Source organism: Hippoglossus stenolepis, chromosome 6, assembly GCF_022539355.2.
Source record: "Hippoglossus stenolepis isolate QCI-W04-F060 chromosome 6, HSTE1.2, whole genome shotgun sequence".
Classification (NCBI taxonomy): Eukaryota; Metazoa; Chordata; class Actinopteri; order Pleuronectiformes; family Pleuronectidae; genus Hippoglossus; species Hippoglossus stenolepis.
Window position 1 is genome coordinate 10,236,183 of NC_061488.1, and position 72,089 is coordinate 10,308,271.

At 43.2% G+C, this 72,089-nt stretch overlaps 3 protein-coding genes across 3 annotated transcripts in view; 2 read left to right on the forward strand and 1 right to left on the reverse strand.

Annotated features, from left to right (window-relative positions):
- Positions 1 to 11,032: 11,032 nt before the first annotated feature.
- spata2 (spermatogenesis associated 2) lies at positions 11,033 to 22,821 on the reverse strand. The gene is made up of 3 exons (XM_035159088.2): positions 22,686 to 22,821; positions 20,904 to 21,690; positions 11,033 to 20,239 (listed from the first exon to the last, which is right to left on the reverse strand). The coding sequence occupies exons 2-3, from the start codon at positions 21,252 to 21,254 to the stop codon at positions 18,884 to 18,886; spliced, it is 1,707 nt and encodes a 568-aa protein (XP_035014979.1). The 5' UTR covers positions 21,255 to 21,690; positions 22,686 to 22,821; the 3' UTR covers positions 11,033 to 18,883.
- Positions 22,822 to 25,117: 2,296 nt separating this feature from the next.
- Positions 25,118 to 31,807, forward strand: rnf114 (ring finger protein 114). Its single transcript, XM_035159089.2, has 6 exons — positions 25,118 to 25,319; positions 26,177 to 26,327; positions 27,100 to 27,206; positions 29,506 to 29,620; positions 29,718 to 29,825; positions 29,916 to 31,807. Exons 1-6 carry the CDS (start codon positions 25,180 to 25,182, stop codon positions 29,979 to 29,981), a joined length of 687 nt encoding a protein of 228 aa, XP_035014980.1. The 5' UTR covers positions 25,118 to 25,179; the 3' UTR covers positions 29,982 to 31,807.
- A 39,446-nt stretch (positions 31,808 to 71,253) lies between these two features.
- The window catches only part of mafba (v-maf avian musculoaponeurotic fibrosarcoma oncogene homolog Ba), a 1,999-nt gene continuing 1,163 nt past the window's right edge, over positions 71,254 to 72,089 (forward strand). The window contains exon 1 of the mRNA XM_035159716.2: positions 71,254 to 72,089. This exon is cut by the window's right edge and continues 1,163 nt beyond it. Coding sequence (XP_035015607.1) covers positions 71,896 to 72,089 — 194 coding nt within the window. The 5' untranslated portion in view covers positions 71,254 to 71,895.

The following is a 72,089-nucleotide window of genomic DNA, read 5'->3' on the forward strand; positions in this document are numbered from 1 at the left end:
CTTGGCAGCGGCAACAGGGCTCCGAGAGAAATGTTCCTTCTCAAGGAGATTTCATCTTCTTAGCTCTCAGCTCACTCACCATCAAATGTGTTTGCAAAACAGTTTCTGTTAGAATGCAGTGTTGTGAGAGCTGGCCTTTTCCCATCACTGCAACCATGTCCCTGCAAACTAGGCATACTGGCTTGGCGGCACAAACGATAATCAATTGTAGATCTCTCTTGGAAAGCATGACATTCCATATCGAGAGGCTTGTCAGTGATGACACGTAACAGATACTTGTGTTTCATTCACCCAGGCCGTGACCCAGAGAGGCTTATTATTTGCTGTCATAGGAGGTTTTTATTATTTATGAATCGTCTCGCAGGCAAGATCAAAGGTTCTCTATGGCCTGGAAGCTGGGAGATCCCCACTCTTGATGTTGTCTGCACTGAATAACACTACATAGCACCTACTGTTCATCATACAGTTAAAGTTAAATTCAGGAGATTACCCGAAGTTCAGTGCATGTCTGAAAACAGCTTTGGTTTATGAGCATAAGAGGAAAATTCAGACTTGTGGTTACAGCGAAGAATTTCTCCACTTACTGTATGTTTCAAGGTTTTCAGATAGCCATCAGCTGTCAGTCACTGCTTTTGTTGTGTAAGTGTTGTTGGAATTTAGCTCCGATTTTGTACGTAGGATACAGCACAAGATACAGCTTTGTGATGGTTTGTCCAAGAGGCTCAAACTCTTTTTTTTCCTTCAGAAAATCAATTTGCAATATCCCAGCCACCAGGGACATCATCTTCACATTAAACAGATTGCTACAGAAGATGTCTTCCAGGTACTCATGGCAGCTTCTTAAAAGAGGATATTTGATTTCCAGCAGCTCGTGCTCAGAACTTCACCTGGGCTTGCAGCCAGTTAGGACTCCCCCCCCCCAAAAAAAAAAATCTTGTTAGTCACAGGAAGGAAATTGACTCAGACTCTTTTCTGTCGTGTGCACCGCAGCATGCAGATCCCCATTGCATCTGGGAAAGAGGTGCTCAGATTGGAATATTTCAGGCGAAGGTTTGACAGTGTTTCAGATCTCTATGGGAAGGATTTCATAGGTAAAATGTATCCTGTCTCCAGAGTGTGCAATCTTGTGCAACAGTTGTATTATAAAATGAAAGAGGTGCCTGGAAACTGTCGGACATGTCATGCCTGAAGCGAAAGGGCTGGTTGTGATGCCTCCTGCTGTTTTGTGACACTCTTGCACATTAGGCTTCTCACGAGCAGTGTCAGCTGATCCAACAACTCACTTACTTCTTCCTGGCTGACCTGACCTTATGCCTGGTTGTTGATCTTCAAGCTTGTCATTAGTGAGGGGACTTCTTTGTTTGTCTTTGTCAACCAAACTGTTTGGACAAAGATTTCTCTGTGTACACGTTCCAGATCATGCTACTGCTTTTTTGAGAAAAGGGCAAACTCATGATGTACCTGTAGCGTGAGTGTATTAGAAATCCCCTAAATTTAAAGGGACAGCTCGTCTTTTTGACATAATTTGGCATGACTTACTACCCGGTAGAGACATTAGTGCACAGACATTAGCTGAGGCTACATATCCAGTGCAGATGCTCCAGCATCTCTGCAGCTTGTCAAAATGAAATAAGACTGCGTTAACATTGAAGTGGAGATTTTGACATCCTTGGGGTACTTCTGACACACAGTTGAAAAAAATACAAAGACACCTTGAGACAATAAAATCAAATCTCTCTTCTGTGCATCTTCAACCTGTTTTCATCCTCATTTTTTGCAAGAACAGCACTTGAATGTTATCCGGTGTGACAGGTCATGAGGCTTCTCTTGGGTCAGTTTGGGTCAAATGTGCTCCAGAAAGTCGAAACAACAACAACCTCCTTCGGCTCCATTTGGAAAAAGGACGATGACATTTCTAAACGGGAAGTGTAATGTTAATAATGCTATGGGGATAGTGAGTTAAATGTGGGCCCCAATTTTATTATCATTATGTTTTAGCCTAAATTTGTTACATTTCAGTAAAAGGTCACATTATAAGACAGATGGATTAGGTATTAATATTTTCTTTTTGCATTGTACCAATGGATGTAAAGACAACAATGACAAATATTTCTTTGATTCAACTGAAAAATAGTCTAGTATTCTCTCCATCCCTCGACTATTTTTTTCAAGTAACAGTGATTTAATTATGCGTATGATTACACATAGTAAATGGCAGGTAATTATAATAATGTACTTGGAGTTTTTAATGGAGGGGTGGGGGTATGAATGTATGATGATGTAATTTGCTATGATTGAACCATTTAGAGGGGGGCTGTTGCTCAAAAGGGAAGGAGGGTCGTTCACTAACCAGAAGGTCAATCCCCTAATGGCATGTTGTGTGAATGAGTGACTGTGATTTGCACTTTAATAAAGAACTTGAGTGGTCGATAAGTTCTTTATAAATACACTCCAATTAGTCCATTTACAGGGGCCACATCTAACTCTACGGAATACTTCAACAACTTACTGAGATTATTGATGTTATACTTTGAGTTTGTTGTTTTATATCCCTGTTGGATCCTCATCCCGCACAAAATATGCCTCAATCTGCTCAAACTTTTGTTTATTCCGTCTGTCATTTTCAGCGTATATTATACTGGCCTCTCTTCCCCTCTTATCTCACTGTACTTTGCAAAGCACAGCCCCGCATTCTCAACTCTGACAGGGTTAAAGAGTCCAAAGAAAACAAAAAGGCCTCAAGTAGAAGTTCCTAAGTAGACCAGGGCTTTTTTAAACTAAATAATTAAACCATCAAGTTCAAACTAAAAGTGTCCACTCAGACATGCACATATTGCTGCGTCTTTCTATTTTCTTGGTGTTTTTTGTAACTTTCTAAAGGCTGCTGCACACTAGAGGATAATTGGGCCGATTTTAGACCAGATTTGAATTGTGAGGGGTTAACAAAATAATCTTAATGCTACTGATTAATTTGGAGCCCCCTGATCTCGAATATCAAACATGGCTCAGACAGAAACCCGCAATAGCGAGAGAGAGCAAGAGATCGAGCTGACCTGGAATCTTAAAGACTAAAAACAACAATAACTTTCCCACCCACCTCCAGCTCGCGTTGCAAAATGTATGCGCCTTCTCAGCAATGATTTGATCCATAGTTATTTTTCTTCTTTTTTTCCGCTGCAAATCAGAACACATGACGTTGGTCTTCCCCCTTTTTGTTTTCCAACTGAAGTCACGTCCAATCGCACTCCAAAGTCTGGAAGGTGGCAGTAATGTGCCTAAACGTTTTTTGCCAACTGCCATATAAAAACTGAAGAAGAAGACGAATCTCGTAAATTTCGGTGAGATTTTAAGTCGCTGGCCACTGTCAAATCGTTCCTTACAGATGGTAAAGATTAAAAACTGGTTAAATATGTCATTATGTCTGTGGTCTCACACGTTTTTTAAATCGGTCAAGAGTTGAAAACCCTCTAGTGTGCAGCAGCCCTAATGATTAGATGAGCTCAACATATGCTCATGAATATTGGTATAAAATCTTTGTTGCATGTAATTAATTTAATCTCCCTGTCGACATTTATCATCGCCACATGTACATCATCTATAAGAAGCTTTGACATTAATGCAGCACGTCGTCTAAATGCTTGAATGGGCATTACATCCAACAAGACAACAAGCATCCTGCCTATAAGTGAGATAATCCCAGTCAGGGGGAGCATATTTTATACTCTGTAAATGTATCAACTTTACATAATTGTGTGTGTGTGTGTGTGTGTGTGTGTGTGTGTGTGTGTGTGTGTGTGTGTTTGTGTGTGTGTGTGTGTGTGTGTGTGTGTGTGTTTGTGTGTGCTGACCACGCATCTTCCCTTGATTCCCCATGTTACAGCACTTCCACATCCCGTCTGTTACCGTGACAGCACCATATGTCTCTTCCTCTCTCCCTCTCTTTTACTCCCCATTTGATTCCACCCCACATTAACTTCGTCCATAATGACTCCTAATCCTTTGTACAACTGAGTTTCTAAATAACCTGCTTTCACTGCGGATGTTCGCATGCATCCCTCTTCTTATTCACATCCTGTTTGTGATCATATCTGGGATATGATGTCTACACCTTAATGGAACATAACTGGTTATTTGTGTAAATTATTTCAACATGATCGATGGATGAACACTGCACATTTTATCCTTCACTGAAGCCTGGTTGCTCCTGACGGTTAGACCAACACCTTGCCTGGTGGCTGGCTGCCATCACTGCCGTGTGTGAACGTGTGAAACAGGAAAGAGGCAATCTGTAAAGTAGCATTACATCAATGCAGGCTAGGTTTCACCAGTAGCTGAAGCCAGGAAGAACAAACAGTTTTCAAATGTTGTGACAAACTCTCAGTGTGATGGTTTTGCACCAGTGGCAGGTGTCACCGCAGCAAAAAACAAACCTGAATCCCCAAGAGCATCATGGGCTTAGTTGAGCATTCCAAGCAACACACCTTTTGCGCTTTGAATGTTTTTGAAAAATAATGTCTGCTTTTGCTCTAAAAGTTATGCGGTTAGCATATATGGGTTTTTCATTAGAGGCGTGCACTAAAGCATTGAGTTTTCATTGTGGATATTCTATTTTCGTTGAAAAAGAAGTTAATGAAAAAAGCAACTGAGTTTTCAAGCTGACAAGATATACACGCCACCAGCTTCAATTTTATGGGGTTCTTCATTTGGGATTAAAAGATAAACAAATAAAAGATTCGAAATTTGAATTAGACGTTTATATGTCCAAACACACATGTTCCAAAAATCTCATCATAACAAGATGCTTTCCTCGGGGAAATCTCATCGCATACATTCACTGAAAGCAGGAGCCTTATATTTTTTTGAATGCTATTCACTAAGGTGACACAAAGAGAGAAATATTCTATGGACATTTTGCAAAACGTTGATGACATTGTGCTATTCAGTGAAATTGCACCAATGAGCACTATATGTTAGTCTTTATGTACCAACACCTTGTCTATTCAGCATATATAAATGAGAACTCAAATGAAGCAGCAAAGTAATCTGGAAGAACGCGCATATCTACCTATACATATCTATCTCTATAATAGCTATTCAAGTCTTTATGTTTTGTGATATCCTGATCTCCATTCACCACCACTTCCTTTTTTTATCCTCATCCCGATGTGCCGAGGGACTGTACATCAAACAGTCCATTGCCAAATCAGGTAAATTGGTGTGAAGAAAAAACACTGGTCTTCAAGATAAGACAGAAAGACAGATGTGTCTCCAAAACACAAAGCTCACCATCTGCCTTGCTTTTCACAGTCCTGAAGGAACTATCCCCTCATTATAATGCAAGAGCGAACTGATAAGGCTTCCAGCTGTTTTACAGACTACAGCTTATCTCCCCTTTAGGGATTTCTACCCCAGATTGCCAAATAGTCAGCCTCATGGGGGGGCAATTGCTGGTCCTAATCTCTCGTTTCTCTCATCCACCCAAGGTTTATTTTGACATTTCCTTATTTTTCACGGGACGCCTCCCTCCGAAGCTCCTCGCGTTCATCTGAGCTCCTCCGCCACACGGGGAATGGAAAAGAAAGGGCATGGTGAAGAGAAACTTCAGGAGCAAGGGTTATAATGGAATAATTAACATTAACAATTAACATTCAATAGCTAATAATCTTTTCATCTTTGTGACTAGAAAATGTGCACGTTGATTACATTATGCATCTGACAGCTGTATGTTGTTTCTCAAGCTGTGTTCTTGTCCTCCAACCTCAAGGTCGTCCCTTGAGGTTGGAGGACCTTGATCATTATGCTTACAATAAAAGAACACTTGGTTAAAGTAATACAATGATCGTCATCGGTTGAAAGAAATAACCTTGACCATTGGTTTGAAAGGTTAAACAAACAGCTGCCTCCCATGTCAAAGTCAACAATGTTTTGTTGAACCTTTCATCCATCCCAACCTCGTCACTGAGTGGACTTTGTTGCAATATAACGTCTGCAGACTTCCTGCTTTGCTATCAACGCAATCACAAGAAAGGCTGTGCCACTTAAATGTCATTGTGGAGCATTTGCTGACTGCATTTATGTCGCGCTTTTCTATTCTTAACGACTTCTTAACGATTTTCTGTCCAAGCCCGTCCAAGCCTGAGAGAAAACTAACTGAGCCCAATGACGGCACAGGTTCGATTCCCAAGTTCTCTGAAGACAGCCCCAGTGTCTGGCCCACTTCAAAAGGACCCAGGCATCAAACCACCAATCTTCCGCTTACTAGACCTTCCCTAAGCCACAGCCTCAGCATCCTGACTGATGATGTCTCACATGACTGCCCAATGTAGCTTAACAAAGAAACAAGTGTATGGGTCATATTAAGCAGCTTACACAAAATCAATCATGGCCAAAGTGGTGTTTGACCATTTGTGGTGCCATGGAGCAAGAGGTGGGAATACGCAAAGAGGAGTGGCAACGTGCCAACAAAAACATAGTACTGCAACCAAACAAACATTACATCATTTTAGATATGTATACTGTACAATGCCTTTGGGTGAGTAACATCGAATGTAAACGTAACCTTTAACATAAGAACAGTCTTATTTCAGCACTTTGGTATTTGAAAAGACAGTTTATTAAATGAGACTGTATCATGTTATTGTACTGTTTATACAGTACATGACATGATGACAGGTAAAGACATTCATGTTGTATTGAGACCTGTAATAGACTTTATCCATGGAAGACATTTTGACATGTCAAGGTGGGAAAATCAGAGGTGTATATTTAAAACAAAATTATGTTTAAGGTGTAATCTTTAAGTGGAATTATATGAGTCAGTAATTATTTTTTGAGATCAGAAAAATACTGTATAAATACAGTAATAAAAAAATCACAGATCTTATCATGAACAGAAGTTGTGCTGCTTCTATATCGAAGGACCAGTAATGATGCTGAGGTGAGTCTCTCTAACTTTCCACTGAACCACGGCTGCTCACTCACAGCCACAAGGCATCAAGCCACTGAAATCAATGAGAGCAGCTCCACTGGGACTGTTTCACTTAACTCTATCCCTTTACTCCACTAAATCCTGTGCACAGAAATCAGGGCTGATTAAAAGATTAAAATAATCTTTTATTAAATGAAATCTAAATTTGAAGATGTACAAGAGTAGATGTTGTTTACCCTGTCTGTTCCTAGGAAGGACAGTTGTTTGGCAGTTTTTGCAGAGGACCTGAAACACCTGGAATAAATGTGACTGGAACCAAAGCTGCATACTTTTAACAGACCTTTTCATATAGAGTAGTAAAACTGTAATAATAATAAATGACTTGAAAACACATTTCACTGTGTCCCTGTGGCTTTAGACCTGTCAGAGCCAGAGTCCATGGCTGTAGTGCTACTCTTGACTGAAGTTGTGTCCAGACTGTATTATAGTTTTTATTTCCTGGACAAAAACCAGAACCGCCAGGGCTGATTTATTAATTATGATCTGCTTCTGCACGCATTTTGAATAGCAATGAAACACTATGTTTCTGGATGTACGCTTAAGTTTCAGTTTCAGAAAGGTCTGTAGACGGGTGAGCTAACATACAGGGGTCATCACAGTCGTTTGTCCCCGTCCTCGGATGCGAACAACACTGCTGCGTTCAAATGGTGTCGCGTTGACCATGTTCACAAGAAGAGTCAACTTGAATGGCGCCCTCTTGTGGTGTTCACAGCTACGAACTTCGGAATTTTCTGAAAGATCAAAGAAGTGTGATATGTATGCTGACGTTTTCAGAAGTGGCAGAGGCCAGTAGAGTACATTTTTGTTGGGTCATGAGTTAATATATAATAGTTTTGTCATTGTTACTTCATTTAAAAAATGTTGACATTCCCAACTGCCTCTTCGTTTCTCTCCGCCTTTATACAATATGTTGCTGAGCAGCGGTGTTGTCACTTTACCACTTGAATGCCAAGGACACCGTACTTTAACTGCATTTAACACAGCACATGAGAATACCGGCTGTAGCTACAACGACCCTAACAACAAATATTATGGTTTGCCTTTAAAAAAAAGAAATGTCCTCCTTTCACCGTAAACACAAACTAAGTTTCTCTATATTCAATGACACCTAACATCCTGCTCTGCTCCTGTTATTACTGTGACCTAACAATGTTAAGCTCCATCCACTGACAACCTATGAGGACAATCCCTCCCAGTGTCATGGGGTGAAATTAATTGGAGTGTGGAAAGATCCAAACCACAGCTTATCTGTTTTCACGCTCCAGGACTTGGCTGCAAACCTGAGCGGAGTCTCTGCCAGCAGGTCGGCCTCTCGTCCACCCTCCCTCACTTCTTGCTTTCCTTCTTGCTCTCACTCAGTCCCCAATCTGCTCCTCTCACTGTCTCGGCCTCCTCTGCTGTCAGTCCTCATGTCGCTCTCTCCGTCGACACATCTGTCCCGGGCTCACTCCATTTCTGTGGATCGCTCAGCAGCTCTCCTGCTGACTGCTCCCATTGATCTTCATCTCGTCCCTGTTCCCCCGTCCCTCAGTTCCTTTTCATTTTCCAGCATATTCCTCGAATTCCTTTTCCACTCGGTTGCATCACCGCACTTTAGCCGTCACATAATTTCTCATCACTTCATTTTTATCAGCATGTGTCTCCCACTGGCTCGTCACCCGTCAACCAAACAGAAACACAACACACAACACACAACACACTCTCACTCTCGTGCTCACGCACAGTGATCCTTAAACTCTTTGAGGCTTTCCATTCTGGCGTGTCCTCTGAGGGGAGGACTACCATATAGCCTGCATGCTCCGTCCCAGCACTTACATAATGCACATCTTATACAACCAATTGCAAAACACTTTTTTTTTTTTTTTTACTTTTTGTATCCATCATTATAATTGCCATATGCTAATGAGCAAAATTAAGAGGAAGCGCAGTTGAATGGTATATGTGTGTTTGTGCCCAGTTATAACTAAACGAAAGCCCACATGGCTCAGCCTGCTATGTATTCTCCTCGACTTCTTCACCATGTATGACACATAAATGCAAATTCTCTTAACTAGGTAAAGGACAAGGTTGAAAGGACAATGATTTGTAGAGATATAAAAATACTGACTCTCTCACACGAGGGGACACTTTGCCAAAGAAAAAGGTTTAATCATAGCAACACCATCTAAAAATCAGCGGCTGTACTTTAATGCAGGACTTGTTGTTGTCTCTCTTTCTGCAGTTCAGTGCTTTGGTTCAGGTTTGTACCGCAACAGTACAACAAGCAGTTCTGAGCGGGAGCAAAGCAAATCTGCACTGCAAGAAAAGACTCAAAACCCATATACGGGAAATAAAGAAACACAATTACACATCACGCTCTTGTGTGTGTGTGTGTACTAGTTTTTTGTTGCTCTTTTCCAACATAAACATAAACACAGTAGACCCCATGGGGAAAAAATCTTCTCTGAGGTCCTAATTAAGGTTAGGAATAAGGTTTTGGTAGTTTTGTGTGTGTGTGTGTGTGTGTGTGTGTGTGTGTGTGTGTGTGTGTGTGTGTGTGTGTTTGGCTTAAAGCTTCAGTGTGTAAGATTTAGGTGAAATGGATCTAGTGGCAGAAACTCAATATTAAATAGTGATTTTTTCACTAGGGTGTAACCATCTATATTGTTTGAATTGTTACTGCCATGTTTTTTACAGTAGTCCAGCACATATGATTTATGTCACATGTCTAACAACGGGCATGTTCACTTTGGTAGGTTATGGAGTTATCAGTACCTGAATCGCACAGACCAGGACTGGGTAGTTTCTATGATAAATGAACATGTTCCTTCCCATAGTTGTTTCACACACAGTCCACGTCTGTGGGAAACACAAAGTGGACCGTGAATGATGTGAATAATATGCAAATAATTAGATTTAACCAAAATAACGGAAAAACATCGGAGAGGTTTATTTTAAAAACAAGGACACCAGAGTCAAGTGTAAAACATCACGCATTAGTCAAAATGTTTCAGGTCATTTCAACAGTCGCTGCTTTGTTTCACTGATGCTCAGAAAACCGCAGCGTGTAAAGACCTTACTACCGCAGATTTCAATCTACCACTGTATCTTATCATAAGTAGCCTTTGTAGCGGTTGCTGTTAGGTGAAATGTTTCATAGATATTCTACACCAGCATAGAGTAAATTATCTCGTCTGTCTGAATAATTTCAAAAATATTTCTCCAGGAAATTCACAAATCCACTTTTTATTGCTAGGCTGGTGGGGTAAGCAGTGTCAAGGTAAATCAGAAATTAGGCCGACCAGGTTTGACGTCCCAGGAGGATTATTTTCTCAGTCTGCTTCTCAAGTTCATGGGTCAGTATGTTGGAGTCTTTTTTAACTATTCTACTTTTCTTATATCCCAGGACGGCAATTATGACATGGAAAAAAAACTGAGGTGTACTAGTACATTAAGTCATAAAGCATGTAGTCACAGAATGTGCAATAAGGGTTTGGGACCACAGCCAGGAAACAGATGCTGTGTTAAAGTGAACAGGAAGGTGAATTCCTGATAAGCATTATATACGAGCAACGTTAGTTGGTGCAAACCTGAAGGATAAATGTGAGGATGTGATGTGGGTGTTGAGTGATTCATCTCAAGTACAAACATTTCAAGTTCTATTAAACTACACACAATAAGAAGTGTACAGTGTGCAGAAATTCAAGAACAGTAGATTCATTTTATATTTCTTTTGTAAAAGCTTTACCATTTGAATCACTACTTTCTGAGTTTGGAAGCCAAAAATACCCTGATGACCAATTTCTTCTCATAGTCACAGATAAGCTCTCTTTCCTCTTTCATTCTAAGAAACAATGGACCACTCGATATATGAAAAGACAAAGACAAAGACACACACACACACACACACACTCCTTACTCTTGTTGAGGGTTAAAGGCAGAGGACATCACACCTTGTTAAAGCCCTATGAGACAAATTGTGATTTGTGAGGCTATACAAATACAATTTGATGGATTTGATTGATTGAAATAAACATATATAAATGTGTGTGTAGTACACCCAATTGTAAGTTAAATTTGTTTTTAATTTGCTATCACAAAATATATTCATATTGTATATCGCATGCTGCTTTTGATGCAGATTATCAGACGATGTTTCTATAATAAGAGCTGTAAAGACGTGTTACATCACTTGACCTTGGAGGAAGTACTGTATGTGAGTGCCACTCTAGTAAATGATTGTGATTTGTATTAAAATGTATATTTGTGTTGGATATGGGTGAAAAGCAGCAGTGAAAAGTGTATTCATGCAATTTATAGGCACAGCACTATACATCCCACTCTTCACAACTCATTGCCACTGACCACATCACAGCAAGACCATGTTTCTGCTGGAAAATTGCTTCAGCACTATGGAAAAAAATGATGTGTTACACCTTGTTCTGCAGTAACAATGACCCAAGGCTGTTTTATCATTTCGGCTATGAAAGAGACGAGAAGCTGGAGTGCCACGGGTGAGTGGCTGCCACAGTAGAAACATCACTGCGATTTTCTTAGGGCTTCAGTGAAGGCCAATGTAATGGAAAGAAAAAGGCGAGTGCTGACAGAGGAGAAAATATTCATATGCACGCAGACTCCTCACCACAAGTAATTAACCAAAGGCAAAGTGTTTTACATTATTCAAAGAAACTTGATTGGCCCAATAACACGGTTAGTATGAGATAATTCAATAAAAATACAGAGGGAAACTGAACCGAATCATTTCGGATGTGAGGTGCAGCTTGAGTATCTACTGTATATTACAGGACTCGATAACTGTACCGACAACAATTCTTCACATGCAGGAGATTAACAAAGAAAGTCATTGTTTAAAGTCAACATGATGATTACGAGGATGATGAAAAAAAATTTGGATGAGAAATAATCCAGAGGGAACGATTTGCCAGAAATGTATAACCTTGCAATGCATCGACAGAATATGAAAAAAATAAAAAACGTTTGAAGAATTAATTCATCATTAACCATATCGCAACATGCATCATCATCTGTGGGTCTGAGAGCTTGATGCACTGCAACTAAAGAAAAGACGGAGACATATCAAATCAAAAGAGGAGAATATCTTCACCAATCTGAAAAAATGCTGTAAAACACAACTAATTATTGAAAGGTACAGAAAATACAGGAATTAGCATCAACTACTGAAATGTGTTGCAAATACAGGCACCGCGATCAAATATAGAAAATACAACTAAATATCGAGAGAGAGAGAGAGAGAGAGAGAGCCTGTGAAGTGACATAAGGAGACAAGAAGGACACAATCCTCCTCTGACATGTAATTAACCAGCGAGGAAAGACTTACAGAGGTTTAAATCTCATTTCTAACACCCTCAATTCTTGCTCCTACACAGCTCATTTCATTCCTGTCACAAGTGCATGTGCATGTGTGAATGTACAGGTGTCTGTGCATTGGTGCATGAATTGTCCCTGGAATAGATGCAGCGTTAGGTAAGAGTAACATTGTATGTGCGGGCGGAAAACACAAAAATACACAACACACAGTGCGGTGCAGTGTGTCAGTTATTGCCCTGATTAGTAGTGACACGATTTCAGATTCTAAATGTAGTCCATTGGAAACTGTGCTCACCTTCCCCAGCTAATAATCAGCTGCTGTGAGCCGCCAACTGCTGAGATCTCTGCCGCTGGAATCTCACAATGATCATTTCTTGGAATTGGCCCATTTTCTTCAACCCTTAAATGTCACTATGGAGATGGTTGAATACATGGAGGGAAATACAGGGAAGTAGAAGTTGTCCTGGTGATGATAAGCTTTAAAGAATACAGTATAGACATACGTATGCATCTCTTAATGAATTTTGTACGGTGTTATCTAAATTGACCATTAACTAAGACGACCTATTACTGCTGCTGGTGGTGGATTTATTCAAAGGCTAAGCAGTTTGCCATCAGTCATTATCTTTCTCTCCTGCTGAACGGCGATGTTCATTACTCATTATGTCTTCGGTTCCCTCAGGGCTGGTAAAGGCTGTAAGTCAGCACAGAGCTGACATGTCCCGGAGGAGAGGATGATGCCGGGTGCAAGGACGGGCACTCACTCTGCATTTCAGTCACTGCGGAGGTTCTGCTGATGTCCATCTCTGGCTGTCTCCTCTCTGTGCTGGGTAATCTCAGCTACTGCTGTCCCTCATCTAACATGGCTTCGTTGCAGGAAGGCGCTGATCCAATTATTATAAGCAATATGGAAGATTATTTGGACAAGCGATGACCGGCAAGCTCCAGTTCTCGTTTGTTAAAAGGACTGTGAGCCAAAATACACGTCTGCAAGTTTACCCCAAGCAGGAATTCCTAAATGATCTTCAGGTGGTGAAACAAACCACGTGGATCTGAGGTTCTGGCTAAATGAAGTTTGTTAATATAAAAAGGAAATTCCACCCTGAGCTTCTGTTGGTTCAAATTAGGGATCCCGTCTTATATGTGGGAACTGTGCTGCGTGCAAATCACAAATTAAAGAAAAGGCTTGAACATAATCCTAACTCTCGCTTTGTATCATCTATAGGACATTTCCCACGGACTGTTTGTGGGGCGGTAAATAAATCCTGCTTACGTGAAATCTCGTTCATTGCTCTGCACTCACCTCTTCAGACATTTCTCTCAGACATTGTTTCCTGTCACTCAAGCTCACTCAAGGACGTGGTATGGGCCGGGAAAGAACTCATTATATTTCCATGTGGATCCGGATCACGGGGTGCATCCAGGAATTGTTTTCACTTTATTTAACTTTAGGAGCATTTGCACTTTTGTTTTTTTTCCCTCAGAGAGTAATTCATGGATCTCAGTGAAGAAAACTAGGCACGTTTAGGGAACAAATATAAATGAGGATCTAGTGAATTTAAATTTGGTTTGATAAGGAAACGGTTGGGCTTTGGTGCAGGCAAACGTCATTCCATTTGTTCATGAACTTGGTAAATGTGATATCAACATCTTCTCCTTATCTTTAACAAAGTAAAGGAAAACATGTTTTTTGGCGAATCCTCATTGTCAATTATGTGCCAGTACATTTTAGCATTTGATCTTTTCTATACTCAACTCTGTCTCCTCTTGCCTCATCGAAGCTACAGACGTTTTCAGAAAAACAGTGGAGCAAAATATGCCGAGAAAATGGGGCTGCCTCTTCTCTGTGGTTGACTTTCTCTAATCAGGCAAAAACATAGCCATACATTCAGTATTCCAACTGTTTACCACCTTACCCATATATCTGCTTGAATTACTAATGTGGACCAACCCAAGGAGCAAATGCAATAAAATCTCACTTTGAGACAGATATATTAGGTTAACACGTTTTTTTTCAGGACTGGTGTATTTTAAGCAGCTTCAGTCAATGTATATGTGGGTATTTATCGCCATCTATTGGTCATATAGGGAAAAGCCAAACCATGCAGATCAGGGCAGCCAGCAAACTCCAAAGCTCCTACGTGTCCTGAGTTTGTGAGTTAGGAAGTAGAAACAAAGTTTGGGAAGTAGGTTTGTAATCATTTAAATACTGAATTGACAGAAGGGGAACAAATGATGTTATTGTCAGTGGCAGGAAAGTTGTGAGGCTTCAGTGATGTTAGAGGAAGAACCGTGCTAGATTGTCATGGTACATATTTAAGTTTGTCATTCTAACAGGCAACTTTTCTAAATAAAAATTCTGCAGTCATTTAAAAAAGCTAAAATATAGTTGTACTCATTCAAAAATTAAGTCTACAAACATACATAAATTCAAACATCCACACCTCCAAGACAGAAAGCAGTGTTTTTTTTTTCTAGAATTTTATTCTTTAAATTATTTTAAAAAATCTCATTTACATTTCTCTATATATATATTTATATATATTCACCAATTAACAATTTTGGCTATTTTCCTTTCCACCCCCATGTATGCCCACAAATTGATATCAAGGTCCGTACCCCTTCACATAGACATTGTGCAATGGTCCTCAGTGCCAAGGTGGAAGGGGGAGGAGAGGTGGGTGAGGGTACATGTAGGGGTGAGGGAGAGGAGGTAAGGGGGTTGGGCCTTTACAGAGCATGCTGAGAAAAAGGTTTTGGGGGGAAACAGGGAATGGTAAAGGGGGGCTGCCTAACTACACCACCACTATCAATATCAGTAAGAACCACACAAAGAGGTAAAGGGAGCATTGACTTCCACGATGACTTGAGTGTGGGTTAAACCAATCGTGTTCAAATGGCTCAATGTATTCCAAGACACAAAATAAAATAGCTCTTGATGCTCTTCCAACATCAGTTCATCTCCACAGACAAACAAAAAGTAAGCTCCACATCAGTTATTTACCTACGACAAGTCAGTTGTTCACCTCAAGATTTAAACTTAGCAGCAGCCCTGAAGACTGTGTAGCCCTTTGTAGAGACCTCTACAAATTATCATTCCGCTAATCCAAGTCAAAGCCACGTCCCAGGATGTGCAGGTAGGCATCTGTGTTGATTATTCTCCTTTTAGGCCAACATCTACAGACACGAGGCCAAACTTTAGCAAAATCACAGATTTCTCTTATATCAACTGTACATCCGGCAAAGCCACACCATTCTGTTTCCTACTCCGATAAGAGATTTGTTCTTCATTTGGCAATATGATCACTCTTGCAACATGGCTCAATACATGAAAAGTTGTCTTTGTTGCTGGTATGATTTGCGGTGAACAGAGTCGAGCAACTGAAATACATCTGTGATAAATATTGAAACAATTCAGAGGCTTCATTAGATGAAAACAAACCTCCCCTGAGGTCGCTCGAGATCTTTGTGGTGCACACGTTAGCTAATGTTGACCCGAGAACATCTTTCAAAGGATCCTTAAGCTAAATCCAAATGGTATCGCAACATCCCTTCTTTATGTCGTTTTATAAGAATGAAGACAGCATGATTTTAAGGGGATGGAATGGACAGAAGTATGAGATCAGACATTAGTCCCTCAAACCAAAGGTGTTTGATCATATTTGTAAGAAAAAGAAAATATTTATCAAATTTGAATCAGCAAAACATGATTACTATTACAGATTTTCACCCCTGTAAGACTATCCTATGAAAACTGGTCTCTAAAGTGGGATTTTATACATAATTGTGACAATATTCATGGTTCAACATGCTCGGTTTTAGAAACCCTGCTTGGTGTTTAATCTATACTAACACAGATGTTTTATTAGCTTATGTATTGTTTAATTCTTTCCTGTGCTTCTTGTTATAAAACAGGCTTTAATTCATGTAGCTTGGCAAAACCATGTTATTGTTTACAGGCTGGTAAACTGGAGTGATGTAAATGACAACTCCAAAAACCTAAACTACTTCAGGACACGACAGCTGAATGAGCTTAAGGCATTAAGAGGGTTTCCCTGACGGAACGTAAAGTCCACCGACGCCTAAACAGTCCGTCAAAACAACCCTGAGTTTTTTTGTTTTTTTTTATGAAATATAATGATTTAAAATTAACCCTTGTTGGCTAACGAATGCATTATACTGCATTAATCACCTAATCTGATCACAAAATCTTCCCTTTTAATTGGTGACAGTTTTAAATGATAATTGTTGTTTTAGCTGTGAGCCCCAAGCCTTTGACTTATACTAATAAATTAGTTAAATTATGTTTCTGCAGCAAATGGCCTTGATTGGATGAGGACAACTCATGCTAACCAAAGATGCAGCAGATTAAAGGCCTTAGTATGGGGCTTTCTGGGTAAATACAAAATTAAATATGCAAAATAACACATTGTAAACCACAAAGCTTAAATGACTGCACACTTGAAATCACTATGTTGTAAAGGTGGGAAGGCGCAACAACATGAATCCCTGTAAAATATAGTGCAATAGCCATTTAATTCAATTTAAGAATTTTCTCCAGGAGGCTAAAAAGATTAAATTTTTTAAACAAGGTGTTAATGTTGTGAGTGAATAGTCTCTTGTATTACACTGCATGAGATTTACAAATTACAGTGCTGTGTAATCAACTTTGCAGAAACACAACATATAAACTCAGAAATCAGGATAAATCTCCAGCGCTTTTGAGAAAGTCCCTTCACGATTGAAGTGTTTGTTGGTGCGCTATTGAACTAAGGCACGTAATTATAATTTCAGTTCATGTTTTTGTGTCAACCCCCTGTATATACAGAAACTGATTATGTCACAGAATAAATAACCTGTTAACATTTAAAGGTCCAGTGTGTAGGATTTAGGTGAAAGAGATCTATTGGCAGAAATTGAATATAAAATAATCCTAGTTATGGTTTCACTATTGTTTTTCATCTAAATTGTACAAATGGTTCATTTCTTTACCCGAGAATGGAACCTTTATATTTAAATACTTTATATTTACATCTGGAGCGGATCCTCTCCACGGAGGCCGCCATGTTTTTTACAGTAGTCCAAACTGGACAAAATAAACAACTGAAGGCTACCACAGGTTCTCTTTCATGTTTGGAAGGGTAGGGTGAGGGGTATTCAGCTGCAACATGCAACTTCACCACTAGATGTCACTAAATTATACACACTGAACCTTTAAAAGTGGGTATATCTGTTGATTGCAAGAGATATTTTCTAGTCAATCAAAAAACAAAGTGCAAATCAGAGTAGAATAATGTAATAGACTCAGTATTTCTTCACCTTTTTGCGTTAGTTTGAAACCACAATGTCAAACTGGGTGTGTTCGCTGTAGCCATTTGAGGTAGACAGAAACCGCGTCAGAGATTACACTCACATACTGTCTAAGACCAATCGGCTCAAACACTATCAAAACAACTGCAATCGCTTGATTTGTGGTCCAGCGCGAGTTATCTTTGACCCCACATGAGACTGACAGGGAACCACTGATCTGGTCAGAGGGAACTACAACATCATGGTCCATGGAGGTGTAATGAAAGGGAGGGGGATCGGGGGCTTGGAAATGACACAACTCAACAGGCCATTTACCAGTAAGAAGTCAACACCAAACATCTTCAATGTCTCAAGTCAACAGCAGCATTTCAACCTCAGTCATATAACCATTAACAATTGAGGGTTCATTTACAAGGCATAATCTTTTAAATAGAATATATGGCATCTGACCATCATCTCAATATGTCCCTTTGAGATATCTCCCACCCCACGCCCCAGAGACACACGTTTATACCCCGAACTCCCAACGCCACACCTCATGCCCATATAACAGTCTCACATTGTTCTACAGAATAGATTAAAAATATATACTATTGACTTATTGACGTCCAGTGTATTTTTTCTGTTTTCCTTACTTATTTTCAAGTTTAAAAAGATCTCCTTTGTCACAATGCAAGCTCAGAGGTCTTTTCTACACACACACGCACACCCACACACACACACACACACACGCACACGCACACACACACACACATATACAGTATATATTTATATATATATATATTTATATATTAGAGGAATTCTTAGCTGAGAAGTTAGGCAAAGTAAATATGTTCATTTGGACGGAATTCATTCAAGATGAGAAGGAATTGAACTTTCTTTTCTCTAGTTTCCCTTTAGAGGAGGACAAAATTTGAGGAATTTGGGAAGCGCTACAACATCACATGACTACTCAAGAGCAGGTAGCAAGGAAAAGGAAGAAGAAGTAATAGATTAAAAAGGCCTGAACTTGTACAAGGCAGAGAGAAGGGCACACGATCTGGCTCTCTGTGGCGTGTGCATTCCAGGGTCCGACTGATAGCAAGAGAAAAATGTACAAAGTTCAAGAGAATGTTAGAGAGAGCGGAAAAAGATCATCAGATAAAGGGCAAGAGAGTGAGTTGTTTAAGTGGTAACAGAGCTAAAGCAGTAGTGCAAGATTACACCGAGGGGTAAGGGAGGTACGAGAGGGGAGAGAACATATTCAGTCCGCCTGATTCATCGGTACACCAGGTGAGATATAGTGCCAGATTTGAAGTTGAGCTGATGGTTGGGAACAAAGCTGTGCTGCGGATTCTTTCGTGTGCAAATATCCTTTGCATACAAGCCCATGCACGAGTCACATGACACCTTAGAGCAGTTCACACAGGTGTGCGATGCACCTGGCTTGTTGCAGAACCCGCAGCGCGATCCCCCCAAGCTTATTCGCTCACTGCTGCCTCCCTTTGGTGTTGTCAAGGCAACAGACTTGCTTGCAAACAGCTTCGTGGACATGAGGGTTTTTTCCACCATCTGGGGGTGAGGGTGGGGGTGGGAGTGCGAGTGAGTCAGTGTGAGGGGGTGCGGGTGGAGGTGGGCGTGGGAGTGGGTATTCGAGTAGACAGAGAGCTTTTCCTTGACAGGGATGTATCCATCAAGGGGTCGTGGGGATTTGGGGTGGTAGTCCTGGAGGCCACAGCAAGGGGAGGGGTCAACATCATGACAGGCAGGACAGAGGATCATGTCACACCTCTGGCAGGAAGCCATAGTTGAGCAGCCCAGCCCACAACCCTGACACTTCACACTACCATGAGCTTTGAGCAGCCACCCGTCCCTTGCATCCCGAGGCTCTCTGGACGGAGGTCGAGAGGGAGTCTGCCTTCCTCCTGTCCCAGCACCGCCTCTCTCAGTGTACAAGTCAATCTCATCCAAAGAGGACAGGTGGTAGGATGTGTAAACGTCAGCCGGGGGAGGCGACTGAATTGGGAAGAAATCTGCAACAGGGCTATAGGAAGGTGGGGCTACCACAGAGAAGAGGGATGTTGAGGTGTTGGGCCTGATGATCTCATCCTTCATATCTTCCTCTGCATCCACAAACAGGGGCTCCTTCCTCAGACTCAATGAGGCCTTTAAGACAGGCTTGCTAAGTGCTGGATGCCAGTGACCAGCCCCATCCGTAACATCCACAGACTTAGATGGTCGGCTCCCTCGCCTCAGGTGGTGGGCATGAGGCCTCTCTATATCCAGCGGCCGCACAGACAGACGAGCCATATCTGCCCCAAGGCTGTCACGTCTGCGGAGCGCCTCGGCACAGCCAGCTGCGTCATCTCTGCAACCCCTGCGGAGTTCCAGGGCCTCCAGCTCTGAGGCTGAACCGCGGGCCAGGGCCACTACCTCTCCCAGAAGACGACACTCTGCCTGGGCCAGGAAAAGCTCAAACGCCAACTGGCGCAGATGATTTGCTCCTCCTGGGTGCTCCTGCAAATGGAACTGCGAATCATGGTCACACGCGTAGCCAATGGTGCGCATTACAGATCGCAGTTCAGCTTCCGAAATGGCTGACTGCAGATGGTACACGTACGGGCCAGTGAAGGTCTAAAAGAAAAATGAGTTCATCAGCATTAGTGTCAGTCATTTAAAACAGCTTGACATGATAAAACTAACACTGAGCCTAAAGATAGACCTCACATGTTATTCCTCTGATAACATATAATATAAAGTAACGGGTTTGATTTCTTTGACTTTAAAAACATTAGAGATGTAAAAGTATAAACAGCATTACAAAATATTTACTCGGATATAGATGTTGCCTGTTGTTGGGTTTTACATTTAACACACTGTATGGTGTTCTTAGAAAATAAATACTCCCAAAACTGAACAAGAGTTATTGGAGGATATGCAGATGTTAATTATATTCTAGGATGAAAATGTTGTTAATACGTCAGGTGCTTATCTTGGGAAGCCTCAAGTCATGATGCTTTATAGGACTTATTGGATACTCAATTTTTAGACATAAGCTAATGTATTATTTTTTATAAGTCAGTGGTTTAATTTTTCAGGTCTGCATTTCATAATTTTGAATTATACAAACAGAGGTTGGGTAATTTATCAAATTATGATTAATACACACTCCTGAGGAAAATAATATTGAAAGCTAATGGTGTTTTAATGGTCAAATATTGGTTGAAATCAGCTTTAAAACACAATTGTAAATAAGAATAAATGATAACACAAAATGATGTGAGTCTACTAAACTCACCTTTATACATCTGAACTCCTTCTTCCAGGGGAAGAGTAAGAGGTTGGTGCAGATGGTTTCCAGGGTGTGGAAGGCTCTCTCCAGGCTCCTGAGGTTCCCCCCTCTCTGGCAGCGGAGAGAGTTCTCCACCACCTCATAGAAACGCACCATGCGGAAACGTTGTGGCGGATCTGGCTGGTAGGCCCCTAGCAGAGCTGTGGCTGTGGAGAGCAGGGCCTCACTGTCCTTGTGTCTGCTTTTGTCCCCCTCTGGTGCAGCTCCAATCCCTCTGTATTCCCCTCCCTCCTCCAGGCGCCTCTCCAGTGCCGTCACATACCTCCGAAACAGGTCCTCTTTTAACTTGGCATCCATTATCGGCAGCAGACTATCAGTCAGCTGTTGTACTTTTCTGAGATAACCTCACCCCTTTTGGCACACACTGCACCAGGACGCGACGCTCAGGCACCATTTTTTGCCACCATTATTCACCCCACACACACAGGCTCACACTCAACGTTATTAACGTTTTGAAGAGGTGGAAGAGGAACGACACGTCCGATCAGCAGCACATCCTCTAAACAGGGTTCAGGTGGCGTAGCTAGGCTGCAGCCTGTAGGGATGCCTTCTTACGGGCATCTCTGGTACCGGCTCATAGTCTGACTCCTTTCCAGTCAAACAGGCCGATTGTCTGTGTCTGCAGTTGAACTTATTCCGTTCCTTGGTTTGAGCGCGTGCAGAGTCGAAGGTCGCTCATCATGAAGACACGTACATGGTGGAGTGATTTTCTTTTTTTCGAGGCGTCTTCAAGCTGCAATGAAACAAGGAGAGCAGTAAGAAAATAGGGCAGGAGGGAAATTGGGCAGCATTTCATTCTGATTCAGACAGTGCTAATCCAATCCACAAGAAATACAGTCGTAACAATCATTGTTTAAAGGGGAATATAAAAATCTAATGGTTCAGATAAGAGGGGGTGTGTAAGGGCACCACTATTTTGAGAAGCAGTGCATGTGCTGTGTGTGTGTGGGGGGGATTATGTGAGGGTGCATCGTGTGGTTTATTTAAAAGCCACTGGGTTGAACTGAGATTATTATCATGATACACGCAACCTCGACACACCATCTGAATTACAGGGCTCATAACCAGGATGGAGACTTACGGACTGGTCTCGCGCTCCTGTTTGCGCCAGTGAATGTGTGAGCTACGTTGCAGGCGTGTAACCCATGGCACCCTGCAATTAGCATCGGTTAGCTTAAACTTACATCGCAATAGGAGACGTATGTGTGTGTGTGTGAGCCTAAACTCTGATAGAAGCCTTGAACCACAGCAGGGGGGGGGTCGTGCTTCCCGTTCCCCAGCGAGCTGACCGGCTATTCCGGTTACCAACCCTAGCGAGCGTCCGTTTAGCGAGTTAGCATGTCTGAGCTAACAACAGCATGTCTTACTACTGCGCATTACACGGAGCCACTACACCGCGACCCACAACAACAATAGGAGAGAGAGAGAGAGAGAGAGAGTGTTTCTCCTCAGTGACTCTCAACCCCGACCCAAAGCTGATGCTGTGGCTGGCGTGGGCCCCCAGCTGAGCACAAGCTGAGCAGTGAACGCCCATTTCTGCGCAGCTGTCTAGCTAACAATTGCTGTAGCTAGCATGGGCGGTGTGTAGCTAGATGGGAATATGCGACGGTTCTCACAGGCAACCGTCCGGACATTCGCCGTGACTGCGGCCCCAGGTCTAACGCTGCCTCGACTGAGAGATGCCGCCGTTTTGTCCGCTGAAACAGCCACAACCCCCGCACATCTTACCTTTAGCACCTGCTAGCCGCGGCTAACTACGCCTCCTCCACTGTTGGAAATGCCCCCTCGTCGATACCGCGCATGCGCAGAGTTGTGACAGTTCAGCGGCATCAGGGGCCCACGTGCTGAGGAGGAGAGGATGCGGAGCCCACGAGCTGCAGCATCACCAGCACAATGTTCAAGTGCGAGGTTTTACTGTTGATGATTTAATAGATTCTACTGTAAAAAAAAAGTGCACATAGAAAATATTTAACTTTACTGCTGTGCAAAAGTTTTTGAAGCAAAATGAATAGGTTTTATTTACCAATTAACGTCATACAAAGTACATAAAAGAAAAACCTAAAATCTATATTTGATGTGAACAAGCTTTGCCTTTGAAACAGCACTATTTCTACTTGTTTTTAACATGCCTGGTAGGTTGTTTTATTTTTGAAGATAGGACAATATGTTGAATATCCCTTGTACGTTTGAAGGTCTTCTGCACAAATTAAACCACCAACTACCAGTAGATCTTGTTAGCGGCCACCAGTGGATGTTAGGGACATAGCTTCAGTTGTCATCACGTCCTTTGGCCTTGTAATCAACGATACAGGCCGAACTTGAGGGTACGCTGAGGCAAAAGGTAAATCTGACTCGCTACTGGTTTGTATGGTAGTACTATGAAAGCCATGTGGCCCGATCAGTAGATCAGACATCATTACCTCGATGCCTTTTTAAACTGAACACATTCCCATTTTAGAACATAGGACAAGATGGAGAATATACCCCTTCACTTGTGTACCTAAGCGTCATCAGGTGTTTCGGCCTTTTAATCACAAGACACCCTCTTCTAAGGCAGGCCCACCACAGGTTGATCAGACTTGGGTGCACGTCCCTAGCATCTTGATCCAGAGCCATTGGCTGCATCATTGTGCAGTCGATGATGTTTCTTTTATCAGCACAAATTATCTTGGAGATCTAACCCCAGTTCTTATGTGGGTTCATGCTGTCTCAGTGTCTTATGTGTCTTCCTGAAATCCCAGACCGACTCTGTGATGCTGAGATCAGGATTCTTTTCAGGTCACAAGACTCCTTGTTCTTATGCATGAAGATAGTTCTGCATGACAGTGTTGTCATACTGCAGAATGAATATGGCACGGACCAGATGCCTCCCCAATAGTACTACATGATGGGTAAGAATCTATACATCTCAAATATTTAGAATAGCTGCACAGCACTCCAACAATAACAATGTCCATGAAGGGAGTACTTTTAAGAGAACTTCACTGTTATGGTTCAACTCAATACAATATCTTAAGTTAACAATTAACTGATAATAATAGATAATACTACTACTACTATAACTACTACTACTAGTAGTAATAATAATAATAATAAAAGGTAAAAGCATTTAACTCCTAGGTCAGGAATTGTGCAGGTAGTGGAGTCTGTTTCCTTGTTGGTATGTGTTGGCCTTTATCTTTACCTCAATCTAACCTTATCGCTACCCTGAACAGGTTTTGTCCTATGATGCATAACCTGGCCCCAACCTGACCCTAATCTGTTATCTCTGCCTACCTCAAAGCCTTGTTACCACATGCAAAACACAATGAGTGAAAGCATTGAGTGAAACTGCAGAAACATTACCCACTTATCACTGTATCATTCTACATCGTTTATCAGGCTATATGAGATTTAGTTAAAAGCCACCACTTTACCCAGCTCTGAAACCCACTCCTGGTTTTCTGATAATATTTCTCAGGTATAAAAAACAAGAGATAACCAGTGAGTTGATCAACTGTTCGAGACTCACGGCTTGGCCAAAAAAAGAGACCAAAAACTCTGGGGGAAGATTATTCCTCTCTGTTACATGTGCCTTACATTTTCTTCTCAGAAAATGGCTCAAAGGCTCAAATACACATGAAAGTGAAGTCTGAGATCACATGTCATTAACACGTTGTGGACACGTTGAGAAAACAGGGTGATGACATGCGATCAATGTGTTGTTGAGGCATTGAAAAATCGACACGTAAACAACGTGTAAACAACTGCCCCATATAAATAACCTGTATGTTATCGACCCATATTATTTTGATATTTGATCTTTGCACTCTGCACTATTGTCTTCTGGTTATAATTAGGAGTTAAATGTTTCTTGTCCACTCTTGCACATTTTGTTTACCGTTGCTCTGCTGTCTTGTACAGTTTATTTCTGTTGCCCATGGTGATCACGTTTATTTTGATAGTTTCTGGTAGTTAATTGTAAGTCTATTTGTGTAAGTACACTGAGCGCAACTACACCAGAGTCAAATTCCTAGTATGTGTACACACACATGGCAAACAAAGCGGATTCTGACGACGGGCGGTCAATGTGTTGTGAGTTTGCGCGTGGAAAAAAATAATGCACGTGCGTTTGAACCGTTGCGCTCTCCGTACCCCGCCCTCGCGCTTTAAAACAACAGAGCCAGCCGCCGGTGACGTCACGGGGACGAGCGGTGGGCGACTGATCCAGTGAAGAAAAGAAATGGCGATGCTCGGAGGCTTCAGCGCAGCTCAGCACAAGAAGAACGTGTCGGACGGCGGCGGCGGCGACGTGTCAGAGTTCGTGTGTCCGGTCTGCCTGGAGATCTTCGACAGTCCCGTCAAAACACAATGCGGACATACGTGAGTATCTTTGCCTTTATCTCCGATTGGCACCCCCTCCCTGAACCGACGTCCACCAGCAGCGATGCAGTCGTACGAGCAGAGAATAAAGCGACACAAAGCTTGTTTACCAACATGTCGTGCAGCCACACTCACATCACACCCTCCCCGCGTCTGTCTGCCTCTATCACAACCCTCCGATTCTCTCCTACTCGTTTTAATGTTGGATAAAACCATTGGCAGTTCGCTCAATCAGTTTCAGTTTTGTTTACACCGACGAGGAGGCCTCACCTGGGAGTTGTAGTTCAGACCTCCGCTGCTGGAACTCGTTGAGTCGTTCGAGAGGACTACAAGTCCCTGCGCCCTCTTGAGGTGGGGACTTCCCATCTGATTTACAGGAAGCTCTGGTCTTGAGCTGTGCAGGGATCATCCAGAGCTAATGTCAGTATCCAGTTCCCCATGTCAGACAGTGTTTTGTTCATGGCAGCACAGAAACAGTCACAACAGATCAAGTTAAAGCCGATCACACATGATCAAGTGTCCAGGTTCCCATGATGAGTGTCCCACGTCCGTGTTGCTCATAGTAACATCGCTTTTAATGTTCAGAAACTTGGGATAGGCCCCTTCCCACAAACCAGACTAGCTTAGCCTTTCAAACATCCGATCCTGGTTTTTGAACATTATTGTTTGTGAGATTGTGATAAAACAAGACACAACCGCACACAGATGATCAGAAACCTGGATAACCTGCTTTCTCACGTTCCATGTTAACGTCGTATCCTGAGAACGAAACCAGTGTAAAGCTCCGACACTAGGGCACATGATGCAAACACAGTCGCTTTATTCATCATCGCACCATTTCTCTCATCTTCTATCAGGTTTTGCCAGAGTTGTCTGCAGGAGTGTTTGCGACCACAGAAGCCCGTTTGTGCTGTATGTAGGGCCACGCTGGGCCAATGGACTAAAGCTGCTGACCTAGAGGCCCTCATCCAATCGTCTGTGGCAGCTTGCAAGGGATGCGGAGCTCAGGTATGACCTTTGCAAAAGCTGTCACAAGGTATGAAGCCGTGCATCTTCCGGTCCTGCAAGAACAATTCAAACCTTGTTCAGAGAAATGAATGGATACAGTGAACAGAAACGGGAGAGTGCTTTTACTTTGAAACAGGCGCAGGAAGTGTTGCAAATATTTATGTTTTTGACATTCAACAGATAAACATTGACGCTGTGGTGAAAGATCATTTTCACTGTCTGTTTTGCTGTGAACCGTGCGCGGTACACAGAGAAAATAGGCGAGACCCCGACTCTAGAAGAGCAGCACGGCTCTCACGGACGCTCTAACCTGATAAATGGTAAATGGTCTGTATTTATATAGAGATTTTCTAGTCTTAATGACCTCAAAGCGCTTTAGAGTACAGTTTTTTTTTTTTTGCCACTCACACACACATTCATACAGTGCATCTATGGGCAGCACATTTTTTCTATGAGGGGCAATTTGGGGTTCAGTATCTGGCCTAAGGACACTTCGGCATGCAGATGGGGACGACTGGGATCGAGCCGCCTTCTGGTTAGAGGACGACCGCTCTACACCCTCAGCCACAGACGCCCTAATGGATGCCGAAATGAAAAAGCAAGACGTTCCGCATTGCACACGCGCCGCTCACACGGCAACCATTGACATCATAACATGACATTGATCCTGGACTGCCGTCTTTATATTCAGTTCAAATCACCTACGTGAGACATGTGGCATGATGTTGGTCATACAGTGGTAGTTACTGATATGTGTTCTCTCACTCTTCAGATTGGCCTTTCTCAGATGAGAAGCCACACAGCTGCCTGTTCAAAATACCAGGATTACATTGAGGAGGGGGTGAGGACCACTGCCCAGAGCCAGCCTGCCATCATCAGGTGATAGAGAAAACACGACTCTCAGTTGCTTGACACTACACACTACACACTACGCTATCATGACAACAACGTTACTGATCTACACTTGATGTGCTGACTCAGTATCTGTAGAGATGTCGGCATGAATCCCTCTAGCAGCGCCGCACGCCGCTCTACAGTGAGGCAATCGTACGAAAGTCTAGGTTACAGATCTTTTATATTATTATGAGAAGTATAACAGCTTTTCGGAACAAATTAGACTACGGTGGGCCGTCAGCGTCTCTGTAATTAACAGGAAACACTGCACACACATTTAATTCGCTCGCTCTCTAACAAATCCTCCACTTTGTTGGTCACCTCCGCTCTCCTCTTGAGAAATGACTGCTCTGATTTGACTCTGCCGCTGCTTGGAGCAGACACATTCACTTTGTAACTGCACAGACAAACTAAAGTATTTATAACTAGTGCTTTACAAAAGAGGGTATTTTTACTTTTTGCCGAATGTGGGAGCAACTGCTGAAACACGAAAATATATTATACATCATTTTTTTTTGCATCTGGTGAGCCTTTTGAACTCTTACATCTCTTGCTCAGACTGGACTCCTGTTTCATCTCCTGTGTTTCATGTCTCACTGATCTCTGAAACAACACTTCTACATCAACACAAGTGATGTCAGCCTCCCTGTGAACATATGTTTCGAAGATGAAGCGATGCATTGTGGGATGTTTTTGGGAGGCACAAAGTAGAGGTGGTTCTGAGGCCACTATATACTGTGTATAGGGAATACTGTAGATTTTACACAGGATTTAAACACTCAGAAAACTGTGTAGTCACCCAGGTGACCCATTTCTACGTTTTATTCATTTCACAAAATCCCTAATATGATACTAAATACGTCTTACTGGCATAGTTTAGAATCTGTATAATATTTTTCTCACCACCCTTGTGACCTTTTATAGTTGTTTCACCCAGTTAGTTGGATTCATTCAGAAAATAACCTCGCTTTGCTGTAAAATAGAATTTAGCCAATGGATGTGCGAAATGACATTAGATTGTAAACGATTAAAATGTCTCTACGATCTGCTGTTACAGAGAGATCGTTAGATCGGCTCTGACCTCATCTTAAACCACACGTATGCTTGACTCATCCACCCATCACACACCCAAAGGAATTATTTTGTCCGATTTAGAGACACACACCCGCATGAACATTCCACCCCACCTTTACTGGTGATAATATGGTAACAAATTACACTTGCGTCCGGGCCTGCGTGCCTGCAGCGTGCCTGCAGTGGAGCTGCATCGTGAGGTTTCTGGTCTATACATATATGCAAATATATGCCCAAGAGACTGTAATTCTTTCACCTTACATAAAAACCACACATGCTATTTTTAAGGGAACGAGCGTATCTGACACGCTGTGTACAAATGCTGCCAGTTTACCTGTTTCAAATGTAAGACCAAACAATACAAATAAAAACAATTATTCCCCCAAATCCCAAAGTTATTATAATGTCCCCAGTTCAATAACTTATATAGTCTAATAACTTAGTCCCATAATGTAAAAGTATCAAAACAGAGGTTTTATGCAGGTGTGCGTGGTGAAACGTGGCAGACAGAAACACAAGAATATTCTATGTAATCTCCCCACCACCAGCCGCCAAGAAGATTAGTCCTGGTCTCAAAGTAATTCCCAAAAGTTCTCCAAGGTACAAGTTATAGGTAATAGTTCCAGTTCTGGAAGTAATCCTTTGTTGTGCTTTCATCAGGATCCGCCCCGACCAATGGCCCATCACGTGCATGCGCGCTCCCTGAGGGACGTCACTTCCCCATTCATAATATCAGAGAGAGAAAAAAAACCTAATTAAATAAAGATGGAAGTCCATTCCCATATCGTATATAATCAGGCCTCTGTCAGACAATCAATGTAAACCTACAGGATATATTAGGTTTAAACTCTCTATACTGCTACCTCAAAAACACAGAATGTGAAGAGACTGGTTCTTCTGAGGATCTGTCTTAAATAAGCTGATTTACAAAAGTCTTGTAATTGAAAACTACTTTACTAAAATCTATTTGGCGTTACCGGTCTGTTATTTGTTACCTTGTGGGGCTGTATTTTGATCCTGCCTGAAAAATATGTGATATGATATTTTTGCAATATCGCCCACCCCTACTTTAGCCTCTTATATAATGACATAAATCTTACATTTGTGTTAACCAGTATTATGATTCATTTCATTACAACCAAAGTGCCACATTCTAAAAAAGCATTTTTTATCATTAATACTTTCTCTTTCCATCTAAATGTCTTTCTAGTCCAGTGCCAAATCGCTACACCTTCACATGCCCGTACTGCAACTGCCAGAACCTCGATCAGGACGGCCTGGTCGAACACTGCACTTCCCAGCATTCTCGAGATACACGCCAAGTAGTAAGAAATCAACATTGCATTGTGATTCAACCAGTTGTTCTCAGTTTACAACCGGAAATGTTTATGTTGATGTCACTCTCACTTTGTGTCTGTTCAGGTTTGCCCCATCTGTGCCTCAATGCCCTGGGGGGACCCGAACTACAGGAGTGCTGACTTTTTCCAGCACCTGAAGATCAGACACACCTTCTCCTATGATACCTTTGTCGTAGGTTAAGCCCCTAAACACTATATTGAGTTTCTGTTTTTATGTCATTCATCAGTTAACTTTTTTTTTTTTATTATCTTGTATTTGCAGGACTACTCTACAGATGAGCACACAATGATCCAGGAGGCTCTACAGCGCTCCCTCTTGGACAACTAGAGCGTGAGGACCAACCCATCAGAGCAGGGATCCAGTGACGTGAAGGGTAGATTGTGAAGTCTTGAGAAGACCAAGCAACACACTTAAATCATCATTCGTCGATCATAAGGTTGTTGGTACTGTATTACTATGGGTAATCAGTTTCACAGGGAATTGGTATTGTAACTATGAATCTATTAGGTTTATTATTCAGATAATAAATCAAGCAATATGGTTAAAGAAGCATATTGTACTGTTTGATTTAGGATACAGTGTTTCTGGTGTGATAATCTTTTATCTTCCCCCATGAGTTGAGTCTGTAGATTTGATAGTTTGTTGAATATCTATTAAACTATGTTTATTGAAGCTGTTCATCGATGACATGTTGGTGTCATATAGCCAAAAACTTCCAAAGTTGTGATTAAAATCAATACTTGATGTTATGAAAGGGTTTGACCACTACGTGGCTAACTATTGCCAGCAAACAACGAGCTTCACTCAGTGAAGTCATCGGTCAAGTGATGTTAACGGTAATATATAATAAAATACTCAAGAGTGACGATGCATGTTTACTCTCAAAAGAGAAGAGGGTTTTTTTATTTTTGGTTTATTAGCAGATGGAAGCTCTGTGTTTTTTTTATGTTGTGTCTGGGTGACGTGTGTGTGAGAGAGTATGTGTTCTCTCTGTTTTCAGAGATCTACTGGAAAGAATAAATAATACAAGGGTCGAACAAAGCCTGAGATGGCTGTTTGCTTTATTGTAATGTTTCTCCCACATGTCTTTGTGCCTGCTGGTAGATCTTGTTTCTGACTTCCAAAACGCATAGGGCTAATACTTCATCCAGTGAACCAACCGATACAAGTAGAACCTTCAGTGTCTCGTAAGGTCAGCGCCTGTGATTCTCTCCGTTTTATTTGGTGAGAGTTTCTCTGCATGCTTGTGGCCATAGGAGGGCAGTAGAGTTCCACCGTTCTCTGGCAGGTCGGTGGATGACAGCGCCTCCCGGCTCGGTTGCAAGACATAACTCAACACAGATTTCATTCTAAAAACAATGTCCTCGGCTCAAATGAGTTGTTCTACTTTTTGGGTTTTTTTTCAAATGCATTATACAAAACTGTCACTGGTCTTTTGAAACTGAGGATTTGGTGGAGTTACATGTTATAGTTTTAGCAGAATAACCATTACTTCACCTTTTTAAACAGTTGATGACGTGATATGACTTTTACTGTACCTACTGTTGTGTGTTTTTTATTTTCATTTCGATTGTCTCGGATCCTTCTTTCAAAAAAACAACAAAAGAAATACAAAATCATCCTTCTGAACATCACTGCCAACGGCTGTGAAGAAAAAAAAGAATTGACAGTTTTATTATTTGTGTCCTTCCAAATACTGGCGGCATGTGATGTAACGAGAAATTTGTCTGACTTTGCTTTTTATTTGAGCTAGATGTGTGTATTTTAATTTTTAAAATGAGAAAAAATGTCTCTTGTTTTACATCAGTGTTGTTTTCCAATAACTTGTAATTGCCCATATACAGTAGCACAAGTCTTCACACACGGATGCATTGCATTTGTCTTCGACCAACAGGTAAATAAAAACTGCATTCACCCAGATCAAGTAGCTGTAGAGCAGAAACTTAATGCCTTCTCACTTTAGTCTTTGGTGCCACTTAGGCCTCAATGTCCGTTATTCTCCAGTAAAATGTGTAATAATTTCTGTATGTGTTTCTCATGTATGATGACCTCTTTTTTTTTCTTTCTTTCTTAATATATCTCTCATTCTCTTGTCAGCCCTACTGTCAGGGGGTGCTAAATCCTGATAAATTAAACCTCTTTAATTATTTAAACCCTGGCCCCAGAAATCAGGCACAGTGATTTATACCTGTGTGTATGAGACTTGTGGGGGGAAGAAACAACACTCGCTGCTTTGATGGATGACCAATGTGTGTGTGTGTGTGAAAGAGAGAGAGAGAGGGCAGTTAAAGGGAATGTAATGTCATCAGTTGAATCTCTTGATTTGCTCCACTGTCATAAACGGGGGGAAAGGGAAAAAGGTGTGTGCTAGTGAAAAGAACAAATTGTGGAATCTATTAAATGACACAAGCAATACACAAACTTTTGTCGATGCATTAGAAATCAGGACGACGCTCTTGTCACACCTACGATGATCTTTGCAATGTGTTTTTTGCACGTACTTGAATCCGTGCTAAGTTAATGATGAAACTCAGGCCCTTCGGTGTACATTGTCCACAGGGAGAGAAAACCCTCTCATCTCCATTCGTTTCCTTTGTGCGCCTCTTGTTTCTGTAATTACTGTAGTTAAATGATATTACAGTCTCTCACCTTTAGCTCTGCGGAGAATCTCACCCACCAAACTTCTTGATGTAGTCCCCCCACCCATTCTTCTCTTTATCCCCCTCCCCAATCAGGTTTTTGCTCCTGGCAGAGAGAGGAGAGATGTTAGCTGTGAGAGAACTAACGAGATACTTGAGTGCTTCTGGGCAGGAAGGAAGTCGAGCTGAAAAATATGGCAGAGAGAGAGAAGTCTTTCTTGTCTGTTTGGTGGCGGAGCTAAAAAAGAAAGAAAAAAAAAAGCAGGGGAGAGGGGGGGCCAAGGTGGGGAATAGGAATAGGAAGAAAGAGGGAAAAGGGGAAGACAAGTGAACACATTGAATAAAAATTTCATAAAGTTCAGCATGTGGTTTCTTTGATGCGAGCAATAGATGGTGTGCGCAGTCTGCAGGCTCTGTGGAGGCAGCAATTAATGCTACATGTACCCAAAGGCGCAGTGCGAGAGGCGTGGGGACGGTGGCTGGTTTTAGAAGTGTGTCGCAGCATCACTCCACCTTAGACACCCCTTCACCCAGCCTTTTGTTTTCTTATGTGTTTAAACCTCCTCCTTCCACCCGATTCAAGGCGCTGTGAGTGAAATCCATGCATCCCTGAACTTGTGAGTTCGGGGCCTCCAGCTGTCTCAACTGATTATTGGCAAGACATTTGAACACATGAAACTATCATAAGCTCCGTCAATATTTTTCTTATATTGTTGAAATTGCACAATTCTGGAGGCCCCGGTGGCCCCGTGCACACTCAGACTCCTCTCTGTCTGTCTGCTTGTTTTTGCCAGCAGTCCTCGGACCTTTCCGTTTGAACCAGGTCCAGAGAGATGTTCTTCCTCCTGGTATCACACGTATCACAGAGTACATTCTGCAATGAGTCACCCAAGAATAACCTTTTGGAATATCCATCACCTGGTGCTTTCAGTGCAAGGATATCTAACAGAAAAAGAGTGAAATGTAGTCTTGTGTGAAACATGGAAAGGGTGACAAAGGACGGGAACTCCTGAAATGCCTGGAAAGTTCTCTCTCTCTCTTTTCGGTCGATCCCTCTAGTTTTTGCTGAGGCAGGTATCTGTGATGAGGTGTGGGGCGTGTGGGAAGAGCACTGGGAGTTTGCTCACGGTACAAAATTCCTCAAAGTAAGGAGAAACAGGAAGAGCGGGAATCCTGCCGCCCCGGCGCCGCTGCAGCTCGGCAGGCCAGTCCTCTCTAATGTTTGAACAGAAAGCGCCAGTGGGCTTCCCTGACATCAATCCTGGTTCTACACCAACTCTTCTTCCGCTTTTAAACTCTTAACAACCAAACCCCCCCGCCCACCCCAGCCACACACACACACACACACTTCTTGTGTTGCTATAGCCTAAGAGCGACGAGTCTTAACTTTGATTTTATAATGCCTGCAACCAACATGGCCCTGTATCAGCTGAAGTGAAACTTGCACATTGTGTGTGTCTGCCCTCTCAAATACCACAGTATTATGCCAGAGGTACTCAGAACTGCAGGGATAACACAGTTTATATTTACACTTGTCTTTAACACTATACTCTGTGTACTTTACTATTAATAAATTGCAATATGTTGGGAGAGAAGAATCATTATTAGATCTGTTTTGTTGAAATTCAACCAAATGATCCAGAAGCTTTACTTTAGTGGCTGCAAATAACGTGGAGGTGAAACTCTTTGCACCAGTTTTTTCGTGGCCTTTCTGAAAGCTTGGAAAGTTCTCAAAATCCCTGTTTCTGCAGAAATGTTCTCCTGGAAGTGAAAATGAATATGAAACACATTGATAACTATCAGGAGAATTGCTAATCATTGCATCCTCATTTATTTATTTATCTATTTGAAATCTGCACTGTACTAATATTTGAAAGTTAAGCCCTCTAAGGTGTAAGCGAAAAGTCCCTGGTGTATGTGGATGTGTGTGCGTGTGTGTGCGCTCATGCACTGGTGTGTGCGCTTGTGTCACAGTGGAATAGCTGGGCCAAGTGAGTCGAATGGATCTAAATATTATCCCCCACCCTCTCTCTCTCTCTCTGTGTGTGTGTCCCCCTGTAGACCAACTAAGATGTGTGTGTGGAAGAGAGCGAGGCCCAAGGCTATTATTCTCCCATTAATTTTTCCATTTGAAATCAAACCTCGGTGGGGGTGCATGAGGGAATCAGAGGAGGGGGGGGGAGAGGACCACAGTGGGCTTAACCTATCATGGTGGGGGGGGATGTAAAATGTTGGTTGTATTAGCGTTATTGTCCAATAGGGGAGGCAATTTCACTTTCAAAGGAAGCCTCTGTTTCTGCAAATCCCTGAGTCGTCATCCTCGTCCAGAAGGCCCTGAGAGGAAACACGCTGTTAAGACACTATTGGAATTTTTGGTTTGAAGGCTGCACAGTTATGAAAATAGTTGAGGACAGAGTCATACATTTTCAGCTTTGATTAGTTTGAGATAATTATGTGTTCATCAGGTACATGAACCGTACACTCGCACCAGCACAGTCCTGTGAATGTTCTCGTTCTGTCTGTTCCACTTCCACTGCTACAAACTTTCACTTCACACAAATACCCTCACATCTTTATATTCCTCAGCATTAGATAAGACCTGTTGACCTTCACTCCTCCCCCCGGTCTACCCACGCAAACACACGCCTCCTCTACCTCACGCTTCCCTTTCCAGCCTCCTTCAATTCCAATCACGACTCTCCACGCCGTCTTTCTTTGAAAAAGCGCCAGTGCTTGCTAATCTGTCAATCACATGTTGTCCTGTTGTGGCAATGATAAGGGGTGGGGGGGGGCCATGGTGGTGGTGGGCCGTACACCTCCAGCAGCTCGCGGCTCAGAGCAGGTTGATGATTAACCAGACAGGTACTGAGTCAAACTGCTGACAGCAGAAACACACTGACAGCTGATTTGGAAGACAATGGTCCCGCTCCCTCTACTTAACTTGTCACGGCAGTCAAAGCACCTTCTCTATTAACCTCTGACGTATCTGCAAAGATGGAGGGAAACACTCACGTGCTGCATTTCACTCAGGCACTAATATAAAAACTTGTATTGCTGAAGATCTTTAGTTCTTGCACAAAATAGTGATCATACCTGTAAGTCATTAGTTGGCCATAAAAACTGAAGAATTAAATCCTGATGAATTGTTGATTCACATGAAAAATGCAGCACAAAAATGTTAAAACGGAACTGATTAGTAATCTGAGAAAGTTTGTTCTGATGTGTGGTGTTTGATCAGAGTTTTAGAAAGTATACCAGTAAGTATAACAGCATATAAAGTATAATAGTATAATGGGCATTATTTAAGTACTGTAAGTTGTTATTACCTCCCCAAAGGAGGTTGTGTTTAAAGTGCCGCTTGGTGAAAAGTTACGCAAACACCAGTGAACTGATTTCCATGAGGGTCGGAGCATAACCCAAGAAAGAACCTACTTAACTTTGGAGTGGAATCTGGACCAAGGAATTGTTGTAACTTAAAATCTTAAAACAGGGCGTTATAGCCTTGGTGGAGGTCTGTGCTCTCCTTTACGGCTTACTCTCTTCTAGTTGTGATAGGACTTTGAATGGCGTCATCCTAAGATCAACTTTGTATCCAGGAGTAGAGGCTGTAGTGTCAGAGCCATGACGGCGCAAAAAAAACTCCAAACCCAACGTTGCCTTGTCTCCCGGATTAATAGTCCAACACTTCCCAATTATTAACCGCCCCTGTAGTGTACCATTCATATTCACGGCCATTTACCTCCCTCCACTTCCTGTGCTTTGTGCCCTGTGTCTTTATAGGATGGGAATGGATGACACAGGCAGATCTGTCAGTCAAAACGCCAGCCGCTCCCCCAACCAGCAGTGATTGCCCGTAGACAGCCGTCCATACACCTCCACTGGCTCTGGTCCCTTCTCAGCTCAATGAGTAACTAACCTGCAGGTACTGAATCAAACTGCTGACAAGCATGTGGAGGGGGAGTGGGTGGGTGGGGAGGCGGGGGCTGTGTAGGTGGATGGATGGAAAGACAGAAAAGGAAGGGTGGTGGGGGGGGTAAAGATGACAATGGCATAATTTTATACCCTGCACCTTGGTGACGTAACCTTAAAATTTTCAACCCCAAAATAGGATGTGTACCTTTCCCATCTGTCCAGCCACGGCCTCAAATTCCCCTTCTTCCCCCTCATTTCTCCCTCTAAGTGATGGGCTGTCCCGCGCTCATCTTGTCTTCTTAGACAGATGAGTGCTGTCAGCGCTGCCATCACTGCCCAGCTAAACATTAATGACTCTCTTGCCTGACAAGTGTTGGCGGGGAAGAGGGGAGGTGAAAGGGGGACGCCTCTGGACAAAACCAGGGATGAAAAAGGAGAAGTGATGGCTTTATCTGCTTGACAGATTCCCCTTTGTCTCTCTGAACTTGCGTATATGTATGTGTGCCATCAGCAGATTCTTGGCTCGGCGTGACGGTTTTATTGCCCTGTTTTTCCCTCGCCTCAGAGGAGCTGGACCTCTTTGTATTCCCACTGCCCCTCATCCTTCCTACTGGCATTGCTGGCATTCCTTCAAGTATCTGTGCAATGTGCGAGTGTGTTGGCGCTGCTGCTTATTTGTGGGTTTGGCGCGTGCTTCCTTCGTATCCTCGTGTGCGTTTCTTGGGGAGAGCATCCTGGACTTTGATGTTGGCAACGGTGATGGTGGTGACGGTGCAGGTCACAGGGAAGAGTCGTCCCAGAGGGACGGGTAGTGAGAGGAGAAGAGGATGGAGAGGAGGGGGGGAAGCTGGAGAGAGGGAAAGGCCTATGCCAGTATAGTCTGTGGGTCAGTTTGAATGTTTTCAGCTTTCTCCTAAGTTATATACTTGGAATATTTCTTTATTTCCCTCCGCTGCATCCCTCCTTCCCACTGTGGTCTCTTTTTCCACACTTTCACTGGTCTCTGTCTCTCTCTCTCTCTCCCTGTTGTCACTCAGGCCTATGGTCTCTCTCCCCCTCTCTCTTTTGAATTATTAACTCCCCAGCTCAGGGGAGTGAATGGGTACTGCTGAGTAGACGCAGCACAGATCCGGCATCACGTTGCCCGCTTTTCGGAAGTCCGTCCATTTAAAGGGGTAGAGTTGCCGGCCCCTGCAGCCCCTGCCTCATGCACACTCACACACAGAGACCCAGGTCTTCAAACCAGCTCAGGACCTTTTTTTTTATTATGATCAGCTGATAATCGGACAGTGAGATAAACAGACAAGTGTTTATGTCTCCGTGCCAGCATTCCTTTACTGTAGCGCCACAGGCCCCCTGTGGTGCAGCCGCCCACTCTCTTGGCTTACTTCTCCCCAGGCAGCCTCTGTCTCCTCTGGATTCCCGGAGCAATGATTAACCTTAGTTCTGATCAATGCTTCTGCTGACTCTGATACATCACTGGAGCCTTGCAGCTGCCATGTAAAGGAAGCGTCAACTCTGCGCTGCCCGTGACAGAGCATACCCACTCCATCACTTACAGCGGGGCGTTCACACAGACGCACACATGCACACACAGAGGGGGGTGGACAAAATAATAGGAACACCTGACATTACCATGCAATTCAGAAGTCCTGCTATAAACACTAATTGTTTCTAATTATCAGTTTTAGTTGAGAATATTAGATGTTTTGTTAATTGCTCATGCTGGACTGTATAATATATTAAGGACTCTCTGTGGAGTATATTTTTGAAAATTGGTGAGTTAAAATTAAATTAAAATCAAGTGTTAAATATGTGGTTCAGTTGCCGCACAGAATCTTGGATTCTTCTGGACACGATACTTTACTTAAACACAGTATTTTGTATCATCAGTTTTCGAGGAAGGAGTAAAGAGAATTAAAGAGAATGAGCTCGACACAGAAACAGAAGAACAATATGAGAGATTGGCATCACTCATCACCCGGTGGTGCTTTACCTCGACAGCAGGGGGAAGCCCTGATTTCCTGAAGATGACAGGAAGCACAATGGCAGAGTGTTCTGTCAGCACATCCTACTCACAGAGCCAGGTTAATGATTCTGTAGCCAGAGCTGAGCTGGGGAGAGAGGGATGAGCAGAGGGAGGAACCAGGAGGAGAAGAAGAGGTGGAGAGGGCTGGAATTCAGCTACACTAAGGCCCTCATTACAGCTGCATTAGGAATGATGGTGTGTTTTTGTCATTTTAATTACCTTTAATCTGATCTCTTCATACTCGGGCCGTTCGTTAATGAGGCAGAACAAAAACCACATGTCACACATGTTCAGCAGGGATCCACGCCATCAGTCATACAGCTAAACATGGCACAATGGTTACAGCAACTTACATGTGAGTTCTGCATCTTAGCAGAAAACTATAAAAATACTGTGACTTGATGAGTAATTAGAAAAACAATGGATTTAAATGCACATTAATCCATCAGTGTACAACACACATATCTTTGTTCTATGAATCCAAAACTGTGAGATTTGCAGAAATGTGTCTTAAGATTCTGTTATTAGATTAAAAGTACAACTTTAAAATCTTTGTCTGATACATTTGTACTTGACAAATATTCTCTTATTATTATCATTGTTGTTGTTCTTGTTTTTATTATTATAATTATTATTATGTATACAAATTGCAAAAGTAAAAGAAGAAGAGTTGAGTTAAAAGAGTTAAGAGTTTAAAGAAGGAAATTGAGACCTGGATTTCATATCATGCAATACTTTGATTCTCAAATATTTATGTTGTATTACATTGCTTTTTGCACTTTCTTTCTTTATTCCCCTTCTTTCTTTATTCTCTCTGTTTCTCTCTCTTTCTCTCTCTCTCTCTCTATATATATATATATTTGTATTATTTTATTTTTGTATTGTAAGCCTGTTCAGCACTTGGATAACCTGTAGTTGTTTTAAATGTGCTTTTATAAATAAACGTTGACTTGACCTGTCACAATCTTTCAGTCTTTTGAATGGTAATGGAAGCCAAATAAAATGTAAAATGTAAATTATTCATATTACAAATTTCCTATTATACTGTACATGAGGAAATTTCTGGTACTTGTACATGTATTTACTTTTTTATTTTGTAATGGATATATTCGGTTCTTTATATCTCTTCTCTTTGTAACTGTAAAAAAGCGTTGACAGAGATAATGACAACAGATTAGGATCTTCTCATGTCAAAAGAGCAGAGGGGGGGCTTGGTGTTCCCCCTCCCCTCGTCTCTACATACCAGGACTTGGTTAAAGTATTACCCCACTGCTGCCTAACAATATTGCTGACTGGTGTGTGGAAACAGGAGGGATCAAAGTTATCATGTAGAAGAGAAAGGCGCCTTTCACTGGGCCCATAGAGCCTGTCCACTCCATCTTACCAGCCCATTCAGAGCAGCTCCACACAGCAACACTCAGGACACCATCCTCCCACTCCTCATCTGCCTCATCCTCCTCTCATTTTTTATTCCTCACCCTTTCATTTAACACGTCCTCCACCTACTTTTCCACTCATCACTCCTTCACGCACATGTTATTAAATAATTATTTATTTCCACCTGAAAAGCATCTTTATTTCACCCCCTCCCCCTCTTTGCAGTCCATCACTTTCTCCAGAGACTGTCCATCCATCTCTCCATCTGTCACCTGGCGAAGGAATCACATCCACATTTGATAAGGCTGGGTGGGTGGGTCATAAAAAGTTTATGCTTGTGATGCCGGAGTCTCATTTATTATCCCTGCTAATGTAGCAGTTGGGAGTGGCAGGAGGAGGAGGGGGGGGTGGGGGGACAGAACGAGAGTGAGAGGTTGAGAGAGAGAGGCCACCACATTAAGGGATCATTACTCGTCTACAGGCTCTGTCCCTCGCTTTCAAGTCCTCTTTATGCTTTATGGCCTTGATGTATTTAAGTGTTCCATAGCCACTAAGAGTTCAAGATGCTTATGGCACAGGAGGTAGTTACAGTTGTCTGACCACAGAACTCCTGGCTCAAGCCCTAATGCCTGTGTCTATTTCCTTTAAGTTTTCTTCACTGGTAGATGTGGAGATGTGCGGCTTTGTAACTCATATTGTTCAGAGCTGTACGGGTCAGATCGTAAATCAGAATGTACATTCAATTGACAGGTTTTACAATGTGTTTGTTTGTTTGTTTGTTTGTTTGTTTGTCAGCGGGATTACGCAAAAACTACTGAGCAGATTTCCACGAAACTTGGTCAAACAAACATCGGCCAAGAGAGACCCCGTTACATGTTGGTGCGGATCTGGACAAGGGGACATATCCAGGATTGTTTTTTTTCACTTTCTTCAACATTTATCTTACATTGTCACCAATTTCCCACAGAACAGTTCACATATCTTACAACAGACACATTAAGATGATATCTATGAGTGTGTGAAATTTGGTGCAGCTTGACTGAATTGGAGGGAACCTTCGGGCCTTGGCAGAGGTATGCGCTCTACAGAGTGCCATTCTAGTTCTTAGTGTCAATCCCATGAAAATGCCAAAACCAACAATAAACCGATCCAATAAAAGTATTTAGTGTGTTTCCAAAGCCTGATACAGCTTATTCCCCTGTGCCAGAGAGCTCTGTTGTTTTTTTAGTTGTTCCAACAAACACTGTCCTATTGCTGCTGTAAATATTTGCTCACTAAATCCACTAAAAAATAATCCCTAACAAATTCACTAATTACTCCTGTTTGAGCAACATTGGCGAAAAACTACAGTTAATTCAGGGAATCATCTCGTTTCTTTTATTGAAAGTAAATATGTGTGATGTGTTTGTAAATATTAATGTCTTCAGTAAATAAATTGATTTGACACTGAGTGGCAGGTCAGGAAGTATTGAGGGACGGACTAACAGGAGCCTTTTCATGGGATTTGTTTATAATGAGAAAAGTATAGATTTTAGCAGTCTTGCCCTGATGATGAACTTTTCTTTAAAAATGTGCTCCATCATTCAAACAATAGATATAAAGACCTATGGCTTTATGGAAAAATCTAAACGAAAAGAGAGAGGGAGATGATGATGGGAACGTGCAGATGGGACGGCGAGGGAGTATGAGCATGTATGAGTGTGTTAGTGTTGGGGGGGGGGAGGCTACCCAGAGGCATAGATAGTGATAGATTGGCCTGGGAGAACTGTGATGCAGATCCACTCATCAAGATTGATGTTCTGCCATTCTGCTTTAAGTGCAATTAAATTGGCCCCTGTGTTAAAAAGCCCAGCCGATAACGTGGCTGAGGCTGAGATTACACTACATTTCCCTTGCGTTTTCCTCCACCTGCATCCCTGCCACAGCTACTCAGAGATTTACTTTACATTCTCCGCCTGCACTGGACGGGAACTTTCCCGGCATCCTGACCAGTTCATCGGCCCTGATTTACTTTATGTACGGCTCGTGTGTTGTTTTTTTTTCCACAGAGCCCGCAAAGTAGTTTTTAAATCAATGCCCCCTAAAAGTTTTTAATCACTTTCTGGTTGTTGTCTTACCACAAAATTGATCACTTGTACATTAGTGCATGTTTAATGTGTAATAATGCATGGTGATTACTGAGAGGAAGGAAGTTTAATGTCTTCATGAACAATTCCAACATAACTCATCTCTGGCGGCCAGGTTGACAAGCTGTTCCATTCAGTCCAGAAGCAAAACTCTGAAGTAAAGACAAGGTCACCGGGAGATACATCACCACTTGTTTTCACTTCTGCAGCATTGGGCACAGTCGCTGGAAATTGATGCAATTTTGTGTGCAAACAGTTTTGATCAAACAGTTTCTATGAAAATCACTCTCACCTGTCCAGCAGCTTGTGTACATCACAATCTACTCCGTTTCCTGCTAAATGGAAATGTTTGCAATAATTCAAATTGAATGTCGATCACAGTCCAATCCATCTCTCTCTCTGTCTCACTCTCCATTCTGCCGCGGGCCTCGCCCACCTCTGTCAGTGTCAAGTTGTTAACCCCGTGTCAACAGTGGCGCAGGGCGTATTTGGACCCGGTTGATGGATGGGTCTTGGTGGACTTGTCCCACGCAAACATATTCTCAGAGTCAGCTGAGAGAGGTGGAGCGTGTGTGTGTGTCGACCCCTCCACCCACACACATGCGTACACACACATGTCCATCCGTGATCAGGTCCCCCAACTCGGGCAGTGTGGAGCCCCTCTCCGTCCCCTCCAACACCCCAAGTCTCCAGTTTAGACCCAGATGGGTGGGGCTCTGACCCCACTGTCACAAAACGAAGGGAAACAGATTCAAGATTTTTTTCCCCCCCTGCAAATGTTCAACTTGACCCATGTCCTTCGCATCATTATATTTCCTTGTGAGAGCTTGACATCCTGTTCCCCTAACAAACCGGTAAAATTAACTTTGCCAGCTCACCCCAAGGGAAACGTGTAATAATCAAGGGGAGGGCCATTACAAATTAGCGTGGTTTTATTTCTTTTGTCATCATCTGAGCAGACTTTAATTGGATATTAGAGCCAGTGTCTGGTTTTTCAATTTTGCTTAAAAACTAAAACCGTGTTTCCATCAGTTTGAGAGAATATCTGAGTTTAGATGGAGAATTCTCGCCATTTTAATTGATGTTTTTCTCATTTGTAAAAGATGAAAATGAATTAAAACCAAAAATACTTACAAATGAAAAAATCTCTTCTGCATTGGGGGCCTCATCAGACCCTGAAAACATACTTTAAAAATCCAAACATTAGATCATGAGTGGTGTAATTGACTGCATACGTGTATATAACCCACAGAACTTTGCCGTGTTCAGTTGAAATGTTTTATTTAGTTCTTTGTAAGCGAAGTATAAGCTTAAGTATTTTATTTAAATGAGACGGAAAAACCAGCGGCAACATTACATCACCCTGCAGCTTTGGAACACTGGGTTCGGGGCAGAGATGGCATCAGCAGATGACTGATCACTCGTCAATATCAGGAGTTCATCCAGCACCATTAGTCATCCTCACTGCGTCCTGTCACTCCACACAGCTGCTCGCCATCCCTCTCCTCCACCGCTCATTTTTCTCTCCCTGCCCAACTTTCTCGGTTCTTTTTATACTCCCTCGCCAAACGCACCCAGATTCTAAAGGCATTCCTGTCGTGGTTTATGGAGCCGGGGGTGAAAACAGGCTGAGTAAAAAGGAAAAGGGGAGAGTGCCGCGGCTCATATGTAGGCGTGTGAGTGGAGTTTCATGCCATGTGTTCTCTTTTTGCATTTTGGATGGGGGGTTGTCATAATGTGTTGCGTTGTCCACTCTGGCTCAGAGGGTCAGATTAACAAGGAGTGCGGGTCCCTCTTTGCAGTGCTCCCCTCACAGGGCACAATGACAGGGGCTATCCATCACTTCTGTCCCTAACAGGGTGGGGGTCAGGGGGGTGGAGGCTGTGGGGCTGGGGCCTGGCTCTGGCTGGCTGACGGAGAGTTGTGGGGAACAGGATGGGGCTGGTTAAACTTTAACCAGCCCTCTTCCTACACACTGAAGACCACATTCAGCCTCCATTCTCTGCTGGGGGAGATTCTGATGTTTCATCAACCCCGAGATCCATGACCCGCCGCCCACTGGGGACCCCCTCTCGCCCACTCATGGCCCCGCGCCCACCTGCTTCCATATGGATCACAACAGCGGAGCCCCAAACATTTGGCTGTAGCGTGGGAAGAAAATAACTCTGAGGTCTCCCCTCCATCTGCGTGCAGAGCAAGTGGCTATATTAACCCAGCCCTCTGCACGTGCCACACAGGCCTGATATACTCACCATGACTGCACTGTTTCGCCTCTATTTGTCTGAGGCGCTGTCATATTGGCTGTCAACACATTTTAACAGCGCATCAATAGCAATAGTCCTCTTTGTGATCATAGAGGGGTTATTCCTCGGCCACACCATGGTTACGGCATGAAAAATGATGGCTGGCCTTTTGATAGTCATTTAATACACAGTTGCACACTTTGATAGAATTTGGCAAAAGCCTCTCCCCGGTGAGTTAACAATGCGTACGGAAAATCATATTTCCATGGCGGCCCATTCAATCTTATCCCCCTGTCCCAGGGAAAACTGCAGTGACAAATGGGATGTGAGCACGCTCTGGGTGGCTGTGGGTCACATCAGGTGCAGAAGCAGGTTGGAGGTGTTAACCCAATGTGTTCCTGTTCACTGGTCCAATCATCTTCATTGATTGCACCGATGATTGAGAGGCTCCCACCTTTTCTTTATGATGCCAGTAGGACAAGGTAAAGGCTGGAGTTTCCTGGAGATGGAACCATAAACGAAAATGGCAAATAGAGAAGACAAAAAACTAAGCAATGTGGATTTTCTTACAAATATAACACACATTCACAATTAATTTATTATATGTATAAGTCAGATGATTATATAAAACTAGTAGACTGGAAAGGTTTACCTAATTCTCCATATTTGTCAATTATGTCCATGGGAGTGGAGTCATGTGACAGCCTGATTTAATTAGATTTGATGAGATGACTCGAGTCTCCACACACACTTAATAATGCAGTAATTTCTTCCCATTTGACATGGCGAGAGTGAGGGAGTGACACTCTAAGGGGAAAGGGTGAGGGCGAGATGGGTGTGTGGGGGAGTGGGTTCCAGGGGCAGAGAGGAATAAGGTGCTGCTGGGTGGAGGAGCGAGGAGGTGAGAGGGAGGGGAGTCGGGGAGCTGTCCATTTGTACAAAGCTAAGAATCTGTCATGTGTCGGGTCGTGTTTTCTTCGCCGCAACGCTGAGGTGGTTTTGACAGCCAGGACTTTCTCTCCTTCATCCATGCTGCAAATGACATTACGGAAATTGTGTTTGTGGCGTTTGCCTAGGCCAGGGACTCCTGGGAAACTGGCGGGGTCACGGGGGTCTGGGGGAAAGACGGAAAGAGTGCGGATGGAGAGAGAGCGGGCGAGAGGAAAGGAAAGAAACCGAGACAGAATAAACGACAGACTCATTTGAACACTTAAATTGAACATAAATAACCTTGAAATTAGTAAACTGGATGGAATAATAATGAAAATGCTTATTATTGAAATACAGCCAGTATGTGACGATACTTGGCAAACAAACATTTGGCAGTAATTTACTTTAGTATTAACAAAGCTCACCTGGGCCAGGATATGCAGGGATTACTCCTTCAAGCACATACGCAGCGCTGTGTGTTAGATTTGCTACTTCTAGTCTCTTAGGGCAAGCTCAGACTCCTAAATATTTCAGCAGTAGAAATGAACTGCTCTCTCAGGGGGGCAATCCTGTGCCTGATTGCCCCGGCCTGACGTTTATAGCCTGGGTAGGTCCGGGTCGACCTGGGCCAGGCCATGGTCCCCACCATGCAGGTTTACACATCCCTAACCTTCACTAACAAGGACCAGGGGATCGGCACGACCTCTTCCATAAAGTATAATTACAAGCTAAAGGAAGGATTTTGTGCTCTCATATGTGTGTGATTTCCCCCTTTACAGCTCACAATCAATCTTTAATGAGCCATTGAATATTAACTGGATTTGTAGGAACTGAGTGTCAACTCCCATGAGTGTAAGCTGGAGGCCCAAGGTTTAGCAGACAGTGAAGATGGAGGCAAGAGGGGGCACGGGGAGCCGTTCCAAAGTGGGGGTGGAGTGTTTTACATGGGCTTTATATGCAAAAAGTGGTTATAGTCAATTACAATTACAATAATTCACCACGGGAAGGACAACCAGGGTAATTGTAGTCTCAGTGCCCCCCCCCCCCCTGCAAGCTGCTACAGTAACTGCATTACAATGGGGGCAACCACTGGTGCAAGAGGGACAGACAAAAAAGTGGCATGATCATAGATCTTAGAGATTTTAGAAGTCTGATAAATCTGTAAAATCACAGCTCAGTCCCAGTTGTTGATTAATTACACTGACCACAACAGAGCCCCTTGTCTGGTCCCTCATGAAGACCTCCGCAGGCCTGAGGAACAGCCTGGACCCTCCAGCAGGACTCCGGCAACTCCCTGGACTCTAACCCCCTGCCAGGCAATCTCTTTGTCACTGTGCTGCCTGCTACTGATTAATGGACGTAGTCTTGTGATCAGAAGGCTCAGATGTGGCCGAGTTCCTGCGCTCTCTGTCTGAGAGAGCTGCTCATGGGCCTAGCGGACTGAGACAGATTAGGCCTTGATGCCGACCCCTGCGGAGAGACCTCAGGGGTGGAGGAGCAGGCCAGGGGGCCGAGGGATAATGGGACCCCTCTCACACCTTTTAAAAGAGAACATGTTTATGGCTACTTAGAGGAAATTGATTTGATTGTGCCAGAAATGCATGTGTGAACACCCCTGGCACTTTTATTGGCTATTTGTCTTTTAAGTCACAGCTGGAAAAATTTATGCCCACGTTGGGGGTTTGGAGAGTGTGTTGTGTGTGTATGTTTGTGTGTTTAGGAGAGTAAATATTAATATGTGTGTGTGTGCATGCAGGCATGTGTGCATGTGGTGCCCGAGAGCAGGTCATGATAAGCGATGCACTGTAGTGTGCACTTTAACTGGGTGTCAATCATTAAGTATCAGCCCTAATGAGTAAAGCGCATAATGGCACTGGCGGATATAAAAAAACAAGATTTGTTGGGACACATTAATTCTGCGAACTGATGTCAACAGGCAGCTCCTTTTCCCCGCTCGTGTTTTCCTGCTCATTCATCCTGACTCGATTCAATGACACATGTTTGAACATGAATTTCAGCTCATGATGAACATTCTGTGTTTTGGTGGTTTGTTTTCTGTGTAGGAAACAAATGTGAGGAACTGAGGGTTTGAAAATGTAAACTGCAGATGGATATCTTGATCCAGCTCATGCAGCTGCACACAATTCCTCGTCACAATAGACGAACATAGAACCAGCGTAGATGGTTTGTGGCTATTTTCAAACCGTACAGGTGCACGTCTTAAAAGCTGCTGCTCTCATCTCACTCTCTGTGCTGAGTTTTATGTACAGTCTGTTCTCCTCTTCTTTCCTTTCTGCACTTCTCTCCCTCATAATCAATCAGAGTTTCTCATTTGAGTTGTGACGTCAACTCGCGATCCCTCGTCACAGAGTGTACGTGTAGTGAGCAGTTTAACCAGAGTGCTGTTCCCTTCTTCTTACCATTTTAGACATATTCAATATTTCAATGTCACAAAGAAAAATAGAGAAAAAACAAGGGGGAAATCATTTTGTTTTGCCTCATCTTCTTTCTTATAACCAATGAACATTGTCTCACTCAGAATCACCTGATATCGTGTGGAGCCATACCCCCAGTTTAGCATCAACTGCTTTACAGTCATGGGAATATTGACATTGAACTATTTGTTAATTAAGTATAGTACACAGATAAAAAGAGAATAGTTTACCAACTTAAAAATTGGAGACACAAAAATAAATTTAGTTGACTTAACTTAAAGTTAACAAGTTATATTGCTAACTTTAATTTGGAAAAAACTTAATTAATTGACCAATTGCAGTCATTTCAAGTTGGTTCAACAACAATTTTCTTTTTACAGTGAAATTCAAGCTATCAAACTTTTGTTCCGACTGTAAATCCGTCTGGAAAAGAGTATTTTCTTAAGGTCAAGAGAGGCGTGTTCATCCGAACTGTAAATAGAACAGCGTAATAGGCTGATGCTGCTCTCCGTCCCCATGAGAACATTATATTCTTTTGTAAGCAATGTCACATCAAAGTCGGGCAGCGTGCGTGGTGAGATGGAGGGATGATGGACTGAAAGAGTGAAGGTGAAGAGCATCCTCACTCCGTTTGAAACAGGAGCAACCAGGGGGAGGAGGGGGAGGAGGGGGAGCTTTATGCTGCTCAAAACACTCTGATTTATGCAAATTGAAGAATGGTATCGATTGGTAATTGATTTACCTTGATACATGCATTCACGGCTGTGCTCGTAATGCGGTGATGTAGGGCCCCGCCACCTCGCGGTTTGTCTGCATTAAGACAAATCAAATTCATCTGTCCATCCTTTCTCTCTCTGTTGCCATCCATCAGGCTCATTGCATCGCCACTGACAAAACCGAACGTACGTGTGCGTGTGTGCGTGTCTCTCAGTGGTTGTGAGGACAAGTGTGAGGATGTTTTGACTGGGTAAGGAGAGTAAGGGGCTAAGGATTGTGTTTCCTCATACAGAAAGACCGAAGTGTGTGTGTTTGTGTGTCTGCACGTTCGTGCAAGTGCACACGTGGATTTAATGTGTGCAAATTTGACCTGATCCTATGTAACCTCCACTCGTCTCTGCATACTCAGAGACTGCATGTAAAGGGCACGATGGAAACACACATAGAGCAACACCTGAACACAAACAACCACAGACAGTGAAACAAACAGACAAAACAGCAGCACAGGGAGAAATGTTATTCACTAAGTCATTGTGATCTAATGTCTTTCAGCAACTTTATTATGGATCTATTTAGTTGCCATTTATTTACATGCAGTATTGATTCTATTATCCTGCTGGTAAAAGGGGTTCATAGAAGCCTGTGTTCATCTTAATGATTGAGTGTGTTTGTGTGCGTCTGTGTACGTCTGCGCACTGACACTGAAATCTATTTAGGCCATAGAGTGTATGTTAATGTGTGTGTGTATGTGTGTGTGTTTGTGTGAAAGAATTATTTGGCCATCCCCAGGGGAACAGGGCTTGTGCTCCTCTCTCTTAGGTAATGGAAGCAATGTGTCCGTAATCCCAGTGAATGACTAATAAAAGAGAGTAGCGCCTTGGGCCTGTTCCCTCAGCAATATTATGGCTGGGTATTAAACTGAGTGCCTGTGTAATACTGTCAAGTCACTGTTTTCTCCAACACATTCCACGTACACTTTATTTATTTATTCTCTCTTGCATATATCTGTATGAGCAAATGAAATCAAAAGTGCTCTTTATGAGGAGAGATTGTTCTCATCGGTGTAAAAGCTGTTTATAAAGTCCTGGGTGCGTGAATCATCCCGCCGCCGCCGTCGGTTCCATCGAGACACCTGAGGCGCGCGTGAGCGCCGCCTTAATGGAAACCAAACGCTGCTTGAATACTAATAAGCCATGACACCATCACCCGCAGCCCTCCACCTGATACCCCTGTACTCTCTTTAAATGCTCTTTAATGGCCGTGTCAGTGTTATACAAGACGCTCATTAGACACTTTAATTGGTTTGCCCAGTGTTGACAGCAGTGTTGATTGGCCGAGCCAGAGCATGGAGTTAGCGTGGTGGTTTGTGGGGGTCAGTGTTAGGGTGCTGTTGGTTACTAATGTGGTCGTAGTGGACAGTGCGTGCAGGGGGAGGAGCTGATTAGGACGGGGCAGCAGGCAGGGGGTCTCCCTGTGGCACCATGAGGTCATTGTCTCCTGTTCCTAACTAGTGGGGTCTGTGAAAATCAAGGCCCGGAGCCATGGTTGAGTTTGTACTAATTAGAGGAGTTTCTAAATGATCCGCCTCCTGGTTCGTATTGATTATGCCAGTTTTGTGGCGATGATGTCACTCTGCCTGTCTCTGTTGTCATGGCTGATATCGGTGATCGGAGGAGTGTGGTGTTGGTGCTTTCTGACATCAGTGCAATCTGCAATAGTAAAGAGAAACCTCAACCGTTTTAGAGACATCAAAGTCGGTTTATGGGTGTTTGAGAAAGGACAAAGTTGTATGAAACCATTTGTGGCTCCAGACTGAACTGAACGAACTCTGATAAGTTGCACCAAGTGAGTCAGTGTTGGTTGGAGCTGGAGTTTTAAAACAAAACCAAAAAAAACTGTGGGTGTGGAGTGAGACAGAAGAGACTCTGTTGCCTGCCCCTTGAGGGTAGCAGCTCGAGACCAATGAGCCTTAATTAGCACAACATACATGAATCTCTGACCAAACCTGGTTGAGTTATACTGTGGGTAATGTAGGTTAGAAGAGTTGCAATGCTAAACTGGTGGAGCACTTTTAAAGGAACAGTCTAGCACTTGTTATTCTGGCCAGGAAACGTATATATTCTCCAGCATGAACCCTTCAAGACGTAATTTAATAGAAATCAACTTTAATATTTGTTTCTGACTCAAACTAAAAGTAAACAGATGTGTTGATTTTGATTTCCTATCTTTTTTCAATGGTCTTTTATTTTGACGACATTATTTCTTCATTTCATATTCAGATTTTTAGTCCTCTCCCTCCAAACCCAGTTCTCTCTCTCCCAGATAACAACTGCTCACATGCAAATTTACTCAAAGCTGTTTGTCTGCGCCCAGATTTACAGTTGCTGCACAAATCTCCTGTGTTCTTCTCACTTCTCTCAGATTTCATACTTTTACTCTTTCAGTTTTTGTGAAGTAACCCTGTCAACATTCCCCCAACCAATAGAATGCCAGGTTTGAAATTGACCAATAAAATTGTCTCATTGTGAGTGAGTTTGTTTTACTTCTCACGGCATTCCGGTTACTGTTAAACCAGGTTTTGCAGATCACTCACCGGCATGAATAATTTTTTTTAATTGTTTTTAATTTAATTAAATGTATTTAATTGGTGAAGTCATGCTAGTTTCTGTGGCTGTTGAAGATCTGTATATCCATCATGGCAAAGATCCGGTAAACACGTATGTGAAAGAAATATTTTCCTCAAAACGTTATAAAGTCGTGAAACCACATTAAACAGAGCCGCACATATAGAACAAGGCTCGTGTAGATTATCAACTTCTTATCTGACACTTTGACACGTCCCTGGAGGAAAAGCAAAACTGTAAATGATGGAATCAATTACAATTGAACTCCAACTATGACAAGTTAAAATGTCTGCGGTGGAGAAAGGCCTACGACCATCTGTATTTCTCCTCAGTGAGCGGCTAATATGCAATCCTCTTTTTACTATTCATCTTTGATCAAACTATAAAATGAATGAATGGAGGAGTGGAGTCCTGTCACCCCTCTGTCCACTCAGTGCACCGTCCCGGCCTCCGCGTGCGATGATTGATTTGGGTTTGGGACATATATTGCTTTGGAGGGTCTATTCTGACTGTACTTCATCACCAGGCACGGCTAAATGCTTTAAAAGCATTGATTTGCCTGAATTACAACGTGGCATCAGACCTCTCACCTGTCTGTGGGTCGCTGCGTGTGTGAGTGTGTGCGTTCGGTGAGTGTGAATGTGTGCGAGGGGAGAGAGTAAAGACAGATCTCGCCTCCACATATCATAACACTCGGCTCTCCTCTCCCTTTATCCCCGTCATCTGCCACCCCTCCCATCGATTTGCCCCATAAAAGGTGTTTAATTCAATCAAGAGGAAAGTGAGTGCCTGTTTTTCTGGGTCCCTGTCGATAGCAGTATAATCAGTTAGAGTGGGCCGACTAGACCTCCCTCTCTCTCCCTCTCTGTCTCTGACACTCACTTACACAAGCTGGGTTTATAAAAACTCCATACTATCTATTTCCGTTCTGTCCTATGACTTCCTACCCACTCCACTCCACACACACACACACAGCAGCAACTCAACATGTGGGGGTTCATTGATTCAACTCCACATTCCTTCAAGTCCAAAGGTCTGGAAATACAATCCAGGAATTTTAACTTCAAATTAACAAAAATGTTTATAGTTAATGACAAGAATTTATGGATTTCACAAAATTCCTATATACATTTTACAGTGTACTATATTTGTCTTCAGCCCTGCTCCCTTGAGCAAGGCATCATTTACAGTGCACTAATATTTACACACAAACACACACACACACACCCACACTTCTATCAGTTTGCAACACTGTTATACGTTGTACTTCTTCTCACGTGGGTACCAAGAGGGCGCTCAACCCACTCGAGCGCACTAACCACTAGACAATAAAGGGAATGAAGAAATAAAAGGTCCGATTCATCAAAATCACACAGGACTCTACCACCCAGTAAATTAAACAATATTTCATAATCACTCTGACAATGAGACAAGAGACAGCAATTTGGGCTGAGAGCTTCTTCTCAGCGGAGGAGTGCACACACACACACACACACACACACACACACACACACACACACACACACACACACACACACACACACACACGCCGACACACATAATTATCAGAGCGGACATGCTCTGGAGACCCCAGACACTCCCCTAGTACCTGCCCAATCAACTGTCCAACAACAGACACCCACCCGGCCTTCATTTATCTTGTCTGTGAGTGTTGTGTGCATGTGTGTGTGTGTGTGTGTGTGTGTGTGTGTGTGTGTGTGTGTGTGTGTGTGTGTGTGTGTGTGTGTGTGTGTGTGTGTGTGTGTGTGTGTGTGTGTATCAAGCTAATTACCACCATGAACCATCCCACACACAGACCTAACCCAGACATTGTGGCGCTGTCCAGGGACATGGGAGGTGGGTAATTAGCCTTCCATTATTACAACACACACTGGCACACACACACTGGCACACACACACACACACACACACACACACACACACACACACACACACACACACACACACACACACACACACACACATCTAGTGGTCAGTGGAGGGGCAGTCAGAGGGCCGGGCGGTTGTGTCAGTAGTTGTTTGGGGTCTAAGGACACTGCAGCAGGTCAGTAAGCAGGTATTAGGATTTTAATATTAGAAATGTTAGTTGTTATTTAACACAACATGTCATTATATTTCCATTTTTGTTTAACAGACAACAGCTGGGTCAGTGGAAAGAGTGAAATTATTCAGATTATTTTTATCTCCTGAAAACTGTCACACTGACTACTTTTGAGAACTCACATGCATACTTCGTTTTTACAGCTTTTGTTTTCAAGTTTAATCTTATAAGTGGACAATATATATCACTGTACACTCACTTAATTCCAGTTTCTTCTGTTTCTTCTCCCAATTGCAACAACTGCATTGCATTTACTATGAGACACATGGTTTGTGTCATCACAAACTGACTATCTCATACTGTGTGGAACTCTCTTTCCTCAAATCTGGTTTTCATATCAAATTCAGGAGAAAATCATTCCAAAATGGATAACGCATGTCTTTTTCATCACGTCAGGAAATCAACTGTGCACATTTTCAAATTACTGCATGTCACATGTACTGTTAGCTCTGGATTGGTTGTGACAATGATTGTGTTTATGCTGTAATTGTCATGACTGTGTCCTCATGGTTATTGTGTGTTTCTGAAAGCAGAGCAGATAGAGGAGGACGCCAAGAACGAGTCATAAGTCGCCTGCGACAAAAAACGCCAGAAACAACGCAAACGTAACTCTGCGCCGCTCTCCAAGAAATCGACACTTTGCCAAAGCTTAATTCCACCTTGGGGCCGTGCGTGTGTGAGTGTGCGGGGTGGGGGGAAGGTGCAGGTGGGTTGAAGATGTTAAAAAAAAAAAAATCTCATAACTCCAAGCTGGCCCAAAAAGTACTCCATCCCACCGCTGGCCCAGCTGTTGTCTAGGGGTGTGTAATTGTGTCAAAACCTTCCATTCGCCTCCAGGAGCGCCCCCCTAAAGCAGTTAGACGCCTCCCCCCACATGGTCCCGGGCATCATCATTTTCCTGCAACCATCCATCTTCGGCCTGCGATTAATTCTCTTCATTTCCGAGCACAGGCCATAAATCCTGGCACACTTAATTAATTTCACGGCCAACACGGGGCTCCTGTAAAGCGAGGATTGTTCTCGCAAAAGCCCATATTAATTATGCTATTTTACAGCCATCTCATTGACGGCTGTGTTTCATCTTTCATAATTACATTTTCAACAACAACGGGGGCAACAAAAGGAGTCTAATTATGGATTTGGCGGCACGCTCCCTTGTAATAAGTCAATGTTAGCATCGAGCCCGGCGACGTGGCGCTAAGGCGTTACGACACAGAGCGCGGAGCCACCCTGCAGAATCAATGGGAGCCTCCATGTTTTATTATTGTTACAGTAACTATGATTTTAGCTGAGAGGACAATCATAATGCAGAGCATATTGAAAGCATTTGGTTGCCTGCTGGCGTAAATTGTGTTGATGAAGTTAGAGGAGATTATTGTCACATTGAGGCTCTGGTGATCATTACTCTTGTGATGGAGCTCGTCGGGTCTCTGTAGTGGAGCTCGTCAGCTGCTCTCCTGATGTTCAGGCGGCAGTGGCTCCCTCCTGTCCCCCATCAGGCAACACGCTTGTATCTCTCATGTGTCCCATGATCCACAGACTGAACAGATGAACCTGAGCTTAAACACAGTTGCGGCTCCATTCGCTTATTGCATCGTGTTCATCTTTTTTAAACTACAAAGCGCCTGGAAAATATCCGGGGAAGGCGTTTTCATTCCCGGGCCTCGTGTCACGTTCCACTGCTGGTCTGTGCCACAGGTCACCACCCAGTCGTGACGGCTGTCGGAGCCTGTGTTAATAGCCGCCTACACAGTTCGCCCGGCATCTCGCCTCGCACCCACACACTCCTGGAACTAAGCAGTAATGATATACTCAAACACACACGCTCAACACAAGAGCTGCCATAAGTACGCTGTGATGCATGGGCTGTCATGGCTGCCTGGTTGGTGGTAAAGTTGAGGCAGAAGGCCTGTGCTTGTTAAGTCATGATGACGGGGCGTCACTTTTGACGGGTCTTTACTTTTGATCGTTGCAGAGCAGGACTGAGAAGATTAGTCGGTTCATTGATAAAAAAAATGAATATTTTCATAATCAATGATATAAAATGTAAATATTCACTGGTTACAGCTTCTCCAATGTAAAAATGTTTTTACTATTGTTCACATAACTGAAGGATATGATCATCATTTCCTGTCTTGAAATAACCAGTTGCTAATAATAATGTTGAAACAGGTTTTTCTTTACTTATTAACTTAATGTGTTTCCAATGTAATGGATAGCGGACAAAATCCACAGACTCCCTCCATGTAATTATCTTATAGAGCTGATAAAAGGCTTTGATAACTAGACGGACAAAGTGTGTATGTTATAGTTTTTTGTAAAATAAAATTCCTTTATCGTTACCGAAACAAAGTCTGCAGCTCAGAGAAACACAGTGAACAGTGAAATATAAGAGGGAATCTACACTGAGGACTTTAGACTTTCTCCCTCATCACTTACATTGAAAGCACATTAATAACTGATTTACTTAATCGCCAGTATGAGCAGGAGGAATGATTACAGCAAGCAAAACATGTTTCAACTATGTTTTTAAAGACAGAAGCTGTTAAACTATTCTTAAGGTCTGGACAACTATGATTTTATTTTGATTTGTCTTTTCATGAATGAAAATGTTTGAAAAATTCACAACAATAATATAATTCTTTGCTGTAGCCCAACAAGGTTATTACACCTTAATAAATATACAGTAGAGATGATGATCGACCCAAAAAATTGATGAACAAATGTAAGATTAGGAAAACCAACGTGCAAGTGTGGTAGAAACATTTTTATAGAAAAACTATACTCTCCTCTTTTTCTCTGAAGAACAGAGGACACACACAGAGTCGCAGTCATCGTTCTTCAGATGATACCAAACGTGCACTTTATCAGAAGATAGACAATAACCCTTAAAGTGAATTTGTGATAGAGAATGTGGTAATAATGGCCGCCTGGCTGACCTGAGCGCGCAGCCATGTCACCTCTGATCAGTGGTGTTACAGTCCACTGCCAGGTAGTCCTTTCACTTCCTATTAGGGTCCTCAAGCTGAGAGTCTGTGCAGTGGCAAGGGCCATAAGTCCTTTGACAGCGACCTTGAACATATGTGTGTGTGTGTGTTTATTCATGTGCAACCACAACAAGCATCTCTGCCTCTGTGTGTGTGTGTGTGTGTGTGTGTGTGTGTGTGTGTGTGTGTGTGTGTGTGTGTGTGTGTGTGTGTGTGTGTGTGTGTGTGTGTGTGTCTGTGTGTGCGCGTGTGTGGGTGAAATCTCTTCCTCTCCCCTCCACTCCTTCCTTGTCAAGGCCATCGGTGATCAGTGGAGGTTAAAAGTTACAAATCACCCCTCCTCCCCCACTCTGCCCTCCAATCCACCTCCTCCCTCCCCTCCTCTCTCCTCCCCACCTGTCCTTACACTCACCCAGGCGAGGGGCCTCTGGGGGCCCGGGTCTCATTCGTATTTGGGGCCAGGGCTCCTGTTGAGGGTCTGCAGGGGATCAGAGGCAGCGGAGGGCAATTACTCCTCGGCTTTAATTGGCATTATCATTTTAGCGGGCTGACAAAGATGGATCACCCGGCAGGACCCGGCTACTGTCAGGCGGGGAGAGGGGAGGAGAGGGAGAAGGTGTGGGCCTGGTGGGCACCATGAGAGAGAGAGAGAGAGAGAGAGAGAGAGAGAGAGAGAGAGAGAGAGAGAGAGAGAGAGAGAGAGAGGGGAGAAGAAAACCTAAGAGGAAGAGAGGAGCACAGGATGAAGGGCAGAAGAGGCAAAATAAATCGGACATCAGCATCTCCTGAACAACTTGAACAAATAACCTCCATTATACAAGAAAGGTGTGTGAAGGAATTGTGTGGGCCACTATCTTCTGTTTGTGTGTGAGTGTGTGAGTGTTTGTGTGCCCGTCTCATAAATGTGAGTGTGTGTATGGCAGATTTTATGCCCGTGTGTGCAGGGGGAAAGGGCAGGGATGGGGGGGAGGAGGTGTATTAGTGTAACCCACTGTGAATCCTGGCGAGGGCCTAACGAGCAGCATGGCTGTGGCTCCATAACTCAGGTCCTGTAAAGCTGTCAGTGGAATTAAGAGCCACCCATTATAGGTGCCCATACAAGTGCCTCAATGCAAAATACCAGTCTTCTCCCTGGGGCCGGCAGCGGCAGATAATTTTAGCTACTTAGTGAATCATCTTCAAAGCCGGAGCTGAGCCTTTTCCGCTCTGTGGTTACAGCCTCAGCGGTAAGGACACATTGTTGTAGCGCGCTCCGCTCTGCACCTTTATTTGTGCTTTTTGAGTTGAACTTCCCTTCTTACATCAGACCCCCAGGTCCCCCCACAAGATCCCCAGCATCTCCAGAGACTGACACAGACAACACGGGACAGAAACGCGGTGATGGATGGATGAAAAATTATTATGAAGCTGTCCGGCCTTTGAATTATTGTTCTGTCTGTTGATAATCCCTTATTTTTCTCTTCCTGACATCCAACAAAATCTCTCAGTCGGACTAAAAAAAAAGGCGAGGGACGGCTGATGGAAGATGATGAAGTGAGGGGAAGGAGGGGATGTGGGGCCCTTGCTTCCCGCCTCTTTTAGGGAAAGAACATACTTGAAGGGAATGCTGTACTCTCTCTCTCTCTCTCTCTCTCTCTCTTTCTCCCCCTCTCTCCCTGATATGAAAAATGAAAACTATAAGGGATACAATAATAAAAATAGCAGTATGAGTGGACAGGCCGGAGCAGTCCATTACTCACAGCTGCTTTGGGCTGCGTGGTAAAAATGTGCTGCTCGCTGCAAAAGCATGCATCACCGCCGGCCCAAAACAAATGGGCTGTCTCCAGCGTATTTACCTCCAATTGTTCAAGCATTTGTGGGGAGAGCTACGGCCTGTCCAGACAACTCAGGCCTGTCCGTCTGAGGGACATGAGAGCGGGTTATTGGGAGCCATGATGAGAGAGACATCGGATACACTGAATGACAATAACACAGGAGAAGAAGGATTGAGATAAAGGACTAAACAGGAAGAGGGGGGAAATCTGAGTTTGTGAAAGTGAAAATGGGAAAGAGGGGCTATATAGATTAAGAAAAACTGTTGATTGGTTAATTGAAAGAAAATTAATCAGCAGTTTTTGCTTGTCATTTATCAAACAAAACACACATTCACATTGTTACAGTTTTTAAAATGGCAGCATTTACTGCTTTTTACCACTAAATATCATCGATGGGACAAAACAAGCAATTTGAAAACATCAGTGGATGTCATGAATTGCAGGGACATGGGAAAGCTATTGTTTTATACTTCATAATGGATCATCCCTTGGTCATTTGTCCATTATAAACATTTGAATAATGGTGGCTGGGTCATGCAGCTTCTAAATATGAGAATTTGCCGTAATTGTCAGTTTTGTCTCTGACTTTAGGGAAAGAAAGAACTAAGGAGAGCAAACTTGGAGCTAAAAATTTAAAATTAAAACTCATTTGGGATACGTAACAATGTGTATTTACATTTTCAAAATTGGTTATAAACGTAACTTAAAGTTGATGAGACTGCAGTATTTTTATGATGATTGAACGGATTCTTTCAACATGAAGACTTATCTCAACACACACGAAACCAGTAGCTCTCCTTAAGAAGCCAAGAAAAAAACGTTCATGACCCCCTCCCCTAATTTGGGTGTGTGTGGACATTGGTGGGTGCTTGGGTTGTCGGAGTGAGGCCAGTCCTGCCCGCAACATGCTCTAATGCGCACCCCACCCCCAAGTAACAGGCACAGAGAGGGCCAGGAAAGAGACTGACAGAGACTAAAAATTTCATGGATAATTTGATGGTCCACGGCCCCACCAATGTGGCGGCGGACCAGGTGCCTAGAGGCCAGAGCCTAATGTCAGTGGTCTGAAATAAAAATCGTATTTAATGTAAGCAATAGTTTAATCTACCTTTTCCTCACTCTACTCTTTCTTTTTCTCTTCTTCCATTCTCTCTCTATCCCTCTAGCCTCAGCCCCCGTGTCGCTGCATGAATCTATTTCCTGTATCCGTCATTTCAAATTAAAAGAGCTCTGCAGAGTAGTGTGATCGCTGGAAATGTGTTCAGGGAAAACACTGATTAACAATGAACTAATAAAAGAGGATCCAAGTCGAATTTTAGTGGAATGAAGGTCAGAACAATAACATCAGCAAACTTATTTTCATTTAATAAATCATATTCATTGAACTCAGTTTCACTCCATATTTTCTTCTCGTCCACCCCCTCCCTAAAAAAGAAAGCTCATTAACCTGGAAAGAAAAGCAAATCCTCCTTTAAGTTGTTAGTTCTTGTGTCGGTGTGTTACAGAGGAGTATCATTCTCATGCCTGGACTTTCGATTTGTTTTCTCTCTGAAGCCCCTGATGATTGCGGAGAGGGAGACGAGGAGAGAGGGGAGTGTTGTGTATAAACAGAGCGGAGGAGACAGAAGGAGTGAGGGAGTGGCAGTCACATCAACTACAGAGTCAACTCGTCTCAACCCCCATCATCAAGTTTGGGAGCGTCCTTGGGAGGCTGTGACTCAGACCTTCAGTGGTGGGTAATAACTTCATTTGGCTGCATGTTTTAGACACTTATCTTTCTATTCTTGATAATGCGGTGCTTTAACGGGGCGATGGGAACGAGGCTGAAACCCCCGCGAAGCTCGAGGCTGGGATCCGAGCCGGCTCCACACTGCAGCTTTACAGCTCAACGTCTCCCATATCCTGGTGCGATGCAGCTGTGCCTAATGTCGAAGCCCCACTGTTAAACAGCCCCCCTGATTAAGATAGCTCTCCACATCGCCCGTTTATCTCCGGCGCGGTCGTTAGCCAGGATGGGCCAGCTAATGATGAGTAGTTTACAATATGGCACTCTGGCATAATCGAGCCTCCCGTCATCATCTTGTGACGAGGGAGGAACCCGCCCAGCTCCAGCCTGTAGCTCTTTGCCCGCCGTCCATTCGGGAGACAGCAGATTTCAGAGAGCATCGCAGTGATAAACAGGAACAAGTCAACATAGTTTTTCTTATCATGATCTCTCTGCAAGTGCCGCCCGACGATGAGTACATCCAATAATATGCTGGAGGCAAAGTGGTAATCAGTGAGAAGTACCTTTATTGTCTCTATCGCATTACAGGGGAAACTGTGATTGAGATGTATGCAGCAACTGTGTTATTGTTACTCGCACAAAATCTTCGCTGACTGCTGTAGGTTTGATGTGTGTGTGTGTGTGTGAAACGAGGCAACGGATGTAAAGCGAACAAAGTATAAGGAATTGAATACAGCTTAAAGGAGTAATGAAAAGGGAATTGGGGAACACGGAGGTACAGATTAGAGAGAGAGAGAGAAAGTGAGAAGTAGAAAAGAGCTGCTTATTTAATTTATGTGGGGAGTGGAGGAGAGTGGCAGTGATACATGGGTTTGTTAGTCAATTGATAAAGGAGAGGAAATTTCTAAAAAAAAACATTCATCACCGAGAGATATGGCCGCCATACATCACCTATTTGCAAACAACCAGGGCTAATATTTATGCCTAGAAGGCACAGAGTGACCCCAACACACACACACACACACACACACACACACACACACACACACACACACACACACACACCTCACCATGACCTAATTAAGCCAAGAGAATAGACCTTAATTGGAAAAAGGAAACTGAATTCTAAAGAACACAACAAAATGACAAACAGCTCATCCCTTATTGTAGAGGTGAATGCCTTAATGTCGTGGCCGTGTTGTTATTCATTGTTTTTTTGTAAACACAGATGCACAATGCCCCACATGTGAGCCTTTAGTGCTGCAGTGGTTGTAGTAATGTGGCGTCTCAAAGAAGTGGCCTCGATAAGGAGAGGGAAGACGAATCTGGTGGACCTACATGGTTTGTGCTTACTGTAGCCTATGTGCCAGTGTGTGTGTGTGACGATACATAAGCTAAAAGCACTACATCTCTACGCTAACACACACACACACACACACTCTCTTTCTCCCTGTAATGTATTAAAAGCCGAATCCGTCTTGCTGCAGGCGGAATCTTTCATCTTTCCCCCCTTTCCCACATCCAGTCGACTTTGTGTGTGGAGACTTTTAAATTGTCACGGCTGAAATTTAATTATTTAATCCCCCGTGATCGATCATTAGTTAAAATGCCCGTTCCACAAACCCTGCACCCCACCCTCCATCACCAGCAGCCCACACCACCCATTAAGACACAGACAGCATTTTAAAGAAAAAGGGGGAGTGGATCGTGTTTCATTCACAAAATACAAAAAACAATAAATTCCAACCCCCCACCAGCAGTTTCCATTTAATTCAACAAACAAACAAAGAAATAAATAAATGTGTAAATAAATATGGCTGCTGTGTGGGATGGGTGTTGGGTGCACGTTTGGACGTGTGTGTGTGTGTGTGTGTGTGTGTGTGTGTGTGTGTGTGTGTGTGTGTGTGTGTGTGCGTTGGGGATGTATTGGGGGCGTCTTTCTCGCGACTCATAGTCCAGATGGATGACTTGTACAGGGGAGTGTATTTATTTTGCGGCGAGGCGACATCAGGAGATTTGTTATTCCCTGGCGTTGCCGAGTTTTTCACATTGCTCTACATCCCTGGGACCATATTTCATCCCCACACCCCCAATCCCCAAACAGATTTATTTACAGGCTCTCTTCCTGTACATGCACCCGCCTCTAACACATGCATACACATCGCTACAGACACATATACTCGTGCATATGTGCTATTAACAGCAGACGTGCTCGAGCACCGAGGACCACAAACACACCTAATATGAAATCAAATGTATGAACACACACGACACACCTATGTACAAATATACAGAGACATTTTTTATCTCTGTGCTGCAGTGCACTCTGTGATTTACCAATGAGGATATTAAACAATATTGCCATTTTACCACCAGGTCCGCGGTGTCTTCATGATGAGGCTGTAATTGCTCTCATATATTCCACAAAACAAGGACTCGTCATCGGCCTGGAAGGAAACAAAATAAGGGACCAAATAAGGGTTCAAGCGGCTACGATTTTCTTTGAACACCAAATGATTATTATAAATGTGCCAAGAAAACTGTGCCGCCAACTTCAAATCTATTACCAAATAGTACATTCATAATATCAGCTACTTTCTCTGAATGGTTTTCCCTCTCTAAACTTATCTTATTGAACAAAGTGAGAATGGCAGCCTAGATTTTGATGTGGCAGTAAGATGTGCCTGCGAAATGGCATCTCCATCAGTAGCTGTAAAAACTGTACATCAGTGATGTCAACCTCTATACAAGTCGAGACTTAAGTGGCTGCTGATACTCAATGTTAAGAGACTAAAGGCAAAGGTGCAGACATGTACTGTAAGCAAGCAGAGGCATTTTGTTCCATCCTTCCCTTTGGTCTCGCAAAGCAAGTAGCTGTCAGAGGGTGGACAGTTTCCCAATAGAGAAAGAGAGAAAAGGAGAGAGACTGAAAGAGAGGGAGAGAGAGATGGAAATGAAAGATTAAGAGAAATGATGAGAGAACAGGCGAAGAGGAAGGATGCAAACAAAGAGTAGAAGGCCCAATCGAATCCCCGTCCCTGACTCCCCCTCTCCACCAGACTCTTAATAAAAGGGGGGGTGGTTGTAGTGAAATGCCAGGCACTCTGTTTAGAAATGAATAACCTGGGGATGTGTGTGTGTGTGTGTGTGTGTGTGTGTGTGTGCGTGCGTGCGTGCGTGCGTGCGTGCGTGCGTGCGTGCATGTGTAGGAAGGAGGAGGATGTTAGGGGTTCCTCGGCCCTGGGTCTCTCCCTATCTGTGTGAGTAATGATTCAGACTGCCAGTGTGGTGGTGTCGCCCCATCTATAACCATTTACACACAACCACACATACAAACAAACACACACACACACACACACACACACACACACACACACACACACACACACACACACACACAACGCTCAGACACACACAGAGAAGATTAATCAGACAGGGAACAGGGCAGGTGGATGGACACGGCGGCAGACTGGGTTCATCCATTCAGTCCTGAAACAGATATGCTGTAAACACACAGGGAGAGTTTTAGGTGAGAGCAGACGCTGACCCACCAGCAGCTTCAGTGACAGCTTCACTAACACAGAGGAAGTATATTATATTCTCATATCTACACACACGCGCACACACACACACACACACACACACGTACACATACACACACACACACACACACACATGTACACATACAGTTTCCTCTGCTGCTGATGTTTCCCCTTATAAGAATATTACAAAAATGAAACGGACCCTGTACATGACTAACAATGATTTTAATAAAAGAGTTAACTGGGAAATATCTACAATAAATATATATATATAAATATATGTGGGTTTTAATACAAATTAAATGTTGATGCATTTCAAAGCTATAATTGATATTTTCATAATAAATGGGCTTGTGGTGACCAACGTACGATGAGTTATTACCTGAATCCGATGCTCCCCTCTGATTTATGAGTTTGTTTAACTGTCAGCCCCAAAACTTCACTGTTTCAGTTCCCCCCCGCCGCTCTGAGCTCGTCATATCCTGCTGCAGCCAGTTGAACACACTACAGTGGACACACACATTGGCGACTATAGCTTTTGATCATAGTACAAACCAAATACAAAGAAACATCCATGAATATTAATGTTGCTCTGTAACTGGGGGATATTTAAAAGAGCAGCTGTTTGTTTTTTTTAACAAGTCGGACAAATCAACTTTAAATATGATGACATGTCAGGCTATTATCGGTTTATGGTCCAGGCCGATTCTAAACATGTAGATTTTTATTATATGAAGAGCTTAAACAGCATCATACTAACATCTCTTTTCATTACTCACACGCCCACATATCCAGTGAGAGTGTTATTGGTCGGTGAAGTCATTCCTCTTACCTTTATGGCTGTTAGGTGTGATGACATCCATCTGATGGGGCCTGTGATGGGGGACAAAATCCAAACACCTCTTTTTAAGGGAAATATCCTCTAAAGTTTATCGAAAACTAAACTTAGGCGTTGAACCTGCAGTGTTCACCTTTTGACTCTATTTGTAGCATAATGCAAACTTTATATAACCTGCAAATGCCAACCAGAGCGGTAATTCATATCTGCCCTCAGGCTCTTCTCTTCTTTCAACAGCCTCCAATATAAAAAAAAGCCACACCCACAGTAAAAGTGTGTCCTCGTCATCAAGAACTTTCCTTTTTTACACTGTAATACTTCCTCTTAATGACAAGTTTCTGTTTTTATCTGGAGCATCAGAGACTTTACATGTCACTGTAACATATACTCAGTCTCCGTCACTTAAACTGCCCCCCTCTTCAGCTCTGGGAAACTTGCTGGTTGAAGTAAACAGCAACACGACCAGTGCGAGTGCAGGAATGTCACCACGGACACCAGATTTACCTGCTGCTGAAGGGCTTAGTCTGCATTTTGTGAATTTGCTTGGCATGGGCTTGAATAAAATGGACATTCGTATGTTTAAATCCTGTAATCGAGGTTTAAAAACTGATATCAAACAGATATTATCTCTTTAATACAAAATTAAGCGTGGAGTGCATTTTTGCCCAGAATTAGGGCTGACATAGAAATCACATTGTTTTTTACTCTTTAAATGCACATATAGGCTGTAAGACAAACTTGAAAATGTGAACATGCAAGTAAAATAATAGAAATAATAATTACAAGCACAACATAAGTGGAAAGGGTTTATGTGAGAAGGGATAGAGGATGTGTTCTTAAAGAATAAGAATAAAGAAAGAAAATAAAAGCATTTTTACAATTGTACATGTGTGTCATTATAAGCTTGTTTTTTGTCTCTGCGAAAACAAAGACAAACAAACAAACAACAAAGCCATTACATTAGGTGATGTAAGTGAACAGGACTCCTTCATAAATACAGCTTGTCCTGTGGGTTTAGAGTAGGTTGGGGTGTGGTCCAGTGGTCAGGGAAATGGCCGGATGACCTGAACTGTGCTGAGTCATGTCCCATGTGAGGGATAGAGCTGCCTCCACCGGGCTCCGGGACGTGCACTTAACCTGCAGTAATTACTGGAAACAACACTGAGAACATGGTAACATGGAAGTCGTGGAAGTGGCTCGAAGATTTCAAATTGCTCTGAGCCTCTTGAGGCAGACTGCGGGAAATCCAGAACCCTAAAGTGGAAGCCTGAGTTGGATTTATCAGACAGGAGTCCGTCACTCAAACAACAAACAACTGAAAACACATTTTTCCAACTGCAATTTAAGTCCTTTGCATCATAAAATCTGTAAAAGAGAGAAAATGGTTCTATGGAACAGCCATTAATGGCAATCCCACTTGTGTGGATAATGACCTTACACCAATAGCCAACATTGATTGGATTTGCAGTGAATGGGAGGAGGAGAGGAGCAAAAGCGAGAAATCAGAGGGTACAGAGAGAGTGGTAGACGAAATAGGTTAAAGGAGAGAAAGAGGACAGAATGAGTGGAGAAAATAAGAAAAAGGGCAAACAGATAGAAAGAGAGAAAGACCCTGCGAATGAGACCCAAATGGCTGCTAAAAATCATTAATCTTGTGGGGATCTGTGTCAGCGAGCGGCGGCGACACAAAGAGCTCTAGGAGCAGCAAGGAGAGCAGCTCAGTGACCCGAGCCCAATAGGCTGAGAAAGGCCCACCAGGCTTTAATAGACTTTTGCTGATCCGACACTTGTTTGCTGGGAGCCACAAAGAGGCGATTGCAGGGGCTGACAGGGGCCTGCAGGCCCGGGGGCTCCCCTCCTGGTCCATGATAAATGACCCAGGGTGGGCAGGGCCAGGGCCAGGGCTAGAGGAGAGGGGTGAGAGAGCCGAGAGGCAAGGAGGTCACTCAGCAAGGGAGGATGGACAGAGGAGGAGGCGAGGGGAGGGAAAGAGGGGGATGCGGAGGAGTGGGGAGTAAATATGTTTAATAAAAGTATCATCTTCAGATTTACTCCGTGAACGACGAGTCCAGAGATTATGACGCGCAGGGAAAGAAGGGGAGAGGAGGAGAGGAGGAGAGGAGAGAAAGGGAGAGGAGGAGAGGAGGAGAGGAGGAGAGAGGAGGAGGGGAGTGGATCCACCAGATCAGTCATGCCCACACACTCTCACTCTGGATTAAACTGACCTGGGGTCTGCTCACATCTTTTTTCCCTCGTCTTCCTAAGTGAACACTGAGAACAAACTAAGTACGGATCTTAAAGATTTATACTTTACACACTTGACGGGAAAATAAAACGTCTCCTCAGATATTACACAGAGCCTTTTGGGGATTATTAAAAGCCTTTCTTTGCTCTTAGCATAATAACACACTGGCGCTGTATATACCCTATACTGCAGATGACGTACATTTTCCAGAATATAATATGAAGTGGAAATTTAATACAAGCCAGAGATATGTACTGACAGCTCCATGTGCGAGCGATTAGAGGAGACCATGGACAGCAGAGGATGATCCTCCACTCTGACATGTTAATGCCAGAGGGAAGCTGAGCTAAAGCAAAGAATAAGACGATAATTATCAGTTTAACAGAAAAACTTTAGTTATTTTTAAAGGAAAGAGGTGCCACTCATGCCTCAGATATTATAATTCCAAAAAGAATTCAGTTACATGCATATAGAATTACAGTAGCCAGTTATTTATAATACAGATGTAAACTGTGGTTCTGACCAGAGAATATCAGGCTTTAATTATGTTATGCCTGCTCTCTGATATTTGGTTCTTGTGGCGTCGCCTACACTCTGTGGTCACACACACAGCCCTGGTTTATGGTAGAAGAAAAAAAAAAAAAACAGTGTTATGCAGAAGCCTCAGCAAAGAGCCAACTGGAAGGGAGCCAAACAATTGTACATAGCATCGCAATTTACATTAATGAAATGACCGCAGCAAACGGCAGATTTACTGCTCTCTTTCTTCTGGGATTAAGCCAGTACAGTGCATTCTGACATTTATTTGTTGTTATATTTACAGCACGTCAATCAGAGACATCTAATCTCAGAGAGGGCCTACAATTATGCCTTGGCCTCACTATCATATTTCAATGTCTTCCGCCTGCCTCCCTGTCATTTAAAAAAAGAGAGTGAATGACTTCAGCGGCGGAGTTGGAGCTGTCTGCATGAGGCAGAATAAATAAATAAATAACCACCGCATGTCACTGATGATACACATCAAACCATTAGCAGTGAGTAAATGCGCCACCAGAGGCGCCCTGTCACAAGAAATAAACCCTAATTTTCCCCTGCACACACAACTGCACCTCCTCAGCGGGTAAATGGTGAGTGGGACTGCTGTGATAACACCGGCAGAGAGTTATGACTGTCTGAAGCAGGCGTGTGCACGAAGAACACAACATGCAGAGTGGAATATTTTCTTTTTTGGGGAGGAGGTAGATAAACATTTGGTTTTCACTGTTAAATCGATGCGTTTTCATATTAATGAGATTGTAAGAATTTGCACTTATCTCACCTCTCGCTGTTCTCCCGAAAGACTCCTCAGTCAATTACCCGCGATAAGGATGTTGCTGTGCGCGGAGACTGGCCTCTGCCTGTTTACACCGGCGACGAGTCTTAATAATACATGTTTTCACAAGAGACAATCGATCAGTCTGGAGTAAACAAGGATGCCCGAGTAGCTGCACTGCTGTAAACGGAAGATGTTAGAGGGAAAAGGGGAGGGGGGGGCAAACATGTAGAATTTATATTATTCTAAGTCAGTGAAGGTCAGATACTGGAAACAGTCATTCAGGGTAGAGATCAGTTAAAGTGAAAAAAAATGCATTTTGTTACATAACTGAACGATAATCAATTAATTAATGACACAAGTTAAAATGTGAATAATGGTCAATTAACAACGAATCATTCTGTGTCACTTTTGTTCCATTCAGTTAAATCCTAAACCAAATGGCAGATTTATGTTGTAGTGACACATTTCACTCTTTAAACTTATTAGTTCTCCAAGTGAAAAGTTTATTATAATACGCTTTGAAACTGGTATTTACTGCGTAATGGAAGCGGTCTCGTTTAAAACTTTTTCGGAGGATGAAGGCTGCACGAGAACCTGCGCGTCTCTCTTCTCCCTCCAGCGTGAAAGACTTTTAAAAAAGCAGCACCGTCTCTCCTTCTCCATCCCTCACTCCCTCTCACGGGCCTTCCACCTCGGCTGTACCTCCCGTTTTTTTACTCTGCAGCGTTTCCAGGAACGGTCGAGGAGGGAGACCATAAAGCGTTATCATTACGCACGCCAAAAGACCACGAAATAAAACCACATAGTTTCCCCCCAGAGTGAGACAAAACCTCTGACTCTGACTCTGAAAGAAAGAAAAAAAAGTATTCCTTACATCCAGTGCATCCTGCAGACGGAGTTGGGGCTCGCACAGATCCGAGGGGGTCCTGGGCAGAGCGACCCCGGTCTCAGGGCAGCCGGTGCGCACGCATGGATAAGTCCAGGAGCAGGGTAGAAACCCATTGCCCATTTGTGAGGCGAGTCGCGCCTCTTCCCGTGGACCCTCCGTGGGCCTCCAGTGTGAAACCAGCGGGCCTGTTGCAGGTGTGAGATGGGAGCTGTGGGGAAGCTCCGCAGCCTCCGCAGCCTCCATGCGTCAACTGTTAAATGTAACATTTTAAAGGTGATTTTATTTCTGTTATTCATTCCTAAAATCCGTAGGATGGGACTCTCATTAGGGGGCGAATAAGCAAGCATCAACACTTTTTTTCGCTGTCCATAAGCACACGGATCACTTAATAGATCATTAACCACCGATATGCTGCTGACATGGACGCTTTTTTACATCTCGTCTCTCCATTACAGCCCGTTATTACCGAAGGGGGAGAGCCGCCGGCAGGCCTGCCTGGATCTATTAGACGGTGGACTCGGGCTATATTAGAGAGCATTACGACCTAATGGGGCTGCCGCCGGGTCGGCTTCGCTGGGAAGAGGTTTTAGAGCAGCTCGTCTCGGCACGACGCGGCACGGCACGGCACGACTCGCCCGGGGCGCTTTTTTGAAGTTGGAGCACGAGAAGTGAGAAGCTCGCCTGCAGGTTCAGGGAAATAAAAAAGGACGAGTGTGTAACTTGAACATTTCCTACACTTTTCTGGTTGTGGGCTAAAAAAAATTAAATAAATGAATTTATATTAGAGTGTGTGAGTTTAGGGAGATAACATCCAGACACAATGACGCTGGAGAAGAGAAATAAGTGAGTAAAAAACTAAATAGACTTAAGGCTTAAAAAAATCATCAAAATCGCCAATTGTAGGTTTGGCTCAAAATAATTTAGGTGCGTAAAATTATAATAATAAAGGACTAATATTAATTTGAACAATATTACTAATAATACAAATACTTGATCGTCATATGTCATTCTGCTGTTTCTGTAAAGTTGCCTGGATGCTTCATAACACTGTTATTATTCTTTGTAAAATGTTTATTGACAGTGTTTGATTTCACGATTCTATATTTTCTTTTTAACTTGTGCACAAATATGCTTAAAATGATCCTTGCAAATTAAAAAAAGAAAAATTGCATGATAGGAGGATTTGGCTTTGGCGTGTGCAGGCTAAATGATTTATGACACGAGCTGCATGCGGAGTTCATCTATTGATACACTGCTGCACAACTCGGACTGATTAAGAATTTAAACTAAACAAATAAGCCCTTCATTATCGGCTCTCATCTTTGGCAGCCTCCTCTTACATCCAGCCTGATCAATAGGCTCCGGTCGCGGCTGTGCTCAAGCGTGGATATGAGGTGGAAACGAAATGATAATCCAATCGATCCCTCCAATTGACTCATTTACAAGCAGTTCCCTCTTTTTTTCTTTTTTTTTTTGCAGGGAAGCGAGACATTTGCTCACATCGCTCCTCTGTTGTTGTCTCCTCGGACAATTAAAATACAGATCAAATCAATGATGCACACAAACACACACACACACACACACACACACTGAAGGATCTGATCTTCATTGGCCAAAACGACCTGTTTAGACAGAGTCCGTGCAGGTGATTAAACACGTGGCAGTGTGTGTTCCTGACACTCAAACGACAGGGATTAATAGTTGTCGGTCATATTCGCAGGATGTGACCTTTGCAGCGAGCAATACGCGTGAAGACGAATAAGCAGCAAACAAGAAAGGAGATCCAGGTTTTTAAGTTGCAGCATCTCAGTTCGCGTGTTCTCCACACGGGGGCATCCTTGAGCCTGTTTTCTTGCCGAGTCCACCCTGTCGTGATGCTGCGCGGTGTAAAACAAAGTGTCCGAGCCAAGAGAGGAGCCTGGTGTGGGAATCTGGGAGTAATAACGGGCTCCGAGCGAAGTCCACTTTACTTGCACCAGAAGGAATCACACTTAACCTATAATGGCTGTAACACAAGGTCACACAAACACAGCCAGGAGCGCCGGGGTCCACGCTGGATCAAGTTCGGTGCAGCGAGGTCACGATATAATCACCAGTGAGGATCACAAATGTATAATCAATGCCAGGAGTGATATGGTTTTATTATGATTGTTGATTACGTGGGTAAGATATTGTTTAAAACTCAGAGTCTGACTGGAAGCCACGCGTTTGTCAGTGTGTGCGTGCGTGTGTGTGTGTGTGTGTGTGTGCGTGCGTGTGTGTGTGTGTGTGTGTGTGTGTCCGCAGCAGAGAACACGAAGTTGTGCGTCCTTGTTTGCAAGAAAGGGTCAAAGATTCAACTTTGATAATCAACTATGGTAATCTGTGGTATCAGGTTACTGTCGACCTTTTGTCGTTGGTTCAATCTAACCAGTGATTAGTTATCTTGTGGTTTTTGTGTAGACATGTATAATGTGTGTAACACATTTAATGAGACAAATAAGTTTAGAAATGAACCGTTTATGTCCAGATGGAATCCAGTTGTTTCAAGCACTTTGTTGATCACTAATGTTAAATTAAGGGAAGGATCAGGATGTCTTTTTTCTGTTTCTACCACTTAAGACACATTTTTCTGGCAAATGATGCAAAGTCGAACAGTTGTTATAACCACATTGCACATTAATCTTTATTTTTATAAACTGATGTTTATATAAAATATAGATTTTGGGGGGGTTAACTTCTAAGTTGTGTTATAAAGTGCTATAGATCATTTCCACTGATCTTACAGCAGTACGCCTGAAACCCCCTGGTACCCCCCTCACTGGGATCTGGAGGTGCCGCGTAAAGAGCCGCGGGGACGGTGTCCGTAAAGTGAAGGCATTTCTCTCTCTCTCTCTCTCCCTCTCCTCCACTTTCCTCCCACCTCCTGCTTTTAGGGAAGTCGGTCAGCTGACTGTCTGAAGCTGTCAAGACTGCGCGGTGCGCCCTCCTCTCCGCTGCTCTCCGCCTCCTCCTCTTCCTCCGTTTGTGCGCAGAGTCCCGCTCCCATTGGAGAGCCGAGCGCCACGGATCCAGCCTTTCGCCTCGACGTCACGGCGCGCTATAAGGATAAAGCGCTGGCTCGCTCCGAGCGCAGTCTGCTGGATACCAGAGAGCAGGAGAGAGCGAGAGAAGCGAGCCTTGAAACCTCTGCGGTGCAGAGCTGGAAAAGCTGCTTCTCAGCGAAATTCAGACGCCCTATATTTACCCTGCTTCTTTGCTCCTATTCTTTTCCTGGAGAAAAAAGGGGACTTACTACCAAGAAGTTGCAACGAGGACTGGTGCCCGTCTCTGCGACCGAATGTGGTATTTCTTTTATTATTATTATTTATGCAGATTTCTTTTTTTGTGTGTGTGAATACACTTCTACTGAAGGGACTGAGGTTTTTATTTTTGCACTGAGACGCATTGCTTCCTACCTCCTGCCTGGTCTCCCTGCCAGATGATCCCGGCAGAAGTAGGCTACATGACGCAAACCGCGAGCAGAGCAATAGTCTGAAAGTTTTTCCTCCACTACTTTTTTTTTCGTTTTCCTTTTTTTTCCACCTCTCACACGGTGGTTCATGCGAAAGCAAGTCCGCGCACAGCGGTGGAGGAACCAGAAGAACTATTGCATGAAACCAGAGAGGAGAGAAGAGACGCTGATTAATAAATCCGTTTTTGCGACGCTTGCAAATACCGTTGCATTTCTGCAATAGAGTCGCGACAGCAACATGAGTACAGAGCTGAGCATGGGTCCGGAGCTACCCAGCAGCCCTCTGGCTCTGGAATATGTCAATGATTTTGACCTGATGAAGTTTGACGTGAAGAAGGAAGGCCTGGCCGGGCTGGAGCGCAACGGGGTGCGCCAGTGCAACCGCCTCCAACCCCAGGGCTCCGTGTCCTCCACCCCCATCAGTACACCCTG

Coding starts and splice junctions, on each gene's coding strand:
- spata2 (XM_035159088.2), bottom strand. CDS start 21,254: ATGGATGCCAAGTTAAAAGAGGACCTGTTTCGGAGGTATGTGACGGCA. Junction 20,240..20,903: donor AGGAGTTCAGATGTATAAAG/GTGAGTTTAGTA, acceptor TTTTTCTTTTAG/ACCTTCACTGGCCCGTACGT.
- rnf114 (XM_035159089.2), top strand. CDS start 25,180: ATGGCGATGCTCGGAGGCTTCAGCGCAGCTCAGCACAAGAAGAACGTG. Junction 26,328..27,099: donor GCAAGGGATGCGGAGCTCAG/GTATGACCTTTG, acceptor CTCACTCTTCAG/ATTGGCCTTTCTCAGATGAG. Junction 29,826..29,915: donor TCTCCTATGATACCTTTGTC/GTAGGTTAAGCC, acceptor TTGTATTTGCAG/GACTACTCTACAGATGAGCA.